The sequence below is a fragment of the Urocitellus parryii genome, chromosome 7, assembly GCF_045843805.1.
Source record: "Urocitellus parryii isolate mUroPar1 chromosome 7, mUroPar1.hap1, whole genome shotgun sequence".
NCBI classification, from domain to species: domain Eukaryota; kingdom Metazoa; phylum Chordata; class Mammalia; order Rodentia; family Sciuridae; genus Urocitellus; species Urocitellus parryii.
This window is the reverse complement of record NC_135537.1, coordinates 122960155-123032243: the sequence shown is the minus strand read 5'-3', so window position 1 is coordinate 123032243 and position 72089 is coordinate 122960155. Positions and strand designations below refer to the sequence as shown.

General features: G+C 40.2%; 1 protein-coding gene and 1 pseudogene across 2 annotated transcripts; one reads left to right on the top strand and one right to left on the bottom strand.

The window, feature by feature from the left end:
- The first annotated feature begins 30922 nt into the window (after positions 1–30922).
- LOC113197184 (germ cell-less protein-like 1) lies at positions 30923–31690 on the top strand (annotated as a pseudogene).
- Positions 31691–35757: 4067 nt separating this feature from the next.
- On the bottom strand, positions 35758–67297 carry Pmp22 (peripheral myelin protein 22). 2 transcript variants are annotated; one of them, XM_026409414.2, is made up of 5 exons: positions 67163–67297; positions 62818–62926; positions 61536–61635; positions 43598–43738; positions 35758–36061 (listed from the first exon to the last, which is right to left on the bottom strand). In XM_026409414.2, the coding sequence occupies exons 2-5, from the start codon at positions 62893–62895 to the stop codon at positions 35898–35900; spliced, it is 483 nt and encodes a 160-aa protein (XP_026265199.1). In that variant the 5' UTR covers positions 62896–62926; positions 67163–67297; the 3' UTR covers positions 35758–35897. The 2 variants fall into 2 exon arrangements, with proteins under 2 accessions (XP_026265199.1, XP_026265198.1); XM_026409413.2 differs by lacking the exon at positions 67163–67297 and adding an exon at positions 64595–64856.
- Between the last annotated feature and the right edge of the window lie 4792 nt (positions 67298–72089).

The following is a 72089-nucleotide window of genomic DNA, read 5'->3' as shown; positions in this document are numbered from 1 at the left end:
TTTAAGGATGAGACAGTTCTTTAACAAATGTTTAAAATTTTTCTCATGATGGTTTCTTTATTTAGGTTTCTTCTTCGGGTAAAGCATAGTAACTGATATTTCCTAGAAAAAGCACTCATGTCCTTTATTATTTTTTCATTATTGACATGAAATTGTTTATGGAAAACTCTTTCACCATTTTTATTCACTCAGAAGTCATCACCAGAATCATAAAAATTTGTATCATATCCTCCCCAAAAAAAGTATGTTAAAATAAAATGAAAACTAATTATGTTCTTACACAATCATTCCAAGAGGCACAATATTTTTTTGTTATACTTGGCTTCTCAGAAACTATGTACTACTTTCTTATGTTTGGGGACATCTGTCTCATCTTAGTCAGAAATACACTTTCCCAGGCTCTCTTGTAGCTAGGGTGGAGATATGTAACCTGAGATTTATCAATTTGATTTCTTTACAAGAAACTTTGACACTTCGTGTGGCAGAGGTACAGATACCAGTGGTAAGCTACTTCTGGTGCAGATGATGATAATCACATCTAACTTTCAGAAGCTGCACTGGCTTTAAGGGTCAAAGTCAATGCCCAGCTTTAAGAAATAAGCAAATTTCCTTTGCTCAGTTGTGGTAGTAATAGGATCTCTCTGGAAACTCTTATGGGGTTTAGAACTGGTTGTTGTTCCTGATTCCATCATCTTATTTTCTGCCCATCTTGAAGAATGGGTAGGGTACCTGATTGCTGTGGTCTGAATTGTCGACCTCCCAAAATTCCTGTGCTGAAGTTCTGACCCCCCTCTGTACCTCAGAATGTGACTGTGTTTGGAGATAGACCCTTTAAATAGACAATTGAGGAAAAAATTAGATCTGAAAGGTGGAGCGATACTCCAATCTGACTGGTATCATTTTAAGAGACAAAAAGGCAAGAAGAATATGAAAGGAGGAAAGACCCCTGTGTTTTGCCTTAATTCTCCTTTGGTTGGGTGCAGGACAATTAATACAACAGAGATGAACAGGAAAAACGCATACAGGTTTTATCAATTTCACATCGACTTGGGATCTCTACCAGAGAGTAAAGTCTGAAAAAAATGGTCAAAGCAAAATGTTATATACTTTATAGACAAAGAACAATAAATTTCTGAAGAATGACAGGACAAAGAGAATCTTGGGAGTAGGGCAATAAATTCTAGAAAAATCACTAAGAAATATTGAGCTATGCAAAACTAGTAAAAGATAGTGAGTGTATTTACTCAGGTCCATTGCAGGCCTTAATTACCTGTCTCTAGTGGTATTTTCTCACTGGTACAGGGAAGGTAGCCTGATTATAAGAATTTATGGCTAACTGCATGTAGGAAAAGCCAAGTTAGATGGTCTTTTCTGCAGCTAATTTTTTCAATGCCTCCAACTAGAAAAAAATCCATATGCCAATCTGGCACAATTGAGTGTGGTACATCCTTAACCCCGTTAGATGTGTGCATATGCAGAAAACGCCAGGTGAGGCCAAAGCAAGAAGGTGCCATCTGCATGCCAAGGACTGCCAACACCTTGATGTTGGACTTTTGGCCTCCAGAATTGTAAAGAAATAAATGTCTGTTCCTTAAGCCACCTACTCTGTGATATTGTGTCACGGTAGCTTTAGCAAGTTAATACACGGATAATGTCCCATATATTTATTTCCTGCTTCAATTTGCCAAAATGGGCTTTGTTTGTTTGAAAGTAAGAACACTGATTCTGCACATTATGTAATTTTAGGAATGCTCTGCACTGGTGATATGGCTAAGTGAGTTCCTACTGGACCATCTCTCCTGCAGGTGACAACTATACACTATGAGCAAATTTTAGAAAGTTGAGACTAAATTACAGATTTTTAAAAAAATTTTAAATCAATATTTAAAAAATATTAAATTACTCCAATCACTGAAAGGCACTGGAGAGAGACCAAAAATAAGCCAATTCTGGAAGGGACTTGACTTTTGACAAATGGAAACAAAGAACTAGAAGCGTTTGAGGGGACAAGAACAGAAAAGTGAGAAGGGAAACTTAGAAAGGATAGAGCCCAAGAAGGGAATCCTAAATCCTGAGTACACAGTTGGATCGAGTTTCTGGCTAATTCCCTAAGCACACATGTGTAGGACAGACTCCAAACAGCTTAGCTAAAGATAACTAAAGTGAAATTTGAGTTGCTGCCAAAGAAACATAATTTGCAGCTTGGTCCAATCAAATGAAATGCCTCACAAACCCATATCAGTCCTCTGAAAAAGTTTAGCATCTCTACAATGTAAGATCTCCCCCCGATGTCCAGGATCCATTTCAAAATTATTTAACAGATGAAAATAGAGAAAAAGAAAAAGTTTAGCATCTCTACAATGTAAGATCTCCCCCGGATGTCCAGGATCCATTTCAAAATTATTTAACAGATGAAAATAGAGAAAAAGAAAAAGACGATGGGACCCATTCTCAAGAGGCAAAAGCAATCAACAGAGAGTTTAAGTTAGGATTTTAAACAATGGCCTTCCTATGCTTTAGGAACTAAATGAAAATATAATCACAATGAATGAGGAGATAGTAATTTTCGGTAGAAAAGAAAAATAATCGCAGTATGAAAAGATCCAAACAGGAATTCCAGAACTAAAATATAGAATATAATATGTAATATATTTGAAATGATTATATCAATGTGTACATAAGAATATAGAGGTATATATAGGAGTCTAAAATAAGAAAAGAGAGGTAGTAGCTTCCGTAAAGAAAATGATATTCTCTTTCAGTCGGTTTTTGTTACCCAGAACCCAGGTGACGACACACTGGCTTATGATCCTCAAAAGGTGGTCATATACTTAATGAGATGCTATAGAAGTGGGGAAGGGCTGATAGATACATTGGCAAGATTTGTTGCTGCAGTTGCCTTATTTTATCAAGGTAGAACACTTTTTAAAGTGATCTTACTGTCACCACTACTTTATTTATAAAAAGAACTTTGTAAGTCACAAGGATATAGTTTCAGAATATGTGACAGTCCTGAAAAAAAGGGTTATTCAACAATTTGCCTTGACATATCAAAAGGGAGGAGGGGTGAGAGATCTATTTTAAGATTGTCAGTGTAATTCAAAATATGATTTGATGGTACTATATCACATGTAAATGTTTTCCAGATAAAGTCTTCCAGTTTATGATTTATATTTTATATTATGATTTATTTCAGTACTTGGTTTTCATTCATTTTTTTTCTGTAAAAATCCATTGAGTGTAGGATTTTTTTTTTAACCAAACAAATTCCTAGTGTCATTTTGTTTAATTTAGAAGAGGCTGATTGAATTGACAAATCTCATTTCACTTAATTGTAAACAGAATATGTTAACTGACAAGTCTCAGACAAAAAGAGCAAAACTTTTACTAAACTTTCCTACCTATGGGCTGGGAAGACAGCAGATGGCAGGAAAGACTCAGAAAATAAAGGCTGCTGAAATGGTCTAAAGATATTCCCAAATCAGTGGCTTTGTAACGTCACTCAGAGCCCTAGACACCCATCCATGTGAAGCCAAAGGAGTTTATTGCCTGGGTGAGAATTCTGATATAGACCAGCCACAGGGAGATATTTAGTACTCACTGATCTGGTGCACTGAGGAAAGGTGACACCCAAGTTCTAACTTGGTCAGTGGAACATCTGAAATCCAAGCTTGCATCCTGAAATTTGGCCTGGCCATCGGGGCTGGCTAATATAAATTAAGAGTCTAAGGCCTTCTGGCCCAGGAGTGCCTCAAGGTTTCCCCACATCAGCTTAACAGAACAGAGCACAGAATGCTACTTCAGCCACTGTTTGGCTTCATGATTTTTAAAATCACTTTTCCTTTTTAAAAATATACACATCTGGGGCTGGGATTGTGGCTCAGAGGTAGCGTGCTCACCTAGCTAGCATGCACGAGGCACTGGGTTCCATCCTCAGCACCATATAAATGTAAAATGCAGATATTGTGACCGCCTAAAACTTAAGAATAAGCATTAAAAAATATATACACATCTTTGCATGTCAACAATTTTTAAATTGGGATGTGTCCATGATGGATTACATATTTAATGAATAATATATTTATTTTTCTTGAGAAAACCTTTATTAAGTGAATGGCACACCAAACATTAGAGCCATGGAAGCATTAAGGAATCGAGGTAATTACACTAGTCAGCTTTGTATCACTATGACCAAAATACCTGGCAAGAATAACTAAGAGGAGGGACTGGGGTTGTACCCAGCACTCGTGAGACACTGGGTTAGATCCTCTGCACCACATAAAAATAAATGTATAAAATAAAGGTATTGTGTCCATCTACAACTAAAAATATTTTTAAAAAAGAGTAAGAGGAGAAAAAGTGTATTTGGAGCTCATGGTTTTAGAGGTCCGAATCTATGATCTACTGACTCTATTTTTCTGGGCCTCAGGTGAGGGAGAACATCATGATGGAAAGGTTTGGTGAAGAAAAGGTGCTCAGTTCGTGACAGCCAGGTAGCAGAGAGAGTCAGAGAGGAGGCACGGAAAAGATATAGTCCAGGTCATACACCTAGTGACATACTTCCTCTAGCCACACCTGCCTGCCCACAATTACCAAGCAATAGCCCATTCAAATGATTAATCTCTCCAATGGATTCATCCAATGATGATGTTACATCTCTCATAATCTAATCCGTTCACCTCTGGACTTTCTTACCTCGCCTAGCAAACATGTCAGCTTTTAGGGGAAAATTAAAGATCCAGACCATAATAGTAATGAACTCCCTCTACTTAAGCCAGATCATTCTACTTATTTATTCCTCAGAGTGAATCAGCTTCTCAGCTCACAGTCAAGGGACAGGAGCCTTTGCATAGAGCAGAGAGGAGAGTCCTACAATTCCTAGCTGGAGTCTTGTCAAAATAAGTCTTCGGTCGCCATGAATGGCCCTCAAGGTTCTCTGTTAATGCCTAGGTACTGAGAATGCAGGTTGAGGGCTCCAGGAGATGGGTAAGATGCTAGGAGGGTTGCTAGAAGGACAGAGAAAAACAGGAAGTAAGGCACCTACTTAGCATGACCCAAGGCCAGCCCTGATCCCTGTTTCCTTTAGTGGCCTCTCCTTGACAGTCTCACTGAGGACATCTTAAGAACTTGGACTTACAGCACCTCAAACATCTTCCATATAAAAGGCTGGCTGTCACTTATAAGTTTGCTTTTTGAAAGGGGGATGAAGCATTAAATCCAGCAAATTAACATCAAGTCCATCATTTTGTTGCTGTCTGGTTTTATTCTATAATGTGTCGATGACATACTTTTCTGCTGTTGACCATAGTTCATAGGATAATGTCCTGTTTGTGTTTTTTTTTTATCACCCGTGACTCTTATATTTACATAAATTGGCATAAAGATTACTTTAAATAATGACCTTTTATTTATCTCTCGATTATTCCTGTTCTGTTGTGACATAAGAAGAACAAATGTTTATTGTCCCTCATTTCTCCACTAATCTGCCTAAAGTAGACGCTCCATGACTATTTATTGAATAGATTAAAAATGAAGATTGTGAACTTCAGAGATGACGTGTGTGTGTGTGTGTGTGTGTGTGTGTGTGTGTGTGTGTGTGTGTGGTGTGGTGTGACTCATGCAGAGTCTCTCTGGGCAGTGAAAGCAGAATCCACATTTTCTGAGGATCTGGCCAGAATATTTTGCCTGCTAATCATCAACTTTCAAGAGCCTCAACCTGCTGATCTTCCTGGCAAAAGATCAAAATCAGGCCAAGGTGAATAATTCCAGAATCAAATGGAGGAGGAAGTTAGTAGTTCTTTCACAGCTTTGGGTACTCAGGGCCAAGTCCTAGGCTGGGGTCTAGCCTGTGACACAGATGATGAGAGTCAGATCACCAGGCTGATAAGAGGAGGGCAGAAGAAGTCTCCACTCTAGAGAGCCCAATCTCTTGATCTTCTGGGAGAGAATACTTTTAATTTTCATCAGCACAAGACGATGTCCCAAACCAGAAGGGGGTTTGCCTAATTCATCATGCTCCCAGGCCACACAATGGGACCCCTGACAAGCAGAACATTGGATGGTGAAAGAAATGGACATCATGAATGCTCATGAATTGCAAATGCTTCTTCATTAAAGGATGCTGTCTTGCTTGGGACCATCTGCTTGATATAACGGGGCCTAGGTCCTCGGGCTAGAAACATCTGCCGCTTTAATAATTTTACCTCTTAATTAAAGCACAACCCCAAGCAAGCCCAACATAGCCCTGACCCCGGACATATCAGAGTTTAGCCATATAGACGGGATAAGGCATCCGCCTTCCTTCGGCTTGAATGGGAACACACAGGTGTGCTGTTCACCCAATCTATGTGCTCCCTACCGAGATAAAACAAATTTGGGTACATGAATCCTCTTTCCTATTGACTTGATGTACCATTTCAAAGACACTTTGTCTCCCGGTTTAATTGATCTTCCACCGGTATGGCCTCTTGACCAGTTGTCTTTAAGCTGCGCTACCCTGAGGCATCTTGATCAAGTAGTTAATGATCTATAAATAAACACTTTCATGCACTAAGGGAGAAGCTATTTAAAGGAACCCCACTGCTAATCCTTTTGTTCTCAAAGAATTCTTTTGTAATGCAAACAGACATCCTTTAATTGATGCATTTTGTAAGTTCAGATTTTTATATCAGTTTTCACATACATTAGCCAGGAAACAATATGTGGAAATGCTCCAATGCATACACAGTCAAGCATTACATAAATAGTAGGTGACACCATTATTCCTCAATTGGGGATGCACCCACATTATATTGAACTTAGGTCAAATTGTAAGCATGCCACAGAGATTCTGAGTATACAGCTACCTCCCCTCCCACCACCCTCCCCAACCCCATCAGCTCTCCTTTCTCAAGAGCCTAAATGTTTATATTTCCTTTATTTTGTTTCTCATGTACTTTTTAACTTTCTCCTACTAGTTTCCAAAGTGATTGGAAGAAGTTTGAAGAAGTTTCCAAAGTGATTAAGAAACAAGCCTCATCGTTTGCTTATTGTTGATTCATGCAACCAACATCACATATCATCATTCCCTGCCACTTGGAATACGGACACATCAGGACAAGCTAGGACCTTGGCAGAGCTTTGCTCAAGGGGAGTCGAGACAAGTCGATACAGAGATACATAGAATACTCAATCCAATGTCAGTATTATTTATAAGCAGATTAAAGCAGAGGTTAAGGATGGAGAAGCTAATTAAATAGGCTGATTCACAGAACACTCTTCTTAGGAAATGGCACAAAGCAGAATAAAACATAGGAGTAAGGAATGGGAATATCCAAGATCCATGTAAAAGAACAGCAAGCAGAGCAGCCCTGAGGTAGAAGAAGCCTGCTTGGTGTCTTGGGGGCCAAAGGGACAGAACAGAATTCATGAATGCAGGTCGTAGCAACAGAGGTATATAGGAGCCAAATCACAGGCTTGCTTCCTTGAAATCTCTGATTCCCACCGTGGTGGCAGAGTCAGGAGATGGTGTCTCTATGTGGTCATTAAGGGATTAATGCCTTTCTTGAGGCAGTGAGAGTGAGAGTTCTCACTCCGGCGGGACTGGATGAGTTACCCGAAGTGTGGGTTATTAGAAAGTGAGGTGGCCCTGTGTTTTGTCTCTTCTGTACATGTCCACTTACCCTTCAGTTTTCTGCCACGAATTGAAACAGCACGAGATCTTTGCTGGTGCCAGGTTCTTGGATTGTCTGGTCCCTAGGACTCTGAGCCAAACTCTTCTGGTCTCAGTTATTTTGTTATAGCAACAGAAAGTGAATTATGACAGCCTCGGAAGCATGGTAAGGACTTAGTCACAGGAGGTTTTTGTGTAAGGGAAAGGTTGGATATCATGCTTCAATAGCCTAGGAAAGAGACAACTACTGTATTCTGTTCAACTCTCCTCTGGAGGAAAAGAATGAATGATTATGAAACCCAAGACAGCAGTAAGAGCCTCATCTTAGAGTGTCATAAGGACTCTAAAGGTCTTGAGAGATCACAGCCCAACATTTTCATAGGATAGTTGTAACCACAATAAATTCTGGAGTTTTAATGTGGTACCAGCTCAGGGAAAAGTGCAGCATCCAAGAGTCATTAAAAATTTGAATATTTATGTGAAGAATCATCAAGAGAGAATAAATGTACAATCCCATGTTTAAATCCCTCGCTTCCCCTATTTTCTCACAATCCATCACTGTTTTAAAGTTTCTTTTCTTACCCTTCTCTCAACTTCATCCCCAAAATGTCACAATGGTTTGAACCAGTTAGCTCAACTATTTTCTTTTTTTCCAACGTCCCCCACTGATTTCTACCTAGAAGTCACCAGTACTTCTGTGCCCACCTGCCCGTTGTGCCAGTCCAGGATGTCCAAGGGACCCACAGCTCACATCAGGTAGCCACCTTTGTGCAGCACTTCCTGGTGGGACAGCTCTGATCTCATTCCAAATGCTTTTTTTTCATAAAAATATAGAGAATTTCTGGAATTCTTTCATTCCATCACACAAGTAAGATAAGATTTGTATGGGAGAAAAATAATCTCTTTCTCGGGATTAAAGTGAAATGAATTTACTTCCTCCAAGTATGGGTAAGAAGAGAATCTGATATCTTAGAGTGAGAGAGTGTTTGTTTGTCTTGAGATGGGGTGTCACTGTGCTACCCAGGCTGGCCTCAAACTCCTATTTTTGTCCTGTTAAAAATTTCTTCACTGAAAGACACGTTATCTTCTTAATCATACTTAAAGACGGTAAAATTAATTTCACTTTGAATATAGAAAGAGCTAATCATTTTGAAAAATCTACTTAATAAAATATTTACAGTTATAGCAATCTCCCCACCTCAGCATCCCGAGTAGCTGGTCCTATAGGTGCATGACACCACGCTTGGCTAGAGTAAGAAATTTGGGGTACAAGATGAAAATGTTAGAACCTGCTCATACTTCACTGATTTCAGTAAATTGGTATAGTCCTTATGAAGGTCAATTTAACAATATTAGTTCAAGTGCTGGATCAACAGTGCAGTAATTCTAAGGTAGTATTTCTTTTATATGTTAGATGTACCAGCACCTAAGATGTGAAATTAAATATGGCAGCAAGATTTGCAGCAGTAAAGAACTCATGCAATAGGAGCCATTTTTATTGAAGTCTAATCAAGTTCTCTTGCACCTGGGCTACTAATTCCAAACAGAGTGCTCTCAACTGAGATGAAGGAATTGGATCAGCTTTAACTGTCTTCAGATGACAAATAGAGGCTTTGGAAAACTGATCTTTTTTTTTTTTCCTTTGAAGGCAGAATTTGAGAAAATATAGTTGATTTTCTGTTAACTGCTTTGTAAATCATCCATATCACATAGCTTATCTGTTTGTTACGGGTTTATTTGTAGCTTTGAATAAGAAATTCAAGCATGGCACAAAATTCAAAGGGTATGAAAGGGCTCACATGCAAAGTAAGCATCCCTCCAGTTATCCAAGTCCCCTATTGACATTTTTTTTTCCAGAAATGTTCTCTGCATTTACAAATGATAGATGTACAATGATAGACTGTGAAACTGATTTCCCTTTTCTTTACCAAAGAACATAATGATCCAAATATTATATTTAACATAATAGCATATTTTAGTTCCCTTCCCATGTCAATACAGAAAGAGCTTTATTTTCTTTTTTTTTTTTTTAGAGCTAAATAGTGGTGCCATTGTGTGGACAGAGTACAACTTATTTAACTAGTCTTCTATTAATAGACATATATATTGCTTTGACTTATTTGCTGCTGCTAGATTTAATTCCACATCATTTCTCATACATGCTACCTTATCTTGCACAGATCAAATAACTCTTCCTAATTTGGAAATACTGTACCAAGGGGATAGCATTTTTTTTAATTTTGGTAACTTTAATGAAATGGGCTTTTATAGGAATTACAGCAATTTACACTATTTCAGTGAAGTATGAACAAGGAACAATATTTTTGTCCTGTTAAAAATTTCTTCACTGAAAGACACGTTATCTTCTTAATCATACTTAAAGACAGTAAAATTAATTTCACTTTGAATATAGAAAGAGCTAATCATTTTGAAAAATCTACTTAATAAAATATTTACAGTTATAGGGAAGGTGGTAAATTTACTATCTTCTGATGGGGCTCAAGATACATGACCTTAAAATATAACTACAAGACAACAGAATATACCACCCCAACCTATTATTCTCTTTTGGCATATTGCTTATTTTGAGCTGATTTATTTGAGAAACCACAGACACAGGAATAATTCTGGGAAAAACTCCTCCTGACAAAGGAAATTTACATCCAAAAGGAAGAAAATGTGTCTATAATAGGAAGAACATGGTTGTGAGACAATTTTTATCCTTAGAGAGACTTTTATCTACAAAACAAGGTCATTTAAATTCATCATTCACTTCCTCTTCCTAATCTGTAGAAACCACACCCCAGGAGCCTCACATATGTATTCTTTTCTTTAGCTTGGGATTCTAGGTAAGCTTTAATTACCTGGCCCTTCTTTGAGTCTTATATTTTTGTGAAATTACATGCATATACATGTAATTAAATTTTTTCTCCCATTGATCTGTTTTATGATAATTTAATTCATGACCCAACCAGAGAACATAGAAAAGTGGAGAGAAAGCATTTTTCCTTGTTGTATACTACTTTCTATGGAACCCTCTCGTTCTGAGGTTTTTAAGAGATGACAGACATTAACAGATGGTATTATCATTTTGTAACTGAAACGAGCAGGACTGAAAATTTTTCAGAATATGCCACCCCAACCCATTATTCTCTTTTGGCATATTGTTGAAAACTGTAAGACCACAATTCCCAAAAAAAGCTCAACAAGCCTAAACACAAGACATCAAAACAAGACTCCAAGTCACATATATCATAATCACATTGAGCAAAACCAGTGTTACAGAAAAATCAGCTGGGCTGGACTCAGGTGGAGAGATGTGTTACCTAGAGCTACACAGACAGAGTTGGACAGATGGATTTGTAGACAAAAAGATAATATCGTTAACGTACCGAAACTGTTAACTTAGTCCTTTTGAAAAGGAAAATCCACCCTTCAAAATAAAAATAAAATGAAGACTCTTAAAGACGGAAAGAATTCATCTGTAGCCAACCTATGTGACAAGAAATGTCAAAGGAAAGACTTTGGTCAGGAAACAACAAGGCCATGTGAAAAGTAGAGCTATAGAAAGATTTGGAAAAAAAAAAAAAAAACAAACAAACACCAGAAATTGTGACTAAATGATTAAGGATATTTCTCTATAAAAGATAATGGCTTTTGTTGTGACAAAATGGTGTGGATGTCTCTGGCCACATTCCTCCCCACTAAAACTATGGACCATGGAGACAACCCATCCGACAACCAAAGGAGAATCCTGACAGGTGGAAAGAGAAAGGTGAGCTTGGTTGGCAGCCTAGAACTGGAGGAACAGAGTGGAGCATGGCCCAGGAGACCTCCTGCCCTGATCCCTTCACAGGAGAAAGGCCATTTGGGCCCAGCATTTCCCCCAAAAGAAAAGGAAGCCCCAATAACCACATCAGGCCATTCTAGCAGATACAAAAAGGGAACTGATTAGAAACCTCCACCCCCAGCCATCAGCAGCCAGGGGAAGCCATTCTTCCCTGCTGGCCTGGAGAACTCTCTTTCCCACCCCAGAAACGGTGCACAACCAGAGAGAAAAACAAATGTGCATAACAAATTGTCCAGCTCAAGAAGCATCGACCTCCCACCCCGGACCTGAGACTCACCCTGCCCCCCCACCAACCAAGAGACCCCGAATGCCCAGGCATGGTCACAAAAGGGGATTCCCCCCCCACACCAAGCACCTGGTCAGGAAGCGTTCTTTGTCTCATGGGTGCCAGGAGACCCAGTCGGGGAAGCTCCAACCACCCCCTCAAGGGGACTGAGAAGGGACCAGCAGTAGCCATAGCATCAGCTAAACAGAGCAGAGCAAAATAAGCATCACACAGTGTGTGGAAATTAAATTGTTACTGGACTCACAGTTCACAGAAATAGGTGGAGACTTAAGTGCTAAACCTTAAGTGTGACTTCCTGTTAAAAAAAAAATGAAAAATTAGAGTTTTCTAATTTTATGTCCAGGATAATATGGAAAAAAAAAAACCTTCCTGTTATACCAACAACTAGAAAAATCACATATTAAATGAGAAAAGACAATTGGTACTAAGAAGGAGATAACTCAGAGGCTGGAATTATCTAAGAAAGATTTTCAAGAACCCATAGAAATGTTTCAGTAAGCAATTAAAAAATGCTTTTGAATAAAAACAAGAAGAAAACCTCATTAATCAGAAATAGTGGAAAATGAAAAAAAAATATGGAATTATAGAGCTGAAAAATGTGCAATGACAGAAATAAAAACCCTGCTAATTGTTTCAGTAATGGAGTGGAGATGACAGAGGAGAGAATCATTCAACTTGAAGATGAAACAATAGAATTCACCCAATCTGAACAACAGAGAGAAAATAGACTTTGCATACATTGAAAACACGAACAAGAAGAACCTCAGATATCTGTGAACTAGTGCAAAAGTTCTAATATTTGTATCACTGGAATCCTGTAAGGAGAAGACAAAGATTAAAAAAAAAAAAAAAAACTAAAAAACTCTTTGAAGAAAACAAAATGAATAAAAAATTCCCAGATGATGAAGGAGATAGAGCAAATTATATTTATGCATGGGTGAATATGGCATAATGAATTCCACTATGATGTGCAATCAGATGGACCATAAATAAGTAAGTAAACAAATAAATTAATAAATAAGAAAATTTACCAAATTTGGCAAAAGGCATAGATTCAAAAAGCTAAGCAAACTACCAATAATATAAAAACAAAATAATCCATGCCAAAATATATTTTAATGAAACTCTTTTAAAAAAATCAAAGAAAAAATATCTTGAAAACATCCAGAAAGAAAGAATGCATCAACTATAGGAGAACACCAATTTGAGTTACAGTTGATTTCTCATCTGAAACCACAGGGGGCAGAAGGAAGTAGCAACATTACTCAAATGCTGAAAGAAGAGAGTTATCAGCCACAAATTCTGTATCTGGCAAAATTATCAGCAATGAAGGGGAAATGAAGACATTCTCAGACAAAGGGAAATTTCAAAAAATTGTCACTATAGGAACTTCACTTGTAAAATGGCTAAAGGGAATTTTGTAAACAGAAAGGAAATGATTAAAAAAAAAATCTTGGATGACCAAAAACAAAGAAAAAACAATAACAAAAAAATATGGGTCTATATAATATATTATCCTTCTCATCATGAGTTTTGTAAATCATTTTTTATAACTTGATCAAAAATTATAATATCATCTGATACTCGAAATTTTTAAATGGTGAAAGGTATAAGGGCCTAGCTGGAAATAAAGTTTCCATATTTCGGTGGTAAAATGTTGACATAAGTAGGTTATAATAAATCACATATGTACATTCTAATACCCGGAGAGACCCCTCAAAAAAAAAAAAAAAACTATACAAAGAGATACACTTTAAAAAGTATAAGAGACAAATAATACTATTTATATTACAATTCAGAAAAATCACAGAAGAACATTCTCAACTCTTTCCTTGAGACCAGCTGATATCAAAACTAGACATAAATTATAAGAAGACTATAGTCCAATGTTCCTCATGTACATAAACATAAAATACATAAAATGTTAACTAATCAAGTCCAACAGTACATAGCAAGGATAATACACTATAACCAAGTGGAGTTTATTCCAAGAGTGCAGGATAGGCTTAATGTTTGTAAATCCATCAATATAGTTCTTCAAATTAACAAATGGTTTTAAAACAATAACAACAAAACCTCTTAGCCAGGCACGGTGGTATACACCTACGATCCCAGTGACTCCCAAGGCTAAGGCAGCAGAGTCACAAGTTGGAGGCCAAACTCAGCAACTTAGTGAGACCCTATCTCAAAATAAAAAGTAAGGAAAGACTGGGGATGAAGCTCAGTGGTACAGTGTCCCTGGGTTGAAAGAAAGAGAGAGAGAGAGAGAAAGCCAGCCCTTTAGCAAAACAGGAATAGAGGAAATTTTCTCAACCTGATAAAGAATTCCTGGGAAAGACATATAGGGAACTAGTCAACACTACTGTACTTAATGGTGAGAGACTGAATGCTTTCCTACCATGACAAAATAAGCCGAGGATGTATATACTCACCACTTCTATTCAACATTCTACTAGAGGGTCTAGCCATTACAATAAGATCAAAAAAGAAACAAAGGTATAAAGATTTGAAAAGAAATAAAGCAGAGTTTATTCATAGATAACACCATGATCTAGACAGAAAACCTGATGGAATCTAAAACAGAGCTACCATAATTAGCAAAGTGGCAGAATACAAGGTCAATAGGCAAAATTAAGTTATAATTTTATATACTAATGGAAATGCATACAAAATAAAAATTCAAAAATCAATGTTATTTATAATATCATCAAAAATATGAAATACTTAGGGATAGAAATATGTGTAAAAACTCTAAAATAAAAATTCAACACATCATCCAGAAAAAAAATAAAAGACCTAGAGAGAGATCTTCCTTCATAGATCAGAAGGTTTGATTTTTATCAAGATATCAATTATCCCCAAATTGATCTCTAAGTCCAACTCAATATTAATCGAAATTCCCACAAAGTTTGTAGAATTTGCCAAGCTGATTTTAAATGTCATTTAATTCTCAATGTCACAAAAGACATGGAATAGCCAAAAGAATTTTGAAACAAAAGTACAAAGTTGGGTGGAGATTCCTAGTCTAAATTCAAGACTTATTATAAAGCTGTATTATTCAACTACATATTTTTGCATCAGGATAGACAAGTAGATCAAAATAACAGAATAACAAGACTAAAAACAGATCTAAACATAAATGAACAACTGATTTTTAACAAAGAAAGTTTTGTGGAGATGAGACTCTTTTCAACAAATGGTTCCGGGACAGTGAATATTCACATGCAAAACATACATGGGTAATGTACTTTGATTCATTCCTCATGCCTGAGACAATACCCAGACCAAAATAGATTATAAACTTAAATGGAAAAATCAAAACTCCAGAAGAAAACACAGGAGAGTTTTTTTGTGACTTTGTACTTGGCAAAGATTTCTTAGATGCAAACAACAAAAAGGTAATCCATACAATGTTTTTTTCAAATTTGGTAAACTTAATTTTACTAAAATTTAAAACATTTGTTCTCTCAAATACACTACTACAAAAGTAGGAAGAAAAACCAGAGTGGGAAAATAGTTATGGAGTCACTATCCAACAAAGGTCTTCAATTGGGATATATAAATAAATCTCAAAATTTCATAATAAGAAAAAAAGTTAATTAAAAAATGAGAAAAAATATTCTGAACAGGCAATTCACTAAAGATATTCTGGTTGCAGATAAACATATCAACAACAACAAATGATCTGACATTATTAATTAGTCGGGGATGAGAATTAAAATCACAGTGACATAATACCATACAATTATTAGAATGGCTAAAATTAAGACTGACCAAATACTGACAAGGATATATAGGAACTGAGCCTTTAGGCATTGCCGACAGCAATACTAAGTGGTACAACTGCTTCTAGAATCAGTGTGACAGTTTCCTAAAATGTCAAGCTTATATCTGCCATAGAATTCAACTATTTTATTCCTAAGTTTTTACCTAAGAGAAAAGGAAATGATGCTTCTGCAAAAACTTGTGTATTAATATTCAAAGCAGCTTTGTGATAGCTCCAAAATAGAAATGACCTTAAAATGCTTATTAACAGACAAGTAAATAAAAATGTGATACTCTGACAATAGAATACTACTTGGTAATTAACTGGAAAAATCAACTCATACACTCAAAAAATTTATTTTCAAAAAAATACAAAATGTAACAAACAAAATTAATTTCAAAAATATATTTTAACCCCATATATCAGAACTGTTTTCATTTAAACATATTTTTAAAAAACAAAATAATGTACTTAAGCGAATGCAAATTAATTATAACTAAATAAATTTAAATAGTCAACTCCGCAGACAGATGAGCCACTTTTCAGAATGGCTACGTGTGGCTAGTCGCTATGAGGGAAGAGTGCAGATCTAGACCATTTGAAACTGCTCTGAAGTTTCTCTGCCATCTGTATTTATGCACAAAACAGAGGTCAACTAATTCCTTCAAATATTTGTAACCCACCTACGACAGATGACTGGAGCTTCCTTATATAGCAACAAAAAGGGGGGCAGTCATCTCTTTTCTCCTCTCTGTGTCTTAACACTTCATTTTTAGAAAGATATTGCAAGTGGCATTTGGGGGAACAGCTGGGTGTGTTCAATTGGTCCTAGTTCTTTGGACCCAACCTCCCTTACCATTGGAAATCTCTAAAGCTCCCTGAGAACAGTCTTTAAGTTTTGTAATTTCAGGTTCCCTCCACTCAGTCTGAAACATATGTTTTAATGTTTTATGCAGGCACCTTACAACCTCAGAGTGACCCTCCTACCTCCCATTCCAAGAAAGTTGTAAGAAAAAAAAAGAAAGAGAAAGAAAGAAAGAAAGAAAGAAAGAAAGAAAGAAAGAAAGAAAGAAAGAAAGAAAGAAAGAAAGAAAAAGAAGAAAAACAAGACCTCAACAACATTTCTTCTTGCAAAACCTGTTTTCATTCTCTTCATTACAAACCTCTGGTATGTTCTCCCACACAAAGGGCAGATTATGTAAGAGATTATGGGGAAAAAAGTGCAAGAGGAGAGGAAAAATAAAATTTTACAACAGCAAACTTTTCTTTGGTACAGTGAAAAGTGAGAGTAACTTTCCAAAGAAGTCAAATATCTAGAGACCAATTTAAGACACGAGGACTAAAATCTGAAATTTGATATTTGTGGTTATGTTTATTTCTTTAGGTTGTATTTGACAAGTAGCTTTAAGATTGACATTGTAGTACACACATTTATTGGAGATCATTACCTCTCCTTTTCCCCCTAAATTAAAAAAAAATTATATATAGTTTCTTGTGCCTTGAAGTGGAGAAAAAATCATTATCATGGAATTTGTTGTTCAGTCATGGAGGCCATCTCTGTGAGCCTTGTTTTCTTAGACATTTCCTTCCACAACAAAAATGAGATTCTTTGTCCACTCTCTACCATCCCCCTCCCTACAAGTCTCTTCCCATTCTACTCCCCTGGGGCTCTGAGAAGAACTGCACAGTATGGGTCCTTCTCAGTTCTTACTGATACTAGATGGCAGAAATAGGAATCCTGAACTAGCAAAGGAAAAGGGAGGAAGGAGGAATGATGGAAAACTAAGATCTACATTATCTTTTTAATTCAAGCACATTTCTAAACAACTAAACCCACATGCTACCCTGAGATTCCCTGTTGTTTTCCAGTTAGTGAATCTGGGCTTGTGAGTGTATTCACAGGACCTCCATGATATGCTTTGCCTGAACTAAGTCCATGCTGAATCTCACTTGAATGTCCAGAATTCTTCTCCAACTGTTTCCCCTCTGATTCCCACCACAGGTGATTGGGGACACTGTAATTAACTAACCTTCTGCTTCATAAGAAGCACTGGGACAACTTGATATTCCCCTGCCATTTGAGGAGCAAAAGAACAAGCATCTGACTCACATCTGGACAGGAAAAAAAGGTAAGATGTTATGGTCACAGAGGTGACTATCTAGAGAAAGGTAAAACTGTCCCATGAGCTTTGCAGGAGCCAGACATCAGAAAGGGGCTCTGCCTGAAATGTGATATGCAAGAATAATTGTTGGTTTGTGTTCTAGCAGAAATTTCACTCATTAGGAAAACTGCTGATATGCAAAATGTAAGCGAGCTATTTCCATATATGCAGCATAGGCTTGGAACAATCTTCTGGGCTCTCAGGTGCATGTATGACTCTGCTCCAAGGTGGAGCATGTGGTAATAATAGGGGACAGACATATGTAAGTGGTGGGAAAACGAGGTTAAGGGAATAATCCTTTAAAATGAGTCCACTGTGCTGAACCCCACATGGTTTCTTTTCCAAAAAAAGCAATGTACCTGCAGCTTTGCCTGACCTAAGGTGAACAGGCTCTATGACATTCCTTTAGCAAACTACCTGCTATCTGCAGGAGAAATGCAGGCCAGAAATAATGTTGATAAGAGGAACATGAGTTACCCTGAAGGGGGAGATTTTTTGTGACCCCTTTCACAGACCAGATCCTGAAACTCAGGGAGTTAAGAGTTATTCTTCTTCACCATAAAATCTGTAAGACCTGTAAGGCCCCAGGTCTGTAACGCTAAGGTCTATCAATTGCCAATGAGATGATGAGCCATTCTACATGATAAAATGAGTTGCATAGGAAGATGATATCATGCTGTGATCAATCTCACACATTTTATTTGTGACTAGAGAGCTTTATAGGCAAAACTCAAGTATTGCTGGTTCTCTGACTGATGTTACATGACACCTTCATGACACCATTACATTCTCAGCAGTCTAAAGCACTATCTACAACAAGTTTATAAACTTCTCTTGCTTCTCCTTCCTTTTCCTTTCAGTGCTGAGGATTGAACCCAGGATTTTACACATGCTAGGGAACTGCTCCACAAAAACCTGCATCCCCAATGCTGTAAACTTCGTAAAGGAGGAACTGTGCTATCATTTTGGTCATCTTCCAGAGGGTCTTTATTGTACATAATTAACAAATGAACAAATAAATTAACATTAGTTTATAAACAATATGGCTGTTTATTCTGCCCAACCTTAACTGTTATGGTTTAGATAAGAGGTGTCCCCCAAAAGCTCATGTGTGAGACAGTGCAAGAATGTTCAGAGGTGAAATGATTAGATGCTGAGAATAAGAACCTAATCCTCTACTGATGTGGATTAACTGGGTGGTAACCGTAAGCAGGTAAGGTGTGGCTGGAGGAAGTAGATCACTGGAGGCATGCTTTTGGGGATCAATATTTTGTCCCTGGTAAGCAGAGCTCTCTGCTTTCTGACCTAGAGCTGCCTCCAAGGTCTTCACGGATTTTAATGGCAAGATAAATATGTTCCTAAAAACAGTCTATTAAAAAACGGGAAATAAAAAAGGAAACACCATTGTTGTAATTGTGGATACAACGATGGGATTAATTTTATGAACGCCAAGGACATTTTATCCCTCAGTCAGAGAAATCATTAAGAAGCCACTTTTGTTTTTTTGCTAGACAGGTCTCTGAATGTTCCAACCTTCATGGAACTATGTGAGGCCCAGAATGAGGTTTTCCTTTCAGTCCTTGTGGAGGATCAATCCTGTTCTCTCCGCTCCTCTGTGACTTCATCTGAAACAGCATGGTTAAAAAGACTTTGAGTGTAAGCAAACTTGCATTAAGTTTCCCGCCCCCCTTAATGCTTCCCAGTCTATGAATAACTATGTCTCTTAACTGCATATAAGTGCAGCAGGACCAACAGGCTCCAAAGATGAAAGGAAGAAATTCCAAACACTCTCAGGTGCTTCCTGGTCAGTGACCAGCCACTAAAGCCAAGGATGGCACTCTGGGTCCTTCTGCCCTGGGATCTAGAGATAGAAACAGTAATTTGGTTCATTTCAGCCCCCAAGAAAAATATCTTGTACTTAGTGCAAAAGAATAGTTGGGAAAGGAGAAATTAAGAGAATGAATTTTATTCAAAATCTTTAGTTTGTGAGTTTCAAGTCAGGTAAGAAGAACAAGGGAGCAAATGAGCCCTCCATGTTATTGGCCAAAGGGGGTTTCCTGGCTCAAAATATCTTGAATCCCATAAATTGTAAATAATGCCTTCTTGAATTATCTCTCAGTTGTGAAAAATCTAAACACCTATAATTTCAACTGTTCAGACCCATATCACCTTATCTACATAGGTAATGAAAGCTTTTCCAATACTTCAGGAGCTAAAATAAAAACATTTATCTGCTTTTGGATGAAGAGGATGAATTTAGACGGTGCTACATGTCTCACAAAAATACTCCAGATTTTGCTTCTGCTGTTTTTCATAATTTAGCAGAGCATAGAATTATCCTGGGAAATACCTAATGGAGCCCAGAAGAACAAAAAAGTAGATGGAATCACTCTTTATTCAACACCACAATGGCCAATTAGGAAATGTTTCTTGGCTGGAATTAGTCTGAAATGTGGACTTGCCATATATTTCTCAGAGATTTAGGTTGTAACTAATTAGGAGGATGTCTCAAGGTGATTGCCAGACCCCTTCAACGTTTGAACCTACACACCTGGATAAGATGAATCCACATATTGAAAATTTTATATTCGAAATCTATGATGTGTTAATAAAACTTAAGCATTTAAATTCTTACATTGCTTTTGTCTTTATTTGGAATTTCAAAAATTTAAAAAAAAAGAGGACCAGTAAAATTCCCCAAATAATATCGCTTGAAACTCTAAACTTGTAGATTTAAATTTTGGAATTCACAAACTACATCTTGAGTGATGTAATCTAAAAGGTATTATCAATCATGTGAAATCAATAGATCCCATCCATGGTGAATTATCTTGCAATTCACAGAAGTCACTTGCAAAGAAGTGCATATGATGTGAAAACTGCCAAATGTATAGAAAATGACTATTTCCACATAGTCATCAATAAAGTAAACTGACATTTTTCTTATACTAAAGCATGCTGAGTTTAGGAAAAATAAGAAGAATTATATTGAAATACTGCATGACCTCACTTATATGTGGAATCTAAAAAAATAATAATAATCTCATAGAAGTTATCAGAGCCTGGGGAGAGTGGGGACAGGGAGGAATGAAGAGACCTTGGTCTACAAGTGCAGCTTACATGGAGGAATAAGATCTGGTGCTTTATTGCACAGTAGGGTGAGTATAGTTAGCAACAGTGCATCATTTTCATTGCTAGAATAGAGGATTTCAAATGTTCTAATAAAGAAATTGTGAATATTTAAGCTGACAGATATGCTAATTTGATCATTATACAATATATGCATGTACTAAAATGTACCAAAACATCATTGTACTCTCATAAATATGTTGAATTGTTATGCTGATAAAGTTGAATTTTAAATATGAAATACTGTTTTATAACCCTTCATTATCATCTTATGATATATTGTGATCATGTTGCCATTTTAATAAATATTCTTCTGCAACATTTTTAATGGTTTCTTGGTATTCAATTTTATGGATGATCTTCATTTCTTTAAACATTTTGCAATTATTTCTGTGTTTCCCTCTTTTAAACAAGTCTGAAATAAATATTTTTGATTCAACTGAATCTTTCATATGGTGTTGGTTTTTCCTTTAAACTAAAATTTAAAGGTAGACTTGCTAGTCAGAGGATATTTTCATATGTCATAATTTGGGTACTTATGCACAAATTATATCAATTGATGATCTATACTAATGTTTCTTTTCCAATTTAGTACCCAGAAAAGTATCTTATTTTAATCTGTAATTTTTATATGTGTTTAGCAACAAATTATTAGAGATCAGAAGACAAGTTGGCAAAAAATAGTAACAAATTGAATGAAAACTGAAGGGAAAGGCAAAAAATACAAATAAATAAAAATGCTAATGGATTAGAAAAACATGTGAAAATGATAAATACAATATTTTTAGTAAAATAAGAGAAACAAACCACTACCCAAGATGAATAAAAAAAAATGAGAAAATATAAACATGCAAAAATAGAAATAGGAAACATAGTATGGGGAATTTAGAAAAACTATTAGAAATGCTTGCCTAACTACCTGAAAATAAAATTGAAATTATAAAGAAAAGATAAAATTTCCTAGAAAATAAATTATCACAATAATTTAGGAGTTTGAATACTTAAAGAGGACACAAATTAGGGGTTACATATTTAAGAGTACTATCCTTTGGTTGATAGGATAACTATCCAAGAGTGAGGAGTTTTAATTACAGGGTTGTATCAAATCCTCAATAAAAATAAGCAACACCTATATTATTCAATGTCCCCCAATTAATTTATAAATTGACTTTCTCTTTCAAAATGAAAAGTTAATCTTTGCTTTCAAAATAAAAAGGCTTTCCTATATAATTCTTATAACATAAAAACTTGTGTAGCTGAGAATTATCAGAAAAATCTGGATTAAAACAAAAACCAAACCACAAACAAACAAACAACACATAATTTGAGAGCATTGGAAGATACTTGAGAATCCAGCAGTTCCAAGAGAAGAAAACCCGTTGAAAAGACCCCAACACTTCTTCCTGAATGTTCCTTCAAGGAATTTACCAACTAACAAACAGCAGATCAAGAGGTTGGATGGGGCTGTGGTTGTGGCTCAGTGGTAGGGTGCTCACCTAGCATGCGTGAGGCACTGGGTTCGATCCTCAACACCACATACAAATAAAATGAAGATACAGTGTCCACCTAAAAGTAAAATAAATAAATAAGAGGTTTGAAAAACCTGTCCCAGAAGAATATGCATTGGGAAGAATAGGGCAGAAAAAATAAACAGAGTCTTACAAACCTAAAAGAGTTGGAGAGGCAAAATAAGAGTCAAAGCTACTAGGAAGTTAAGGGTACAAGATCCAAGAGAAAAGAGACATGCAAAGAAGCGATTCCTACCAGGCAGAGCAGCTATTTCTCTCAAGAGCATTCAGTGTTTTGTAAACAATGCACTCCCAGAGTCTGAGAGCAAAGCAGAAAGTAGCTGCAGAAAGTACAGTTTCTAATCAAAACTCCATTTCTGTAAATTCCTAAGATTGAAATATTTCTCAGAAGCGCTCAAGGACGGAAAATAAATGTCATCCAAACAATCCCCCTGAGAAAGCACAAGATTTTGCAAGTGAAGAAATGTGTTAACTGTTCATGTCCAAGGTCCTGCTTTGTTTGATAGCGCTCAGAAGGACGAAGTATCTCATTCCTTTTTAAAAAAACTTTTAAAAAGATGCGTTATCTTTTTTTACACTGAAAGAACAGACTTAATGAGACATTTGGGAACAGCTGGAGCAGATAGCTGTCTCCTCTTTACCATCTTTACTGCCATAAAATTAACCCACTTGAAGCATAAAATTTGTTGTTTCCTAGCACATTTACCTTTGCAAAAAGATGTGTAACCACCACTAAAGTTGATTTTAATAAAACATTTCCACCACCTCAAGAGGAAATGTCATGCCCTTTAGCTACTACAATCCTATGTCCCTACCCACCTCTCAGCCCTAACCAACCACTAATCTATTTTCTGTCTCTCTGTGGATTTCCTTGTTCTAGACTTTCCTATGAATGGAATCATATAATAAGTAGTTCTTTTTGACCACCTTTTTTTCACTAAGTATCCCATTCTCAAGGTTAATCCTTGCATGTAGCAATACATTGTTGCTTTTCATAGATAACAACATGGCTATGACAATTGTGTTCATTCATCAGTTAATGGACATTTGGGCTGTTTCCACTTTGGAGCCACAATGAATGGAGAGCTGCCATAAACATCTGTGTCCAAGTTTTTCTGTGGGCATTTGTGTTTGTTTCTTTTGGTTTACATCTGAGGATGAACTTCTGGATCCTATCTATGTTTAATCCTTTAAGGAATTGCCAGAATGTTTTGCAAAGGGGACGCCCCATTTATATATTCCCGTGAGTAATATATAAGAGCTACAGTTCTTCCACAATCTCACCAACATGTGTTCTCATCGGCATTTTGATTTTAACTAGCCTAGTGGGTGTGAAAGGATATCTCATTGTGGATTTGATATGCACTCCCTCTGATGAGTAGTAATGCTGAGCATCTTTTTATGTGCTTACTGGCCATTTGTATATCTTCCTTGGACAAGTGCTTAATCAAGTGGTCTGCCCATTTTTAAATTGGTTTGTCTTTTGATTATTGAGTTGTAAGCATTCATCACACAGTCTATACATAAGTCCCTTATTTTATCTGTAATTTGCAAATATCTTCTTCTATTTGGTAGATTGTCTTTTCACTTTATTCATGGTGTCCTCCCCCACCCCCACCCCGTCCCCTTTTATTAATGCACTATAGGTATACATAGTAGTTGGGTTCATTTTGACAAAATCATACATAAATGGACTTTAATTTACTCCATTTCAGTCCCTGACCACCCCCAAACCCAGAATTTCATGGTGTCCTTTAAAGCACAATTCTTTTTATTTTGATGAAATCCAATTTATTGATATTTTTCTCTTTTGTTGCTCATGCTTTTAGTGTTATATACAAGGATCCTTTGCCAAATCCAAAGTCAACAAGACTTATCCTTGTTTCCTTCTAAACTTTTTATGTCTTTATTCTTACATTTAGGTCTTTAGTCCATTTTGAATTAATTTTTGCATATGTGTTAGATAAGGGTCAGCTTCATATTTTTGCATCTGTTGGATTTTGTCAAATACGTTTTCTGAGCCTATTTGAAACAATCATGTGATGTTTTGTTTTTTATTCTGTGAACATGATGCATCACACCTTTACTTTCAATCTATATCTTTGAGTCGTAAATGTGTCTCATATAGACAAAATCTACTTGGATCATGTTTTTTTTTTTCTAAGTCCAGTCTGACAATCTTTGAATTTTGATTGCTTTATTATAATTATATTATAATTATTTAATATTATGGATACATTTGAATTTCAGTCTGTCATATTTTACTTTGCCCTACAATGCATTTTTCTCTCTCTCTTTTTTTTTCTCTTTGCTTCTGACTCTGGCTCTTGACCTGAACACCTCTGCATGATCAGTGCACCAAGAATGTATGATTTATGTCACAATGGAGAGTCTCTGAGGAAAACAGGAAACCACCATTATCTTAAAAGGGGAAGGCTGGAGCAGGATGCTGGGCTCAGCAAAACCAAACTGGTGTAAGCGGATTTGGATGTCCTCTTGACCATCTTTGCCCTCCAAATTTCATTTTAATGCTTTTCCTTAGTACAGCTCCCTCCTTCTAACGCCATGGCAGTTTACAATTTCTATGGCATCCCTAGAAGTAACAAAGATGGTCAAAGGAGGGGGTGATTAAACTCTCAGAGATATGGTGTCATCTTCCTGGAATAGTTATGAATATTCTGCTCACATTTCCTTCTTATTTTTGACTTTCAGCATTTTTTTTTATTTTGGTTTAAACTCAGGGGCTCTCAACCACTAAGCCATATCCCCAGCCCTTTTGCATATTTTATTTAGAGACAGGGTCTTACTGAGTTGCTAGGTGCCTTGTTTTTGCTGAGGCTGGCTTTGAACTTGTGATCCTCCTGCCTCAGCCTCCCAAGAGCTGGGATGACAGGGGTGCACCTCCTTGCCTGGCTACATTTAGGATTTTTACCATGATGTGTTTTTTTGTTTTTTTTCCTACTTGCATTAACTACATTAGCCTGACCCTTCCTATTTTAAGAAGACATATGAACTACTTTTGCTTACTGGAGGTGGGGAGGATTGATCTGAGAGCTACACTCCTGTTCCTTCCTTCACTGGCCTCTGAATCAAGTCCTGCCTCTTTGGTCCAATGTCATCTGGTGTGATCATTGGCTATGATCCCCAAGGTTAAAGAAACAGGGTTGGCTAGGTCACAATTTTACTTTCTCTCTCTCTCTCTCTCTCTCTCTCTCTCTCTCTCTCTCTCTCTCCCTCTGTTCCTTCTTTATTGCTTTCTTTTGCCATTCAAGGAGTATTTTCTGATTAGCATTTTAAACTTTTTAATGGTTAGTGTGGAAAAAAATACTACCTTAATTTCAGTGATATGTAGAAATTAGTGCTATATAGTTCTATTTTCTTTCCCCGTTTTTTTGTGGTGTTATTGTTATTATACATAGTGCATCTATTAATGTCATAACCCAGTAATATATTGTTTAATTACTTTTCCTTTGGAATTCATTGCTTTAGCCCAAAACAACTTTGCTCCCAAGGCTCCCTTTGTGTTATTATTGATCAATATAGCATAGACCTATTACCTTATATGCGATAGGCTCAATAATACATTACATACATGCTATTTTATACACTTGATTTTAAAACCAGTTAAGAAATAAGAAAAATACCAGCGTTCTTTGTGGGTGTGTGTGTATGTGTATGTGTTTGTGTGTGTGTGTGTGTGTATGTGTGTGTGGTGGGGTATGATGGATTCAAGTTTCCCACTGGGGTCACTGGCTTTCAGCCCAACAAACTTCTCTGATTTTTGTTTGTTTGTTTGTTTTTGTTTTTTTTGTTGTTGTTGTTTGTTTGTTTTTTGTAAAATGGGCTTGCCAGAACAAATTTCTCAGTTTTTGTTTATCTGGGAGTGCGTTTGACCTTAATTTTGAAAGAGCATTACTGGAGAGAGATTCTCATACACTTGTTTTTTCTTTGTGTGCTTCAAATACACTGTCCAGCTACCTCTTGTCCTTCATCATTTCTTCTAGGAAATCAGCTGTCAATCTCATCCGGTTTCTTTGAAATCGAGGAGTCATTTTTCTCTCAGGGTTCATGAACTTAATGGTGTTTCTCTCTCCCTGTTCTTCAGGAAGAAGACACTATCTCTCTCTCTTTATGTATATATAAATTTCCACAGTTTTAAGCACCTACTAGAGGTCTTGGAATGTATCACTCAAGGAGAAAGGGGACTACTGTATCTGTTGCTTGCTTGCTTTTTTTCCTTTTCATTCCCAGTGCATGAGTCATCCTTTTCTGCTTCTCTGCATGGCTCATAAGTTTTTTCTTTCTGTGGGAAACTGGATAGTCATATATAATGCATTCATTCTTGGATAAATCTTTAAGACTCTCATTTTTTGCTCATTTTTTTTCCTCCTTGTTCTTCATTTTATGTGCCATTTCAGTTCATCTATTTTCAAGTTCACTTATTCTTTCTTCTACTAGTTCATGTTTAACATTAAATACATTGGATGAGTTTTTTTAAAAAAAATTAATTATACTTGCAACAACATAATTTCCATTTATTTTTAAATAAATTCTCTTATTTAAATTCTTTGTTCAATGCAACATTTATCATAATTCCTTTACTTCTTTTTCTTTTAGTTTTTGAACATGATTATAATGCCTGCTTGAAAGTCTTTTTCTGATAAATACAACATTATCATAGATAGCACAGGTCACCCTTATTCACAGTTTTGTTTCCTGCAGTTTGCTACTTACAGTCAACTGAACACTGAAAATATTAAATGAAAAATTAAAAAAATAAATAATTAAGTTTCAAATTAGGTGTCATCGTGAACAGTGAAATAAAATTTTGTACTGTCCTGCTCTGTCCCTCCTGGGAAACGAATAATATCTTTGTTCAGTGCATCCATCCTGTATATGCTACCCACATTTTAGTAATTTGGTAACCATTTTGATTGTTAGTTCAATTGTCACAGCATCACAGTACCTAGGTTCAAGTAATCCCTATGTACTAATCCAACTGCATCACAATGCCTGTGTCATTCACCTTACTTCATCTCAACCTGTAAGCATATCATCTCACATCATTAAAAGAAGAGTATATTGTATCATAAGATATTTTGAGAGAGACTAAATTTACATATTTTTTGTAATATATTATTATAAGTTCTCTACTTTAAGTTATTGTTGTTAATGTCATAATATGCCAAACTTAAAGATTAAACTTTATTATATATATAAAGATATACTATAAAGAGAATTCTTTATAGTAGGGGTCTTATAATGCATCACCCAGGGATAAGAGGGATCTCTCTATCTGCTTCCTCCTACCTCCCAGTGCATGGGTCATTCTATTCTATTCTTTTCCTTGGCATGCCTCATAGTTTTTCCTTTTTAATAGGAAACTGAATATTTTACACTATATATATATATATATGAATGATAGCAACTGTGGGTTTGGGTTTTCCTACTCATGGATTTATTTTTGTTATTTTCCTGTTTGTTTACTGACTGGCTTGATTATTTTAATGAGTCTATTTCCTCCTTACAGACCTCTGATAGCATTTCTCAGGCAGAGCTTTGGTATGTTCATAGTCACCCAGGATGACAGTGATTTTTGTAGGGTTCCTTTTCTCTCTTTCCCTGACTACTCATCAGTTATTAAACTCTGCTTATTGCAGAGTTGCTCAACTGTTTTCAACAATGCTGTGGGTAATAAATAGCTCTACCAACAAATCCAACCAAATTCTGACTCCTTTCAAATTATAGTTTCTGCAGTGTTTGATTGTTGTTTAGACCCCAGGAGACCTCCTGCTTGTTCGATTTTAATTTAGACCCCAGGAGACAATTTTTATGGCTTGTATTATTCCCTGGTTCTCTCTTGCCAAGTAGCATGCCTAGAGTTCAGCCTGTATCTTGGATTTCCTCCCCATTGTCTTTCACCATAACCTCCACTATCCTTGCAGAGTGCCTTAGACCTTGAACTTCTTCCCTCTGTTTAAATGAAGTCAGTTCCTTTGAAAGAGATTAGGAGCTAGCTGTTATGTCACCTATTTTTTTCACTCAGGCAAAATCTGAGCCAAAGTTTAATGGGGGTGGGGAAAATAGCAAGCTTCTCTCAGGCACCCTGACTCTATTCGCTGCACACTTGGACAGGGGTGGGCGGCTGGTCTGGTTATCAGGTTATCTCTCCTTTTTTTTTTAATATTTATTTTTTCGTTTTCGACAGACACAACATCTTTGTTTGTATGTGGTGCTGAGGATCGAACCCGGGCCGCACGCATGCCAGGTGAGCACGCTACTGCTTGAGCCACATCCCCAGCCCCAGGTTATCTCTCCTGATTGAAATCCTCACCTCATAAACAGGGCAAGAGTAATCAGTGCTCCCATATCCTTAGTACAATGCACCCAAAGTACAGCCTCCATTCCAAAAATGGGGTTTAGACAGAAAAAAGGAAGTGGCCACCTCTCAAGTGCACTCATCTGGGGCTTAGCCTCAGCAATAGGTATGTAAGGGCAGAATGAAAAATGCTGAGTCCAGCTTCCCCTGGGAAGAAAGCCCTTTGGCTAGGAGCTGGGGATAGGGAGCCCTGGGTCACTGGCTGGAACGGCTGGATAGAGTTTCTATCACACTGAACTGGGAGGAAAGAAGGAGAGTGATCTTGATTCAAATAGCACCAAATTTCACAGGTGTTCTGGCACAGTTGTTTCTGTGTTTGCTGGTTTTATTTATTTTATTTTGTGTATTTATTTATCTAGGTACCAGGGACTGTACCCAAGGGCACTAAGCCACATCCTCAGCCTTTTATTTATTTTATTTTTGAGTTGCTAAGTTGCTTAGGGTCTTACTAAGTTTCTGAGGCTGAATTTTGAACTTGCAATCAATCCTTCCACCTCTGCCTCCTAAGTAGCTGGGATTATGGGTAAGTACTTGTTGTGCTTAGTGGTATTTGCTGTGTAAAATTTTTAAAAAATTTATTTTTATTTTTTAGTTTGTTCTAATTAGTTATGCATGACAGTAGAATGCATTTTGACACATTGGACATAAATGGAGCACAACTTCTCATTCCTCTGGCTGCAGAGTCATACCGGTGGTGTAGTCATACATGTATATAGGATAATAATGTCCGTCTCATTCCACCATCCTTCCCACCCTCACACCCCCTCCCTTCCCCTCACTCCCCTCTGCCCAATCCAAAGTTCTTTCATTCTTCCTACACCAACCCCTTATGAATCAGAGAAAACATTCAGCCTTTGGTTTAGGGGGATTGGCTTATTTCATTTAGCATGATATTCTCCAGCTCCTGTAATTACCTGTAAATGCCATAATTTCATTCTTTAAGGTGGAGTAATAGTCCAGTGTGAATATGTACTACATTTTCTTTATCCATTCATCTGTTGAAGGGCATCTAGGTTGGTTCCATAGTTTAGCTATTGTGAATTGTTGCTATTTGTCCTTAGGAATGTTATCAGAGGATTTAAATAGTCTTTCTTTTCTTTCTCTGTTTTTGTTTTGTTTTGTTTTGTTTTGTGTGTGTGTGTGTGTGTGTGTGTGTGTGTTTAGTTGTTTGTTTTTTCAAGTTTCCACCAGTTTCACTGGGCCATGGATGGGTGGGTGTTCATCTGTAATGCAGGATATTCTCTCTGGCCTCTTTTTGTTTGTCAATTAATTTAGAGCCAGTGGTGAAGGAGAGAGCAGCCCTGGATGACCAATCTGGTGCCAGGTTCTGCTCAGGGCAAATATTGCAAATATGTCCTATATGTAGCTCAGTAAATAGCTGAGAAAACTGGAGAACTTGCTATGATGTGAATACAATTTGAGTGTGTCTCTGGTGCCGCCCTGTTGGGGAGGCAAAGCTTCAAGTGGTACGGCCTGGTGGGAGGTGGTTGTTATTGGGGCTGCTACGCTCAGGAGAGATCAATGCTGGTCTGTCTCAAAGACTAAATTAGCTCTAAAGAGAGTAGGTTTTAATACAAGTTCACCTCACACATTTGGCCCCTTCTACATGTGACCATTTATTTCCCTTTCTGCTTCTCTACCACGATGGGAAGCAACCAAGGAGGCCCTTACCAGCCCTTCTGGGCCACCTGATCCTGGACTTTCAGCTTCCCAACCTGTAAGCTAAAATACATCTCTTTTCTTTAAAATATGTAGCCTCAGTTATTTTGTTTTCTCAAAACAGAAAACATACAGAACATACAGAACCATCGCCAGGAGCCTAAGCACCCAACAGCCTGCGCTTTGTTATGAAAGCAGGGTTGGGGGGGGGGAGCAGGTGGCCCTGCCCTCATCCAAGGCAGGATCCAGGATGGAAGCTTGTAGTGTGAGGGGTTGGGGCTGCTAGTGAGAAAGTGGTGGTGTAGGCACGTGGGTGTAGACAGGCCACGGCAGGAAGCCCTCTCCTCTGGGTTTCTTGAAGCCTTTTCCAAGAAGTAGCAGGGAGCCATGTCCCAGGGGCTCCCTGTGCAGCCCAGGGGTGTGCCCCCCGCGGCCAGCCTACGCCCAGCAGAAAGCGGAGCAGAAGGGCCTTTTGCCTCTGTCACTTTGGATAGATGAGGATAAGAGGAAGATGACAGACAACAGGGACTGGGGGATGCTACAAAATATATGTCAATGAGGCTACTTTTCTAGTTTGTTCAGTGGTCCTTGGAAAGAATCCACTGACTATGATGGAGCTTGGAGATTCCCGAGCAGAATATTGATACAAAAGCACTGAAGTTTGCCTTTGGATTACTATGTAGGGAGGATGCCTTCAGAAAGCCCAGTTGAGTTATTCCCATTTTGGAAGCAGTTTGTATGCTGCAGTTGGATGGTTTAACACCCTTTCGGTGAGACAATGAAGGAAGCAATTAATGTGAAAATTGTGGCTATTACACATCAGCAGGGACTTATGGATAAGATTCTATAAAGAAAAAGTGCCGTGAAAAAATCTTCTAAACAATTTGGTGACTCAACAGAATGTTAAAGTTTTTGAAGAGCTGGGTATCAACATCATGAAATAGCTCATTGGTTCATCAAACTTACTTGGGATGCCAGTAGACGTGGATGTACATATAGCTCTAAAATAAGCCTTCTTGGAACATATCTTTAAAACAGCTTTTGAAAGAAACAGATGTCTGGTTTTCCAGGCAGAGAAAATATTTGAAGGCACTAATTTCCTTGAATCTGAAAAAGGAAAGCCATTTGCATCAGTGTTCAGACTTCTAAGGTTACCGTGATTATCAGTGATCTGGCTTCTGCAAGGGTTATTGAATGAGATTCTCTAGAACCTTCAGAATAACCATCTTCTGTGCGTAAACATCAGTGGCTTCTGTGCTTCTGGCAGAAAAGACAGTGAAGTGAGATTATGTTCGGCTTCTTTTGATAGTAGTGGGAAACTAAAATGTAGTAGAGCAACTGATTTTCAAATACTTAACACTTGAAAAGGATCCAGAGCAACTGGTAATGAACTTGGACAGCAGGCTTCTGATGTTCCCTTTATATATCCGCAGTAAGTTCTCTTATATATCGCCAGAAAAAAGAACTGAAACTAATCATTACCCAGGAAAATTTAAATAAATAGATAGATAGATAGATAGATAGATAGATAGATAGATAAAAACCCTGAGGATCCTAATCAGAAACAGTGGCATTTAGAAAACTTTTTAGGTCAGATTTAACTTAATGGCCCTACTGATATTCACTCCTAAGGTGGCAATATCAAAAGCCCTATGTCTTGTACAGAAGATACAGAGTATAGTTCCTAGCCTTGTTATATTTCTGTGCATATGTGAAAAAGCATTTTAATGCCAAGAAAGTATCTGACAAACCATGGGTGTTATAAAGATATCACCTCATACTTTAATTGTTAGTAAAGAATTGCTGTGGGTAAATTTCATCTCTTTTTGCTACCAAATATAGATTTAATTTTTAGCTTAAAATTTGATGCTGCCTAATATTGGTGAACTTCATTTATCCATCTGTACATTTATTTTTATTTTGCTAAAACAATCTAAAGGAATAATTTATACTCTTTGACTTTAAAGCTAATTTTTTTTTTACAGAATTTTTAATTTAATTTTTAAATTTTGATTCCTCCATAGAGTCTAATCCCTTTCCAATCTCTACAGGTGTTTAATTGAGGAGATAAAGCTTAGAAATATTTTTTTTAAAAATAAGTATTTTCATGATTCTATTTTTAAAATATAATTTAGCTTTCCTAGAATTTTTAACAATAACAAAAAACACTTCATACCTTCAAATGAACTCAAGGGGGGAAAATCAGTTTGAATCTGAGTATATTCTTTTGCCTTACATTATTTTGTCTTTGGCATTCTGTATACCTTCATTGTTAGGTTATGAATCATATGTGTTCCAGATATTACAGTTTTAAAAGTTTTAATCATCTCTGATGTTTACAATTATCTATGTTCAAATTTTTGTTGGGAATCCTGTTTCATCCTTAAGCTCAGGACTTTAACCTCTGAATTGAATGTCTTTAAGTCATACATACCAATAGAAATTTCATAGAAAATGTAAATAAGGTTGGAGGATCTAATATAGAAGCTGATAAGAGCATTAATGTAAAAAATAGATCTTATTTTTGTCAAAAACTAGATGTACACTCGTGATTTATATAGGTTGGCTTCTTGCATTTATTGGTGTTTTGAAAATAGCTAATGTTCATTTTCTTTCAAAAGTAAGTACTTTCGTGATTAGTGTGTATTTTAGTATGTTTTTAAACATGGGAATCATTTTTATTTATCTGTGCAAATAATAAATGCCCATTTGGTAAAAGGAAAATGATGCGTAATGGCATTCAGCACTCTAACTGTGGGTAATGGCATTTATCACTCCATGTTCAGTTTCTTGGTGATATTTGCCATAACAGATTGTTTGCTGCCTATCAGAAACTAGACCACACTTAGACTAGGCAGGTTCAGTAGACAGGTTCCCAGGATGGTGAAACTGTCTCGGGATGGGAGATCATATCAGTCATGTCCAAGAGTACTGGTCACAGAGAAGTTATTTCTACTCAAGTGTTTTTATTTGAACACTCCTTTGTTCTTGGTGGACCCCAAGAGTTACATGCAGAAAGTCAGGTCTATATATATAAAGTGGAGTTGGTGCAATTTTTCTGGAGACTAAGCTGGCAATATCTACTAAATTAAAAAAAAAAAAAGAAAACTCCTTTTGTCTTGGCAACATCTTTATCAGGAATGTAACTCTTGACATACTTCAAGAATTCACCAATATTCATTTATAAAGGTGTTCATTGAAATATTTTGGATGATAATATAAAATAGGGCACAACCAAAGTGCCTATCACTGGGAGCTGGTAAATAAAGATTTGTGTAGCTAAGTAAAATACTCAATAGAATTTTAAAAGAATGAATCAGGGTTCATTAAAAAAGAATAAGGTATATGTCAATATAGAATGATTTCCAATTTTTATCAGAAAAGATGTAGAACGGTGTGAGCAGTATGAACATTTTTGTATAGTTTTTTTAAAGTATTTACATGGATGCATATGTATTGGACATTGTTTTTTTTTTTCCTTTAAGAAATGATATTTTATGACCATTTGCCTTTGGCAAGTCAATATGATGTAGGAAATAGGCTTCAGATTTTATTCTCTGTAGAGATGTTAAAATGCTATATTTCTCTTTGCAAATTACTTCTTAAAGTGCAACAGGGTTACCCGGATGGGGAAATGTGGAGGACTTTTTTGCTTTAGTTTGAGACAGGATCTCGCTAAGTTTCTCAGAGCCTCACTAAATTGCTGAGGCTGGCATTGATCTTTCGATCCTCCTGCCTCGGCCCCAGGATCGGCTGGGATTACAGGCCTGTGCTCCCTGGGCTACCTGTTAGGACAATAAAAGTTGACAAATAAAAGTTGTGAGATGCAGCCCCCAAACCTGGAGCCAGATGACACGGTTGCCTTTTTCCTATCTCAGCATGGTGTTAGGAGCTCAGTTGGCACTGACTAATATTTTATCCAGAAGTCTGGCCCCAGGTGGCCATAATTCAGACCTTTCATTGTATCCTACCTCAACATTAGGGATCTGAGCACAGATATATTGGGCCAGTTCTTTTTATGCCTCTGTGTTCCCCATGCAGGTCATCAGAAAACAGAGCACAGAAAGAGGGCAGAATGAAATGGAATTCAGACCATTTACAGCCTTCATCTCAGCTATAGTTCCCAGCTCTTCAATTAGCAGACATTTGCACAGACATCTGAAGGCATCACATGCTTCCCGTAGCCTGTAAGACAGCTGTGATCCTGGTGCTTAACACCGCACTACAACCCCAGACACCATCTCAACCTTGAAGCTCTTTAGCCCACCCTGACGTGTATCTTGTCCCCATACGTAGGCCCCACAGAAACCAAGAGAGATCAGTGAGTTACTCTGATGTTTATTTTAATGCTTCTTAGTCCACACAGTTGGTATAAAATCAGAAAAAGCAAAGCAAAAAAAAAATATAATAAAGGTCTGGAGTCTTAGCATCAGAAGGGCACCGTATATACATCTACAGTTGGTGGCCAATACGATTCATTGCCAGACAGTCCTTGGAGGCATAGAACACTCTAGACCCAGCCAAGCCCTGGGAATTCAAAGTCCCAAAGGTCTAGACATTTGTCCTGATGCTCCGACCGTAAGAAAAAAAAATGTGGGAGTGATGAAGACTTTTCAGATTTATTAATTATAGTCATGCCAGCAACCTAGCTAGGTACAAAAGCGGTTATAAACCATTTATATTACACAGAATTTTTTCAGGTCTCCATTTCTATTTTATGTCATAAAATTGTTAATTAAATTTCCAGTGAGTCGTTTAGATGATTAGTGATCATAAGGAATGGTAAATCCATAGCACCATTTCACAGGTCTGTTGTCACTGATTTCTCATTTATGCGGGCCACCAAGGTACTCCACCAGCAAGGGCAAGTATTCTAAAGCCACAGGCCGCGTTTTGGCCGAGGGTTCCGGTCTGGGGCTTTTGGTCTGTGCATGCTTAGAGCTTCACACAGAGGTTTAGGCAGTGAACGTTTCTGTTAAATGCACTGGGACACCCACACTATAAGGGCTTGGGGGCATTTGGGGTTCAAGCCCCACCCTTTGGTTTTCCGTGAGGTGGAGTGGGAGGGAGGTATCTTCTTTCAGATGAAAGGGAAGGGGCCAGATGCGAGTTACTTGATTTCTGGGCAAAACAAAAGATTGAAAACCAACAACAAAAATACTGCGCTCGATTATACGGTTAGGGTGTAAATTTCCTTAGCTACTTTAAGGTTCAACACGAGGCTGATGGTCAACATAGAAAGCAAACAATACTATGTACATATATGTAAAAAGTGTTATAAATAGGTTTTATAAACCATAGATATTATATACATCTTTGATCAACAGCAATCCCGCCCCCCCTCAACTGTTTTCTGTTTGGTTTGGCTTGAGTTTGGGTTCTTTTGGCTAGCTTTTTATTTATTTTATTTTATTTTTCCTGTTTTCTGGTTTCCTTCCTCCCTTCCCTGTGTACGCTCAGAGCCTCAGACGGACTGTCAGGGCACATCATTCGCGTTTCCGTAAGATCACGTAGATGACTCCGCTGAGAAGAGCCAGCGGGAAGGCCACCCAGGCCAGGATGTAGGCAAAGCCGTAGGAGTAGCCAGAGTTCAGATGCCACTCGTAGTGCCTCACCGTGTAGATGGCCGCCGCACTCATCACGCACAGACCTGGGAAAGAGGGACAGGCAGGTGAAGGAGAGTTCCTGCTGGGACAACCCCTCTCCACCACCACCCCCTAACCCTGTGCAGGGAGACCATTTCTAACCCTGGAAGGAATCTGCTTCCAGGTTCAGAATCAAGAGGAGACAGCTGGACGAGATGGGAAAGAGCAAAACAAACTTATTCTCTGGTTCCAATCCAGGCTACTGAGGTCATGAAGGTCCTCTGCATATTTTCTATCCCATTTCTTTTTTTTCTTTGACAGTTGTCAACTCCCAGACCACAAGTGAACATGAGGGTTGCAAGAGAAACCTAAATGTCCCTTTCCAAGGGTGAATGGCCTGGAGGTTCCCGGAAATCTGTGAACCTCCCTACAGTGGCATGATCTAAAGCCAATGGAAGGGAAATGGCATGGTACCATTACTGGTGTCATGGCACAGCAAAGGCATTAATTTTCTTCAGACTTTTGGAGTCTACAGTCTCCTTAGCAGGGCTGCCCCATGAAAGTGAGCTGGTGATGGCTATGGGCACTGCTAAGCATAGGAGAAGAAGAAAAGGAGGTGAGGAGGAAATGAGGAAGGAGAAGACAATACAGGTGGGATGCAATGTTACAAAGGGAGAAGATTATCAAGGACCAGCTCCATTTCATTTGGTGGCCCCAAGATTGGGCCTGTAGCCCAAACACAGATAAAAGGGCCAGTCAGGCTCTTTTTAAAAGGTAGCTCAGGCCAGCCCTCCTTGGCCTGCCAATGCAGTTCTTTGATATGGGAAGAAAGCCTCCACCTCTGGTCCTGGGCAGCAATCAGGATCAAACCCAGTGGTCCATGCCCACATGACAGGCAGCATCCCTCTGCAGGGAGGGGGTCTGGTGACATCAACGCCCCAGCCTGGAGCTGCACAAAGGCTCAACTGTTTCCTCCTGAAAACAGGGTCTTTGAGAAGCTCTGAGTGACTCTATTATAAATCCAGTATTCGTGTGGAATTCATGTGGTTCCAAAGCTCCCAAGGCCCCAGACCACCTACATCTAACCTCACTGCTATTTGGGCTACCATCTTACTGGACACTGCAACTTTGTTTAAACAAAGTGCAGTAGTGGGACTGTGTCACATTAACCATCCTGATAAGATTGCTGTTCTGCAGTTCAGAGGGGGGAAAAAACGCCCACACAAATTGACCCCCAGAAGGAAAGCCACATAATAGTCTTAAAAACTATCGTGGGATTGGGTCCAGGGCTGCCTGCAATGTACAGAAAGTTCAGGAAATTGCAAAGATGTATGTCAGATGGGAACTATAGCTGGTGGATTGCTAGTCAAGGAAAAGAGCAGTTTTGATTTGTGTTAAGGTCCAAGATCCTCAATTGTTTTGCTCTAATGCTCCCTGGCCCACCTCTACAAAGTGTTCATCCTTGTGTTCAAGAAATGATGAGGGCTGGGGAGGTAGCTCAGTAGTAGAACACTTGCCTCGTATGCACAAGGCCCTGGGTTTGATCCCCAGCACCAGGGGAAAAAAGAAAACATGGAAGTATTGTCTTGAGTTATATGTGACTTACCTAACAAAAGCAGTTCTATAAGGAGGAAGGTATTAACAGAGAGCAAAAGGGCAAGAAAATTGCTTATCTTGTGAGCAGGGCTTCCGCACGGGGAGTTTCACCAGCCACTGGCATGAAAAAGTGCCTTGGTAGCCACATGGATTAGCTATGGACCGAAATCACTGGCAGAGAAAAATATCAGGTTCTGTCCTTGAACAAGAGGGACAGAGAGAGGCAGGATGCCCAAGTGTAGCAACTAACTAGATGATGCAGTTTTTACCCTTCACCCTAATAGGAAGGAGTGAATCTAAGCTCAATTTCAATAAGCAATAAGCTTAGACACTTTCAAAGCCAAAATGAAAATACACAATTAGCACTGTTAGGAGGAGATTGATGTTTTAGAGGATATATTACTATTTCAAGGCTCCCTGCCCATTAAGCAATAGATGAGTGTTCTGAAACAAAAACGGAATAAAACATGGACTCTGGCTGGGTACCCTCTGTCTGCAACCCTGGGTAATTAATGTTAGACAGTAGTCATCCCCTGAGCCAAACATTCCTCCTGATAAGTGATGTGACTCCCTGCTTTTCCAGCAACCAGTAGGTGGAGATGTGTCATCAAGGTCCCCAGGGACAAAAGAGGTGTCACAGATGAGCCACCTATGCTTTGGCAGTGACTGGGACTCCTTAGGAGGGTCCCCAAGTCTGGGGACACAGGGCAGCTTTATGTGGCAGGACAAAGATCCTATTCAAATAGCATAAAAGTACTGGGCATTCAGCTCACAAGAGTCTCTACCTGTTTATGGCTGGCTGACTCTGCAACAGCCACTTGAACATTCTCTATTAAGTCCTTTGGAAGAGAAGGAAGGTCTCAAGTCCCTTCAGAGCCCAGAGCCTTTAGAAAGAAGCCACCATGGAGATGGATATGGAGAAAACAACTAAGATAATTCTCCATACTTCCTTAGCATTTCCATTCCCCTGTGTCCAGTAAATGTGTAACGAGTGCCTCCTGTATGCAGGCACTGTCCTAGATGCTGAGAACATCAAGATAAATGAGGCAAGGCCCTCGCATTTAGGGGTGTCTGTTCAGAAAACAGATATATCCATACATACTTTTTATATAGTTTTAGAAGGAGAGAAATGTGCCAGATGCCCTGAGAGTACAGATGGGCATGGAGTCCCCATGGGGCACTGGAGGAGCCTCAGGAGGAGATGGTAATTGAGTTGGCCCTAAAGGATGTATAAGAGGTGGCCAGGTGAAGAGAGGTGGGAAGGGAATTCTAGGCAGAATTCCACTCTTTAGCAAGAGTGAGGCTGAGAAGACAGAAACTATCAGCAGATGAGGATAACAGTATCCCACGTGAGGGAGGCTGGAGAGCTCACTGAGGGCCTCAGTGGCATGTTCAGGGAAACCCTGGAGGAACACTCAGCACAGGAGAAATATGATCAGATGCATGTTTTAGAAAGATGACTCCAGCAGCAATGCAAAAATGGGTGTGGGGCAGGGACAAGGCAGATGGCCCGAAGGTACATTGAGGAAGCTTTTGCATATTTGCCATGCTGTTCATGAGTAAAGAGCAAAGTACCTAGAGGGGTGCAGTACCTATGGGGGATGATGCAATGGCTTCACTCAGGAGTGGCCTGAATCTGGGTTGAGGGAGAGATAAAAGTTGAGCAGGACCACCCAGTGCATGAGCAAAGGCAGGTGGGAACAAAGGAAAGTTTTGGAAGCCCAAGGAATACAATTTCAAGGAGGGAATATTCGATATGGAATGTAATGGAGTGACCCTACATTAAAGATTTTACAGTATACATTAATACTTTACAGTATTCAATTAAAGACTTTACAGTATATTTTGATGACCCCTGCAGAGGCAGCTACAGAAAGTAAAGTGAAGTTGGCTAAGAAAGAGAGGGTCTGGTAAGACCACCTGGTATTGGTGTGATGATGCTCTATCAGTGAGCCACATCCCAGTCCAAATGCTCAATGTTCTATCAATCTGTCTACAACAAAAGAAACAGAATAGATGGAAAAGGTGAGACTCGCTCCAGAGTCGAGTTCTGCCATCTTCTTCGTTTTTCTTAATCATAGTGATTACACATTTAATCTGAGTCAGATTCTGCCACAGGAACACAGTTATCCAATCACCAAACAAATTGTTACTCAGGGGCTTCTATGTGCCCTGCGTGGTGTGCTAGTTTGTGGATCTAAAGTAGTCAAATGACTCAAAACACGCAGATTTTTTTCTCTCTAGGTCCTGTATCTTATATGAATTTCTTGATTTTTTTTTCACCATCTCATGTAATCCAACCCAACAGAGCAAAGGCAAGGATAATTACTATCTAGGAATAGGTGACTACAGGTTCTGAAAAGAAGAAAAACTACAAAATCCACATATAGGATCAGGATACTCCTTCTCTATAAAAAGGGATTTAGAAGAATCTATAGCTTATGAATGGGATTAACTGTCTGTGCAAAGATGTCCTAGAGGACCACATGCTATACCAATAGTTCTCAAACCTGGGGGCACAGCTGAGTCACTCAGGGAATGGCCACACCCCAGAGCTATTGAATGAAAGTCTCCAAGGATGTGCATTGGTATTGTTGGTTTGTTTCTTTGTCTTTTTTTTTTTAAAGTACCCCCAGCTGATTCCAATGTGCAGCTCTGATTGAAAAGCACTGAATCGGAAGGAGCTGCCTTTTGGTGTGCCTTCAGAAAGCAGTCACCTAAGAAATATGGAATCCAGGAAGACAGGTCTTAACTGTGAGGCTTGTGGCTCAGTGCGAACTAGAGAGGTGATGATATGGAAGACCAGGGAGACCGCTAACCCCTCAAGAGCTGTCATCTAGAAGAGGGCAGAGAGGACTCCTAAACAGAAACCAGCCCCAGAAGCCCACCCACCTGCCACCTGCCTCTCCTGCAAGAGCGAGTGTAGAATCCATAAAGATCACAGTGGGCCCTTCAAAGGGAAGCTATGCACATAAACCAGTCTCTTGGGAAACTCAGCTGAGAGCCTGGGAGTTTCCACTTAAAATGCCTCAGTGCTCTGAGGAGTCCTCTGCCCTGCATGGAATCTGCAGATTGTGGTAGGCGTGCTCTTAGATTTTGTCTCCCATGATCAAAGAACTACTTTCTTCTTTCCTCCCTCCCTCCCTCATTCCTTTTGTTCTCTTTCTCTCTCCTTCTCCTTCTTCTCTTCCCTCCCTCCTGATTATTTTAGCTTTTCTGACTTCTTCCTTGATTTCAAGCCATCATTCTCCAAGTGTGCACTAGTTCTTAACTCCAGCTATCCTACCCCTAATTTTCTCTCCTGTTACTATTTTCTTTTTTTCCTTCCAGTACTGGGGATTGGACTAAGGGGTCTGCCACTGAGCAACATCCCCAGCCTTTTTTTTTTTAAATTTTGAGACACAGTCTAGCTAAGTTGACCTTATGATCCCTCCTGCTTCACCCTCCCCCTACTGTATCTGGCTCCAAATACTAACTTCTTAATAGGCCACGAGTTGGGGAACAACCTGACAAGCATGACTTAGAATTGTCACAGCCTCAAGGAGTCAGGAAGTTTGTAAGTAGATTCCCTAATTCTTAGTTCTCAGCCTTGGTGGGAAGACCCTAGAGCCATTTCAAATGCACATTATAAGCATCCTTGGTTCCTAGGAGGCCAATCTTCAGGTCATTTTGACTGGAGTTGACAAGCAGGCACAGAACCTTCTTCAGATTTCAAAATTATAACTGCTATTTTAGTTTGACATTGCTTGCTTCAGATAACTTCCCACTTAAATGTGGACCACTCAACCGACAAACATAACTGAAAATTAGGTCTTGTGAGAGATAAGCAGCTAGATTGGAAGGGGATAAAGAAGAGACAAATCATGTGCTTTTAAATTCAGAGATATTTATGGCAGAGTTCTGAAATGCTTGCACTGAGTTCAGAGGGGGGAAGCAAAGCCGTGAAGCAAGGGTGGATTAGTAAAGTACTTTGGAAGACTGTAAAATCTCCAGACCTCAGAGTTGTTCAGCTGAACAGAAATACTTTAGCCCACAGCGCAGTGACATGTGAAGGGTTCTTATCTCTGGACTTTTTGTTCTGGCCTAGCATGATGTTGCTAAAAAGACATTGTTAGAGGGTTTAAAGTGGAAATATCTCAGTGCAAAGAATAAAGGTGGAAGTTCTGCCTATTCTGAGAAGCAGTTCCACAGTAACTTAGTCCTCAGTTCAGTATTTTTTATTTGAAGACTTCTGCTGGTGCCAGCTCTTATTCATCATAGATGCTTAGAAAGTTTGGAATAATAAATGGGACAGATGAATTGACTTTGCACCAGAATTCAGTTTTAATAAAAGATAATAAAAAGGCAGCTATTAGGCCTTTGATTTTACGTTCCTGATAATTTGGGGCGGGAGAGGTACCTAACTGGAGGGGTATGGGAGGGGTTGTAACACTCGGCAGTCCCTGCAATGAGTGGGGTGACCTTCATGTACCCTGTCTTAGGTTCAGCTTATTCATCAGCAAAACAATAAGCTTCCATAAATTAAATTAAAAATAATAAAATGAAAATTCTGGTTCCTAAGTGTATTTTAATTGATAATGAGCTACAGATGCAATGGGTATGATCATTTCATTTGATATCCAGCTATGTCATCAGTGAGCAAAAAAAAAAAAAGAAACCCTAGAAGGTATTAAACAGTCTTCTATATTATGTCTGGAAACAGACTCTTTGCTTTACATATACCTAGAAATGATGTCACATTGCATAATTAGCCATTTCACAAAGCTGGTGATACTCGAGGAGTTGGCTTGGTACAATAAAACCAGGGCCAACAACAAAACAGTGTTTGGCTTTAAAATCCTGAGATCCTGAGTATTGAAATGTATTGAAGTGTTTGGTGAAAGGGTGGGGGCTCTTTCTTGGGAACTCTCTGGCTTCTAGAAAAGGTCATCGCATTCAACCTCAGGCAGTCTTTCTGTACAACCCTTTATGAGGCCTCACGTCTGCTGGTTAAACCACCAAGCCCATGTGCGCAGTTTCCAACCCTCCAGTCACTACTGAGCACAGGGTGAGGAGAGAGTACCACGGGCTTTCTGAACATCAATAAAAACATGAGATGATTTGTCCTTTGCCTACGTAGAAAGTCATAAGTGAGAACATCTCACAGCACCCAGACCTACTCTGGTAAATATGGAAGGTCATGATTTATGAACTGGGACTATAGAATCTACCATGATATCGGCCTCTTTTATTTCTCTCCAATGCCCTGCAGACTCACTCCACTGGCAGTCAGCAAACGGAAAAATAAGTCAATTGGAAGCGAGACGCTGGCCAGAATCTAGAGAAAATGTTGGAAGATGCCTCCATCTACAACAGAAGCATCTGTATACTTGTGCCTGTGAATAACCTATTGATGACCATATAGGGAGGAGAAGAAGGGGCGACTGCTATTTGTAGGTCCCATATTTGAACGATGGCATATTACATAAGGTTGCCCAAATGAAGACATGATAAGATGACAAGAAAAAAAAATCAAAGTCTAGTGAAATCTAAGAACTGGAGAATAGAGGGTCAAAATGTGTCTGCATAATTTCATCCCTACTTACAGGTAGAAGACACGTACCTGAGAGCTACCTTGCCAGTGCTCAGCACATCAGGGCCATTTTCTGCACTGATGCAGAAATGATTTCTTAGAGTCTGATATCATCTACAGAAAGCAGCCCTCAAGACTGGGCTTGGCTCTACTATTACCCTCCGTATTGACCTTGGATGATGTGTCCAGATTATAGCTTCTGGCTTGGTTGGGGAACTTCCTTCCAGAGCCACTAAGTCCTTTCAGGAGCACCTCCATCCATAGAGAAATGGGGGGTTCCCAAGTTCAAGGATACATACACACACACACACACACACACACACACACACTGAACTTTATGATAATGCATTCAATGTTCAGACTCATGAATATCCATCATTCCAGGGCTACATCCTTGGACAGGCCCCGCTTCTACATGGACTTTACAACTTACCAGCAAGAATTTGGAAGACTCCAGTGATGTAAAACCGGCCTCCCTTGGTGAGGGTGAAGAGCTGGCAGAAGAACAGGAACAAGGACAGAACGCTGAAGATGACGGACAGGATCATGGTGGCCTGGACGGATTGTAGCCATTCTGGGGGAAGAAATACTTGGTTAGAAAAGGTGGACATGGCCATGAGGTATGTGACCCTGACTGCTCTTAGCAGAACTCAGACAATTTACTTTTGCACTTTAATTTTCTTTGGGAGAAAAAAAATATATATATGCACTATATATATATATATATATATATATATTTTTTTTTTTTCTCCTTGTTTAACTTTGGACATTGTAGGGAAGGGCCATAAGAAAACTACAGTCTTGTTACTCAGAGTTAAAATCAATTTAAAACATACTGAATTTCCTTCCAGTGTTTCTGCCAAGTGTGTTACTGAGATATACAGATTATCACTGACTTATAACTGCTCACCTTGTACTTTTTTGACATTATAATAGTGCAAAATTTATACACATTCAGTAAAACCCATACTTCTGATTTTGAATTTGGATCTTTTTCTTGGACTGGCAGTACACAGTATGGTCCCTCCTTCACAATGCTGACAGGGGCCGCGAGCCACAGCTCCGAGTCCGCCATCCAATCGTGAGCAGAAACAACCAACCCGTCTACAGTATTGCTAAACTGTGATGTTCTGAAGGTTAGGTATATTAAAAGCATTTTTGATGTATAATATTTTCAGCTCATGATGGGCTTATTGGGGCATAACCTCATTATAAGTCAAGAAATATCTGCATGTACATGTGTTAGAGGGCCTGAGCCCTACCCAATTTTGGAATTCTTGCTTTCAGGGATCTTAAAGGGCTTATAGGAACCCCTAAAATGTTTCCCCAAAAGATGAGTTTAAACCACTGTTCACAATATCAGCATCTCCCAAAGAGGTCCTGGGGATGGTTGTTAGAGCCCAAACTAATTTTGTAGAAAGTTGAAAAAAATAATGCTGAAGATGACGGCTAGACTTTATATAGGGACAGAAACCTACTTGCTCGGCAGAGCTGCATCTTTTTCTTGGGCAATGTTGATCATGGTTTTTAGCCTCAGCCCAGAGCAGTTTGTGCCCAGTCAGATCACCAGATAGGTTCATGGGTTACATATCCTCATCTTTGTTGAACCCCCAACCTTTAATCAAACCTCTAAGCTTCCAGCTAAAATTCAAACAAGAAAACAGGTCCCCCTCTGTGGTCTCTCCATTTCACAGTTTGCTGCAAATTAATGTCATTTCAGGAGGGAAGGGAGACAAGGAAATAACCTTAGTTCACAATAGGGGGCAGCTCATGGTATCCACCTAGATGGGCTGCATTAGGTCTTGCCCACCCTGGGTGGGAACTGGGTCAGGCCTTGCTCCCAATGGAAAAGATGATCTGAAGGAGGCAGGGTTTTATCTTCCCAGCTAATTGCAATGGTTTAAAAATGCATCCAGAAGTGCTTAAAACAATATTCAAAGCTAAGTAATCTAGATGGTTTATACAGGTTGTGCATCCCTGACCCCAAAATCCAAAATGCAAAAATGCTCTAAAGCACAAGACTCTTTGAGCCAACATGATACCACAAGAAGAAAATTCTACACCGTGAAACTTTGTTTCCTTCACAAAATTATTTGTTTCATGCACAAACTTATTAAAGATATTATATAAAAATTACCTCAGACTATGTGTATAAGATATATAATGAAATACATGAATTTGGTGTTTAGACTAGGGTTCCATTCACTAGATATCTCATTGTATATATGCAAGTACTCCAAAAATCTTTAAAAAAATCCTATCTGAAATAGTTTTGGTCCCATGTACTTCAGATAAGGGATACTAAACCTGTAATTATAATTAAATACAATTAAACCTGTTTTGACCTCCAGTAGAATTTTAAAGAATTTTAAAGATGCTGATTAGGCTTCACATAAGATTTTTTTTTTTCCCCCAGACTCAGACTAGAAGCATTTTAGAGTTAGAAGAAACCTGAGATCAACTAATCCAGCTCCTTTGCACTGAGAGAAATTTCCGGAGATGTTTTTGATGAGCCTAATCTGGGAGGCCCTTGGTTCCAATCTAGTACTCTCTCCCTCCAGTGTAACAAACATATGCGTGCTCTCTCTCTCTCTTTCTCTCTCTCTCTCTCTCTCTCTCTCTCTCTCTCTCTCTCTCTTTTCTCTCCCTCTCTCTCTTCCCTTCTCTCCCTCTCTCTCTTTAGGTCAATTAAGACAAGAAGATGATGTCTAATGGGTTGTGAGCCATCCTGATTTCATTTTAATGTAGCCTTAATTAAATGTTTATCTTTATCTAGCATCATGGTTCTTCTGGATGAGCACTATGCAGGAAAACTAATGTTGCCATAATATCATTTTAAAAATGTTATCTAGCACTCTGTTAGAAGCAGCTAAAAGCACAAAGTAATCTGAAACCCAAATCTGAAACGAAAACAGGGTGATTCACTCTGGCTGGGAAATGTCATGAGGGGCAAGCCTGGTGGAGAGGACAGTCTGGATCTCAGGATTTTTATTTTCCCTTCCCTTTCATCATCAGCGTAAGCTATTACTGGGTCTCACAGAGAAAGAAAACTTAAAATATTTATATGTTAAATGTACACTAATAAGAAAAGTACCATAGATTTAATAATGTACCTAAGTCCTTGTTGAAACCTCTTTTGCCAATGCTTTGAACTCTAGCCTTCACCCAATTACAAACAAGTGATCTTTCCCTAAGCTGTTGCCCAGATAAGAGTGGAATTAAGGAACCAAGGATGTTTTTATTCAATGAGCTTTTGTTGAATGTCTACTGTCTTGGGCCAGTCCGCTGGTTGGCTCTCGGGGTACAAAGACAAAGAAGGCAGTTTTCAACCATAAGCACAATAACTAAACATATAAATTAAGATAGTAACTCCAACTATATCATCAGTTATAATATATGTGAAATAGATTCAACTTACTCATAAGACAAGCAATATCACTTTGGATTTAAATCATTCTAGTCATTTTCTGGTCTGAGAGATACACCTAAACAAATGGTAGTTGGCAACAAAACTATTTTAAAAAGAATCCCAGGCAAATGTTAACAAAAAGAAAGCAGATTAAAGTAAAGATAACATCTGGAAAAAAGCAGAATTTAAGTTGAAAAAAATAACCAGAGAAATGTTTCACAGATTTAGTTTACTTGATCTAAGATTGAAGAAATAATAACATATACATACACATATAACAACCAGGCCTAGAAAAAAATAGAAACCAAAAAATTAAATATGAGAAGACATTGAGAAAACTGCAGAGAGGAAGATTTTAGCTCCTCCTTCAGGAAATAAATCAGAAGAATGAAAATAAGGAAGCTTCAGGATTATTCGTATAATAAAATCAGCAATTTCAATCCAATAGATACACAGAAAATTTGTGTCCAAATGACAAAGACTATAAATTTTTGAAACACATATGAGACAATCTTACAAACTGACTATGTATTAGGCAACAAAAAAAGTTCTCCAATCTCAAAAAAAAGCATAAATGATATAGACACAATATATAACTAAAGGAATTTAGAAAATAAAAACACTCAAACTTGTAAAGATACCAATTTTATCCAATCTAGATGCCATTCTAATCAATATCCCAACTGGAATTTGATGAAGTGATTCAAAACTTCATCTAAAAGTCAATGAGCAATAAGAACCAAGAAAATTTCTGAACCAAGTACAAAAATAACAACTAAAACACAAACAACAACAACAACAAATGAAAAAAATCACAAAGACATACCCAAGGAGATAGCATGTGACCTACCAGATATCAGACATATATCTATGTCGTGTCTATTATTTTGTATGGTATATATTGAATATATAAAAAATTAACAAAATTATATCTTCATTATGAGTAATTATTAAATTAATTCATATATTTTTATTTGTATTATCTGATCAAGTCCTAGCAATTCAAACAATGTAGTATTAGTAGTGAAAGAAAACAGAATGGGACAGAATGACGATTTGGGAAGTATACATATAAATTTATTATGCAACAAACACAGCCTACAAATCATTAAGGAAAAAATACTACAGACTGTAAGTGATATTGGTTAAGCATTTGTGAAAATAAAATTGCATCTCTGCCTTATATTTAGAAAGTAAAGTTTTTAATGAAAAATTAAAAAGCCATAAGATGTGCGATTGGCAAAGGGAAAATATGAATAGACAGGAAACATTAAAAGGTGCTCAACCTCACCAGGAACCAAAAGCAAACAAAAAAACAAACAAACAAAACAAAAAACAAATGAAATCTATGAAGAATGTGATACCAATTTTTTATTCATCGGATTGTCAAAATTAAAAAAAAATTGATTATATCAACAGAGTAAATGTGCTATTAAGTACCTGTATAGGGATAATAATAACATAATAATCCTTTTGTAATTAGAAATTTGGCAGGATATATATAAAATTCCCAATGCTTATAACATAATGAGTCAACAACTTAATCACTACATTAAATACTTGAATCAGAAATGTTCGAATAAGTACATTCATGGTAGTATATCATTCTTATCAGGGAAAATATATTACAGTATATCTCCATGATATGGAATATTTTGCCACACTTAAAAATAAATCATGGTCTGGAAAATGAAGAGCCTTTGAAAAAGGGCCTCGCACATGCTAGGCAAGTGCTCTACTGCTGAGCTACAACCCCAGCCCTGGTTTTAACTTTTCAAATACTACCCATAGTTGTTTTTGTTCTCGAATTCTTCCATATCAAAAGCCTCAGATGCTCAAGCCTCTTATATAAAACAAGGTAGTATTTGCAAATAACCTACGTACATCCTCCTGTGTACTTTAAATAATCATTAGATTGTTTATAATACCTAACATAAATACTATTAAGTAGTTCTTACACTCCATTGTTTAGGGAGTAATGGCAAATGGATGTCTACGTTCAGTATAAACACAATTTTGTTTTCAAATATTTTCAATCTGCATTTTTTTTTTGTTGCTAATTGCCCATTTAATTTTTATAAAGATAAGCAATAACATTGAATGATAGGGAATATACAATGTTACTAATACAATCAAAACTTCGTTGCCATAGTCTGAATTTAAAATACTTACTTTAAAATACCATACAAAAAATAAGGAAAAATAATGTGTCCACAATCTGCACATGTGAGGCTATGGCTACGTGGAAGACTGACTGTATTGTACCGGCAGCAAAGGAAAACAGAGCCAAGCCCATTCCATCCCTGAAGGCTAGCTCAAGACTCAAGAGCTCTGTTATCATTGTTCAAAGGGAAGCCTGCAAGGCCCTGAGGAGATTCCTAAGCTCAAATGACATTGCTCCCCAGCCAGAATCATTCTTCAGATCTGAAATGGACAGATGACCAGGGAGGTGGTAATGGAGAGCAGATATCACACACTCCGGAAAGGACAGGTGTTTGATCCCATCTGAGAATGGGACCTTAGAAGAGGATGTGTAAAGCCAGACTCTACCCAGAAGACGTGTGCATGTACTGTGGTTAGAAAAGCGCAGGGAACAGCTCTGTTGCCTGGTTCTGCTGACCACCAGCTTAACTTGCCACTTACCTATTTTTGGTCTTGATTCCTTTTCACCAACTTGAAGTACTAACATATATTTCAGAGGGTTGTTGTGATTTTCAAACAAAAGAGTTGCTATAAAATTTCTCTTAAAGAATAGAGCAGGGCTGGGGGTGTAGCTCAGTAACAGAGTGCTTGTCTAGCTTGCATGAGACCCTGGCTTCCATGCTATCCTTCCATCTTCATCCCCATCATTGCAAAAAAAAGAAAAAAAATATGTGCAAAATAGCTCCATTAAGGCCAATATTGAAGGGTAGTGTAAATAAGCAGTTATGAATCATTAGGAAGTTCAGTTTCTGGCACATCTCCATCTGGGGAAGATGTGCCAAGCAATGTCATAATAGGGACACAGTATTAGTGCACCTACCAGAACTCTAATAAGTGTTTTGATACAACTTTGATAGCAATTCATATATACTCTCCAGATATCAGTACAGATAAGCAAACTCTCTGTAAAGAGTCAGTTGGCAAACATTTCAGATTTTGGAGGTCACAGGATTTCTGTAGCAACTTTGCAACTCTGCCGGCCTTTGTAGGACAAAATCAGCCATAGCCAGTATGTAAATCAAAGGGCATGTCCCACTCATCCAAAAAAAAAAAAAAAAACTTATTTACAAAATCAAGTAGTGGGCTACATTTGGCCTGCAGGCTATAGTTTGCCAACCTGTGCTACAGCAAGACAACTCAGATATACAGAAAATGGTTATTAGAGTTGAGAGAAATTGGATGTAAGGGAGAAAGCTGTTAATTGTGAATCTCTTTTACATAGTCAAACCCAATATAACGCCAGTCTCAAGGAGCAAACCCATGGATTTCTACACAAGCTCTTGTGCTGGGATACTCTGTCCCCCACAAAATGCAAGTCTGCAATTATTTAACATAGTCCATGTTGAGCACCTGCTGTCATTCTCTAGGCCTCACTCAGTGTAATAGGAATTTGTGGAACTGACAGTGCAGTATTCTAAGCCAATCTCCAACTTCGGTGTTGAGCACTAGAATTAAAAAGCCCTGCAGATCCCTGCAGACCTACTTGTTCCAATGAGAGCATCAGGTACAGGGGCTGCTGGCAGCATTCTGATGCAGGCTGTGGCTGGACACTCACCAGCTGATAAGGGGAAGCCTGAGTTGCACAATGACCAAAGTTCCCTTCAAGGTCAGATTCTTGCCACAGGAGCAGCTGAGCAATGAAGGAAATACATGTGCCCCCTCAGCTGTATTCTTAACTCGGGCCTACAATCTAGTGGGCCAAGGGCTCAGAAAACGTGAATTGTTCATCTGCACCTTACGTCATCAGCATGGTCAGCAGCCCTTTCTTACCCCTGCCCCATCTCTACTCCCACTTCAGGAAACTCACAAAACTTTGACTCAAAAGAACAGGCTGTAGTGAAAGTGAAACGAAGGATGATTGCAAGACACAGCGTAAACTGGGAGGCCACGAGAAACAGGTCCAACAGAGGTGTGAATCACAAAAGCAAACACGAATAACTCCCCTTTGTATAGTGCTGCACTGTTTTAAAATGCACATGAACCCCCCCCCCCAAGACCAAGACCCCTACCCCCAAACCTCCCAACCTACTACCATCACCAAAATCACCATTTTCCCTATTTCTCAGGATGAACACCATTCCAGAAATAGATGAATTTCCAAGAGGCCCCCACCCTAAACAATGTGACCTTTGCCTTTACAGTTTACCCACCAGCTTGCCATGCCTGGAGCCCAGTGTGGGTCCCGCCCCAGCGTTCAACAGACCAGCTGGTAACTATGAAATGGGGCTCAGCTCTCAGGCTATCTTTGCCTGTGAGCCATGCAGAAATCAAATCAAATGGAAAAGCTACCCCTTGTTCCCAGAGCTCACAAAGACAATGAAGGTCGCATGAGAGGCTCTTTCAACAGGTAATTATGAGCAGTGCATTAGCTACAACAAACATAGATGGCTGGTGACTAATAAACACAAACCACTCAGTAGCTGGAAAGAAGCTTCATGTCAAGGTATTCCGGTTCAACTTGATACAGATTGAACATCACTAATCTGAAAATCCAAAATGCTCCAAAATCTGAAACTTTCTGACTATCAATATGATACCACAAGTGGAAAATTCTACACCTGGCCAAATTTGACAGATTGCAGTCACCATGCAGGTGCACTGAAAATATATAAAATTACTTTTAGGCTATGTATATAAGATGTATATGAAACATAAATGAATTTCATGTTTAGAATTGAATACCTACTATCCTAAAGATATCTCATTGTGTACATACAAATATTCCAAAATCTGAAGGAAAAAAAAAATCAAAATCTGAAACACTTCTGGTCCTAAGCATCGACCTGTACAATTAGTCAATTAATTGCACTCCTAATTAAGAGGCTCGGTGGCACACAAACTAGTTTCTTAGTCTAGTTTAGTGATTTGAGACCCACATTCCTGTTCTGCTAACTAGTTCTTAGACTTGAAAAGGGAGTAGTCTGTAGCCCTGTGGTAGCAGAGTTTATCAGAGAATAGAAAGCTAAACTACAGAATCAGGAAAATCTGGGTAGGTTGTGCTTCTCAAATAATTGCTCTTAGAAGACTTATCCCATTAGTTGATATAAAAAGGGGGTTATCAGGTACATGATCAAATATGTTAACCTTTCTTTGGACATTCACAGTGTACAATGTTTATTAAAGGTTATGAGAAGTCTTGCCATTAAAAAAAATAAAATAAAAAATAAAGCCTGCTGGTGTGCAAGCCTATAATCTCAGCAACTCGGGAGGCTGAGGTAGGAGGATCACAAGTTCTAGCCCAAGCTAGCAATTTAGCAAGACTCTGCCTCAAAATAAAAAGTAAAAAGGGCTGGGGATGTAGCTCATTGTTAGAGTGTCCCTGGGTTTAAGCCAGGGTACTATAGGGTGGGCAGGTGAGAGGATGGGGAGGATCCACTTAACTTTTGAAATTTCCTGTTTTCATGTTTATTTTACATGATTCACTGGGGAACCATTTCTCTTTAAAAACAGCCCAAGTACAAACACAGAATTTGGCCACAGTAGTGAACTACATAGGGAAAGGGCACCTGTAAGTGCCTAATTGTGAGCTGCACAAGTGGAGAATGGAGAGGAGATACTTGGGTTGCTGTGAACATCTTTGGGGTTTGAAAGAAATTCTCTGTATGAAAAAAAAAAATCAGAGACACCCCCCCCCCCGCCCACCACCTGCCCAAAGCATACAGAAAGGCAGAGCATCCTGGAAATCTAGAGTGAAAAACGAGACAATCCCTACTGCAGTCACAGGAAGCCACCAGCTCTTCTTCCCTAAGCACAAAGCCCTTCTGCTCTCCAGGTCTCCTGAAATTCTACCCGATTGCCAAGGCCCTGGTAGTAGAGCAACCAGTGATGTGGGAGGAACGCCTTGAGAAGGTGGCCTGCGATTGATTCTACCCAATTTCCAATTTCCCTGTTGGATCTTCCTATGCCACAATTGTATCCCAAATACGCACAGGGGCCCTGAAATTGGTGCAAGAAAGGGCCCCTGACTCCAACTCCTACCTCAACTCCCACTCTACTAAGGAAACAAAGTATCTGCCTCAGGATATGCAGCTTGTTAGAGGTAGACCTACTTCATAACACAGGGCTCCTGATGTCCACTCCTCGAGATTTCCACAACAGCACACCGGGAGTGCCAGGCAGCTCAATGATATGCTTGAAATATACTGAATTAAATGATCCAACAGGCATTTGTTAGATTTATAATCCACAAAACGTGGAGTGGAAGGAGGGAGAATGGTGTGGCACAGGGAGAGAGGGGCCCCTCAGCTCTCCCTTCACAGGCTGTTGAACCAAACCAGTGACCAGACCTCTGAAGAGCAAGAAGAGGTCCGTACTTGCTATCTAGAGACCACATTTTATGCAGCTGGGGATTCCAGCAGCATCTGACTAGCACCAGAGAAGACACTGAAAGAGGAAAGGAGGTATCAACAGAAGAGAAGTTAAAACTGTAGTCTTTAAATATTTAAGGGCTATTACACGGAGGACGAACCGCAGTCATCCTGGGCTGATCCAGCGGCCACTACAGAGGTTCAATCTCCTTGAGGATGAATAGTGAGACTTGATAAACCCCAGATTACAACGTCAGGCCTCATGAAGACAACCAGTAGTGACTGGGCCAGTCGAGGAGGAGGCAGGCTTGGTCTAATGAGGGAGTTTCCTAACTGACAACATCTCAAAGCATCCCCCTCCCACATCAGTGGTTGCTCCTCCTCAGTCTCCGCTTCTTCTCCGATGCCCCATTCCCCAGTCCCCCAGACTCATCTCCAGACCCTGAGTCCTTCCTTCTACTCCCTTCTGATCTGCTCCCCAAATAATGTCATCTAGCACAATGACATCGAATATCCTTCCATACAGACTAACATCTCCCAAATATGAATCCCAGGCCAGAACCTCCCCTCCCTACCAAGCTACAGATGTCTCAATCCAAGAGATTCTTTGCTGACATCTCCGATTGCCCAAACCCGAATACTGATTTCTATCTCCTCCTGAAACATTCTGCTCCTATCTCTTCTAGTTCAGTCAAAGACCCCCATTTCACACCTAGTTGCTCAGGCCCCAAACCTAAACGTCATGACTAGTCACCTTTCCTTAACCCCCTACATCTAACCTAGCAGCAAAACCTGACATCAGCCCTGTCTCCTCCTCTCCACCTAGCAGGCCAAGCCACTACCTTCTTCCTGGGGTTCTTAACAAAGATTAAATATCTTTCCTTTAGAAGAATGCCTGGCTCCTATGTGAGTATCATCATCTTCACCATCATCACCATCACCGTCATCAGTATCTCATTATCATTATTCCAAGCCATGATCATTACCATGGGCTCATTAGTACCCTGTTTCCATTTCTGCTTCTCCCCTCAAATTATTTTTTTAATAAAACAACTGAAGTGAGCTTTTAAAACATAAATCTTGCTACTCTTTTGCTTCAAGTCTTTCAATGGTGTCCCAATGATCCTCCTCAATAACATCGCCTGGAAGGTTCTAGATGTTCAGCCCAGTCCCCTCTCCTGCCTCACCTCACCACCTTCCTCCAGCTACTGCACTCAGCCACACCAAACTCTTTCCTGCTTCATGACTCTTCTCTTTACATTCTGGAATTTTCTTCCCATGGTTCTTTATGTGACTGGTCCTTCCCTGACAATCCGCATCTAAATCTCTATGAAAAGAAGAGGTCTTCTGTGATCAGCTCCTTCCTCCCCAGAGATGACTCTCTATTTCACTCTACAGAGCACTTTCCACTCTCCATGCATGTTTACTGATTATGTATCGCCTCTGTCCTCCAACTAACAGTGAGCGCCACAGAGCAGGGTCCTGGTCTTTCTTGTTCACCTCTGTATACCCAATTTATGGAACACAGTCTAGTACAAAGGATTAGCTTGATATATTTGAAGAATAAATGAGTGAATCTCATTGTTATCTCCTCAGAAATGAAAAGGGCTCTCTTGAAAGGTAGAAGGGTCCATATCCACCTTGTAGGGTGGACAAGTGGTAGGCATATTGCAGACAGCTGTCCTGCTCGAGTGGGTAAAAACCTAAAAATGCTGGGTCATTTGTTGTATGACAGAAGGCCTCATTCTAAAACCAAGATCTACCACCTTAGGCCACATCACTGCCAGTCCTTCCCTGTTCCTGAAACATAAAAAAAAAAGTTCTAGTAAAATCCCAGGGATGTGACTGAAGTTTTTTTTTGTTTTGATTTGGTTTTTGAGAGGGGAATCTCACTATGTTGCTGAAGCTGGTCTCAAATTCTTCCTGACTCAAGCGATCCTCTCACCTCAAACTCATCACTGAAGTTTTGCAAAGCAAAGAATAACTATGAACTTGGGGGTCATCATTCAAACACAGGCTCCAACAAGCATTCCACATTACTCCTAGATATTAGCATCCAGGAGAAAAATGAAGGGTTAAGATAACAGTATTTTAACACCACATCCCATATCTTATATATGCCCTTTCCCCTATAGGGCATGCATCCCAGGACAGGGCCCTGTAACATCAAGAGCCATTCCTTGGGTAAAAATTATGGGTTGGCCCAGGGAGCCACAAAGATTTTAAATTGCAAAACATGAAGCCATAAATGCAGAGGGCCTCCTGTGTTTTCTAAAATCTGACCCAAAGCTGAGCCACAGATGAGGAAATGGTCTGGCATCCTTGCCAAAAGGACAATGTCACCAAATGGAAAAGCAAGATACAGTCTGGGATCACTCTGAAGATGGAGACCAAGGAGAACAACAATGCTTCATACTGGGGGCTGCTGAGGCTAGTAGGATTTTTTTTTTCAATCCAAAGCATTGATCCAGTGCTACCCACAATCTATTCAATGTCATGGATTTGTTGTTGGTTAGGATGGAAAGAATAAATAAGGAATGGCTGTCTTCTTAGCTTGAGGTCCCTGTCTCAGTACATACTTGGTAATGGAGCAGACCTGCCTATCGTCATTGGAAACTGAGGACTGCCTTTATAAACTGGAAGGGTAAAGGATGCTTTGAGGACAGATTCAAGAAGGGCCCAGTTATTCCCTTCATGCTTTGGACCTTGTCTTTAAAACTGAAAATGATTCCATATAAAGTTTGCAAGACAAGAGAGGCCTTCGTAAATGAGCATAGGGCACAGCAGCCTGGTTTGATGAAAGACCATTTCTGCCTGGGCCCTGTCTCGGTGTGGTTCTCTGAAGCTGATAAAGACCATACCAAGGGACAGGGCAAGGCCAGCCTATGCACTTCTATCTCTCAGGTACCCAATTAGCCCATGACCTGATTCCAGTAATCTGCCCCACTCTGCTACATACCAGGTCCATGCAGGTAAAATAAAGCATGGAAGAAAGCTTATGTGGACTTGGAATTAGTATTTAAATAAATCGGAGAATCAAAAACCAAAAAAGCATCAGATTATTTAATAGCAAGCTGATGTTTTGTCTATACGCTCTGTGTCAGTAGATTTTAAACTTGCCCACAGAGACTTGGGGATGAGGATTGACACATCCTGTACTCAAACCAGAGCTTCCCAGATCTTATCAGTTTAAAAGCCTTGCAGCCTAGAAACTGGTATCTTCAACCTTTGCCCCTGTTGGCTTGTGTGGATGCTACAGCCCCCACCCATTAGGCCCTGTCTGCCTTCATCCAAGGCTCCATATCTTAAGGCACGCAGAATTTTTTTTTATTATTATCTAGTAGTAATTTTCTAACATAAAATCCTATTTGTAGCTATTTACCCATTGTCATCAATGAGGGAAATGTGAAAGGAGCAAAGTCACAGAACACAGCGGAAGAGACCCCATCATCTGGGATCGTGGTATGATGATACATCGGTGCGATTCTATTTTGTAGGATTTCTGAAATATCCTGCCTTATGAATGTTGCTGGACTATTGCTACAGGTGGGGATAAAACAGGTCACTGAGAATTTAAAACAGGTCTAAATGTAATCAGAACAATTGGAAATGCATCCACAGGCATCAAACTCCTTACTAGTGTCTGGAAGGACCTTCAAGACAATCTGCGATTCTACCCCTTTACTCTGTTCCCAGGACTCTGGCCTGCCCGCTCCTCTTCACCTAAGCCCAGCTCCTCCTCTCCCAGGTGATCTTGCACTTGATGGTCGGTCCCCCTGCATGGAACCTCCCCCAGATGTTCATAGAGCTGAGTCCCAGGCATTTATTTCAAGGAGTCATTCTTCAAAGATCCCTTCCCTCCCCGCTGCAATCCCTCTTTAAAACATCACCTTATCTTGTTCTCTTTATAACTCCTGGAACTACTCCCAATTGTCCATGTTTATTGACTGATTTGCCCACTGCCCTGTAAGCTCTTGTTCACACTTGTGTCCTTGGTGTCTACGATAGCATCTGTCACATCATAGATGTGTAATGAATAGTTCTGAGGGAAAGAACAGAAAGAAAGGAGGGAGAGAAAGAGAAGATGATGATGAGATGTGAGAGGAGATTTAGGAGAAGCCGGAAGAGATGCACCAGGTGGAATCCTATGGGCCATGTTAAAGATTGCATCTGGAGAGAAAGACCAATGAAAGACCTCTGAAAGGTTTTTTATTTCAGGAATAATATGATTAGATTTGTATTTTTAAACACATCACCCTGGCTTCAATATGAAAAATGAATCACAAAGAAACAAGAAAGGCTCAAGCCAGCTACTCCAAAGGCTGCCTCAGTGGCTCTCACAAATGAGACAAGAGACATCATTAAGCATAACAAGACTTTGCTCATGACTAGGAAGATGGGAGACAAATAGACGCTAAGATCCCATAGTTTTCAATATAGGTCAGTACAAGATTGGCTTTGGTGTTGACAGAGCCCAGGATGCATTAGCAATAGAATATCTGGAGAATGGTAAAATAATTTGGTCCTGCCCTGAAACTCAGAGGACCTGTGTGTGCTATTTTAAAAGAATATAAATGGGTATGTTGGGTGTGGTCAAGCCTCAAGGAGATTCATTTTAAGACAAGATTACAGGGAGGCACTTGCTTTTAAGTTTCTACAGATTGAGAAGCTATGCTCCCCATAAGGCTAAATTCTCAGGCTCCCTTCTAAATAAGTGTAGGTATGGTCATGTGACTAAATTTCAGTAAAAGATAGAAACGAATGTGTGTGGTCTATCTAGAGCATTCCATTAAAAGGGAAAAGAATATATTCTGTCTTTCCTCCTTTGTCCACATTAATTCTAAGATCATGGATAAGATGGCTGGTACTCTAGCTGCCTTTTGGTCCATGAGGATAAGAACCAAGCACTCCCCACCATCACCCAAATGGCAAAGAAAGTAGCTAAAGAATACCTGGGTGTCTAACAAGTTCATGAAATCATCCTCTCTCTCAGGCTGCCTACTTTCAGACTTCATTTAAAAGAGAGAGAAATAAGTTCCATTGAAGCCACGGCCATTTGAAGATGTATCATCCTAAACAGTCAATTCTAATCCTAACCAGAACACTAGTCAACCGGTCTACCATATCCCATGCATTGCTTGTACTGCAAGGGAATATCCTCCCCCTTGCTGGTATTTACTTAAATCCTGCCCATCCTTTGGAAGGTGGATCAAATTCCACCTCCCACTGGAGATTTCCCTACCACTTCCTCCCCTGAACTTCTTATGCATCTGACCTTTGTGTCTTCACAGTGAGTGATTCAACTCTCCAAACTTATCCCCTGACACCTCATTGAGGCTCCATATTATCAAAGGCATGGTCCCCATTGTCCCTGCATGTATTCCTGAGACTTGAGAGGCTTTCAAATGAATATGCCTTCTGGGGTGTTTTTGAGATTTTTGTTTGTTTGTTTGGTTGGTTGGTTGGTTGGTTTTTGTTTACCTCTGTCTACAGGCCTTACAGGTACGAGAGACAGAAAGTAAATAAATAAATTTTAAAAAGAAGAAGAAGAAGAAGACTACCACAACCACAGGAAGAGTGGAAGGCAGTTAGTAAGAAACTCAGAACCAGTTAGTAAGAAATTTAGAACTACTCCCATTTAAGGAGAGAGCTTGGGGGAAAGATCTGATACATCTCCATCAAATTCTATAGCACAAATGTTAGATTGCCTCAAAACACCAGGGGGCTCCATTCAAAGCAAAGAGAGTCCCTTCATTAAAAAAAAAAAAAAAAAAAAAAAAAGCCACAGGTACATTGGTGCAGTGGCTGGGCACTATAGTTCCAGCTACTAAGACAGGAAGATCACTTGATCCCAGAAGTTCAAGGCCAGCCTGGGCAATATAGCAACATCCCTGACTTAAAAAAAAAAAAAAAAAAAAAAAAAAAAGAAGAAAAAGAAAAGAAAGAAAGAAAAGGAAGAAGAAGAAGTCATGTAAACCAAAGTATTTTCCCATTGCACATTTGCAACACAATCTTTGCAAATAAATATCAATAATTACTTTGAATCACTTAATAAAGTATGTTTCAAATATTCTAAAAACAAACACAAACAAGGTAAGTGATTTGTAATAGTAGCAGTTCACTGTCTGATGCTTTTAAAATTCTGTATTTTTCCACCTTATTCTTTTCAAAGCAATTGCTAAACCCATTCAAAAAAGCAAAGAGGCCTCCCAGGATTCACTATGCACTGCTAAAGTTGTAATACAGGCCGGCATATCAGGAAGATGTCAGCAGAGATAATTACTATTGGAGAAGTTTAAACGGAAACTTCTAATTTAGAATTCGCCCAAGTGGAAACAAGCCCAGCTTGCTTAGGGGCATGTCCAGATTTCCTCAAAATGTCCTTATTGTGAGAACCAAGAAGGCAAATGTGGAGGATAATGGACATTCTGGGGTGTACGTGGAAAGGCACTGAGTGGATATGGAACTAACACTCAGGACTTCAAAGTCATTGTAAGTGAATCCAAGATGTTGAGCTTGGCACACAAGGAACAAGTTAAGAGATAAGAAATTTCCTGTTTTAACTAATGACAGTGCCTCTTTGAGATCTTCTAGCACCAAGTGACAGCTATTTACAACTTCGGCAGGCACTGAAAGCAGGTCAGCCACAGGCTACACTGCAGTATCGCGCTCCTTCCTGCAGACAGTTTGCAGCACAATTTAGCAGTTCCTGGGCCTCCTCTTTCTGCTGAAACTCAGCCGGGCTTTAACACGCCTGCCAAAAGTTCCCCCTTCCGGGCCTAAGAGTCCAGGATTCCATGCCAACCCCACGTGGCTGGATGCCACTTGGGGACAGCGCCTGTGGACACAGAGACCAGAGTCTCAGAAAGCCTGTGGCTCAGTTGCCACTTGTGGCCACTAGGTGTCAATAACGAGTAAGAAGACTCCTGTCCTGAGTTGTCAGGGAACTTGGGCCAGACCCTGAACTGGAAGAAACCGGATGCTGTGGCTTTAGGGACAAGCAGCACTATCATCACATTCTTAGGCATTTGTGAATTCAGGCATTCATTTTCTTATTTGCCAACCTACCATGCAAACTCACCATACAACCTCTAGGATGGCTTTAATTCCATGTTTCTCACACACTCAGAGAAAAGACATACTGCCCACTTCAATGGGACTAGGGTCTTTTACCCTGTCCCCTCCCCCAGGAAAGTGGAAACATAAAGTACAGTTTTCTACTCTTTGTCTACCCTCCCCATGTAAGGTTTTAAACGAGTATGTCAGCAGCATCTATTTATACCGAGGATCAAGGCACTTGGTTTATAACATGTTTCGGGACTCCTGGGTACAGAGTCCACGGGAGGGGAAAATCTAGCAAAGAAATCAGATGGTGCAAAGCTAGTACCAAGTGCCATTTCACTGGCTGCTTTATTGAGCTGGATCTAAACTGATTTCTCTTATCAGATGCAGCAACTTCAACATAAATATTGGATTTCTGAGTAGTTGCTACAGCATTTAAAATTGTACTTTATTGGCCTTTCAAACCCAGGAAAGTTCTGTTCTATGTATAACTACTTGCCTCTCCAGGATGAGGACGCTTCCTTTGGAACTCAAGACTATGTCAAACCAGGCCCACTAGTGTTTCAATACCAACTACTATAACCTTACCAAGCAACCAAACAACACATTTTATTCGCCTCTGCCTCTGTGTATCTCGAAACACAAGATTCCTATTAAGCATTCACCCTGCTCTGAGTTCTTGGGGAATCTAGTGGGTGCTTCCCCAATAACTGTCCCCTTAACTTGATCCTAAGGAAGCCTGGCTTCAAATAACTCATAGGCAAAGATGCTGTGCTCAAGAGGAGAAATGCAATCTTCTGGATAAAGGACCTTCAGGCTCAGCTTTGGGTTTTGCAGACAGCTTCAAGTCCCCATCTTGCAACAAGGAAACACTCAAAGGTTTTGATACTAGGTGGCACCATAGAGGCCCAAGACCTCGGAAGTCACTTTGTAATGAGGGAACCCAAAGCGGGTCCAGTCATCCTCAGGACAGCCTGCTGTCACTCCAGCAGAAGAGGCAAGGCATTTCTGAATACAGACTGTCACCAAACCAAAGACACCATTTAAATCACGTTCCCAGTGGAATCTGCTAAAGGTCTGGCCATGACACCACCTTTATTGCTTACCTGTATCCCAGTTTCTTGACTCACAAATAGCATTACACTAAATGATCAGGAGGAAACTCAAGGGCATTTCTCTCGGCAGAGAGAATCCCAATGGTACCCAGGATCTCAGCTTCCCAAGTGAGGCGACTGCCCTTTTCCTTCCACTTTGGATTCATGGCTGGGTCACATTCTACCCACCCCAGCAATCACGTTTTAGCTGATGTTTTTCAAGAACAGGTGTTTCCAGGTCTAAACTGAGAAACAGACGCCAAAGGACAAGCTTGTGGAGCAAAAAGCCAATCTCACCATTAGCTGACGAGGAGAAACAGTGCTGGATATTTCCTGAAGAAGATGTGCTACAGTTCTGCCAGAGATCTGTCGCATGTCCATTGCCCACGATCCATTGCTAGAAAGAATCAAACATCCTGAATCAAAGGAGGTAATGAGGAGTAAAGGGAATGACAGGAAGCAGTCCCAGGGACGGCAAAGAGCAGCCCTATCCACCTGGCTGCCTGGCCTGTTGCTGCCCTCCCCAGTATTATACTGGTCAAGTTCACAGTTATGATCAGAAAATAAGAGGGGTGACAGTCTAGTACAGACATCATGCACTTTGCAAATAGAAAAGTAACACACACACACACACACAAAAAAATTATGTGCAGAGGTGAGTAGTACAGAAGAAGGAGCTATGATGTCATCCCAACACAACTTCATTCAACCATTTTTACCCTCTTCATGTCCTGGGTATCATTCCCCAAATCATTCCACCCCCTCTCTAAGCCTGTTTCTTACAATTCCTATCAATTTGACAAGACTATCATCACACATAATTAAGGTCTTATAAAGATGCCTGTAAGTGATAAAGCAATTCACAAATCTCTAACATAATTATTTCTCAAATAGACTTAGAAAATCATGGGTACAGCTTGCCTTACGTTAAGACGTTAAAGTCACAGGCACGTAACTACCTGAGTTGCTGCTCATCTTCACAGGCAAGTGAAAAAGTTCAAAATCTAATATGTCTGATGGTTTTGTAACAAGTTATTCTGCTGACCTGTTCACATCAGTGGAAGCTTGACTAACACCCATAAAGCAGATGTGGAACTTGCAAACATTTTCCGGAAAAGCCAATTTTAACTTTCTAAATTCAAGTGGTGTTTTATAAAGTAAGCCACCCATCTGACCTACGGTTTGGATAAAAAAATTTCTTAAATTTTCCACTTACTTCCTCTAGAAGGTTGCATCAAAAAAAAATTGCTAAACAGTCTTATCAAATGAAGCCTGCGGGACAGTGGATGGGCCTTGAAATTATTTTGTTATAAATAGAAGCCTAAGCGGCTAACCTAGTCCAGCGATTGCTTGCTTTCTACCCCAGAATCTGCTCGGGTTTTCTCAAAACAACTGAAAGGAGGCAGATTGCCAGAAACGAAAAGAAAAAGAGGGAAAAAAAACCGCTCTGGGACATCTGAGACTTCTAGTTGTCTGCAAATAACAACCCCTCTCTGAACCAGGAGGGGTACTGGCTGGGAATCAAGGTGAGGAACTGCCCGCCACCCCGGGGAGTCTCCCCTGCCCGCTGGTAACTCACGCTGACGATCGTGGAGACGAACAGCAACACTAGCACAGCGACGTGGAGGACAATGATTCCCAGCAACAGGAGGAGCATTCTGGCAAGTTCTGCTCAACGGAGTTCCTGCCTGCACAGAGAGAGAGCCCAAACTGGATGAGAGGCCGAACGCACTGGTCGGCCAGAGAGGCGCGGGCAGCGGAGCGAGGGAGGAGCGCGCCGAGGGAGGATCCCTGTGCTAGCGGAATGCCGGGGCCTGGCACTGAGCGCCGCTGCCCGCCTGCCCGCGCGCACCGCTGCCAAGAGGGGGCGGCAGCCGACCGTAAGATCCCCGCCCAGCCGGCAGCTGGGCCCGCCTGCAACCGAACATCTTTTGCATTTGGAACAAAACAAGCGGTGTGCACGTCTCAGGAGGAGTTTCTAGAATGACTGGTCCACGGGAGGCCTCCAAGCGTCCCGGAAGCCTCCCAGGGACATCCTGACCCAGGAAACGGGAGAGACCGCGCTTTCCTAAACACGGATTTGGATGGGGATACCCCCTCTAGGGTAGAAGTAGGGATAAGGGAAAAGTTAGCTCCAGATTTATGATAGGCCTGGAGTCACCAGAAGCCAATTAGGAGGGAGAGCGCAGCAGGAAGGATGGTTTCCCAGACCCCAAAGTTCACGGCAGTCCGTTGGTCTCCAACTTTCCACCCAGTTTTGCCAGCGTCGGGGAGTCGTCCTAGCCTCAGCTCTGCCTGGCGTTAGATCTACTGGAGACTCTGGAGAGACAGCGCAGAGCCAGGGGAGTGTGGAAAGGAAAGAATGGCCCGGGAGGGTTGCCCGACCCGGAGCTTTCCGACCTTAGTGCGCTTTCCCCGGGCAGCCCCTGAGGGAGGGGGGCATTCTGCTCCCGGGCTAGCCCCTGTGATCCCGGGGGGGGGGGGGGATCTAGTCTGCGCCCCAGGCACTTAGAACCCCAGCGCGGACCGGGTCCAGTCTGGGCGGGGCGGGGGAATCATGAGCCCAGGAGCTTGATCTCAGGGGTGTAGATGTCTGGCGGGAAGGAAAGACAGAGGGTAAAGACTTGATTGGAATCCCAGAAGAATTCCAATTGGTTAGAGCTGGCAGTAAGAACATCTTCCATCCGATTTTGTGAGCTCCTAGACTCTCATTTACAGACTTTAAGGTTGGGGTGACCTGTTAGAAGGATTGTGTCTCTGAGGACCAGTTAATGACAGAGTCTTGTGCCAGAGAGGCATTTCAGTGTTTTAAAAGTACCCAAATCCCTGGAGCCTCCGTTTCACTCCACAAGCCACACAGCCAAAGAAACCCCGAAAAGCACAGAAGAAATAACCAAGGCTTTCTGATGTCTTTCAGAAGGGTTAACATTAAATGCGATGCTTCCTAGTGCCCAGGAGCAAGAAGAAGATGCTCGCTCGGGCATGTGGCGTGAACCTGGAGGACCACAGGGGTCCAGTAACCCTGGAATGTCTACTCTAGGGAATGTTTTACCAATGCGTCCTGGAATCCACCCCTCTCCAGCGAGTCTTCTTGCACCGCCCTTAAGTAGCCTCTATCCAGACACCACCACCACACCCCGCGCCTGGTAGGGTGGTCTACAGACCAGAAAGGCACTCCTCACTGTCTGCTTCCCAGGTAGGAAGGAAATGAGACAGACAGAGGTCTGCAAGCTCCTGACAGACAGTTCAGGGACCTGGCCAGAGTCGGTTGCCTGCTGTCAGCCTTCTGGCAAACTCCCGACAGAAGATGCCCATGTTTCTCCCCATCTCCTCACTTTCTCCACCACATTACTTACAGCCCAAAGGAATAGTTGTCTTGGATCAGAGCGGTCTCCGGTACAGACTTGAGTCGTATGCTCTGTTGCTGGCGTCCCCAAAGACAGCTGTGCTGCGGGGCTGCGGGCGCGAAGCAAGGGGGCAGTGGGAGGCTCCTGGCTTTCCCCTTTAACCGGAACAACGCCCTGTTTGCGTCGCGGCACCAGGGTGTGTCTCTGGGTCAGCGTGTGCGGGAGGGCGGGATTCAGGGAGGAGAGCTGGCAGGAGGGAGTAAGGGAGGGCAGGCGGGGGACAGTTATTTGGCCTTTAATGCGCCTCGGGGAAAAAGCCGATCTCTGCAAAACCAAGGCGACTTTTACTGGAGACTAGAGGCCGCTGAACTTTTCTCACCTCCCACCTCTCCTTGACTCGGCCGTGCTCATGGAAACTTATAACTTGGCCCCTCGGCCCCCTCAGTCCACGTAGGAAAAGCCAGCCAGATGTCGCCCCAAGGGTGTCCAACGCGGGGCTTCGGGGCGCCCTGGCGCCAACTGAGCGCACGCGTGGGCTGAGGCCAAATTCTTCTCCACCCTGTAGCAGTGAACCTGCGCTTAGACGCTGCCGGAAGACTTCCCTCTCTGGACATTCCCCCACCACACTGGTCCCCTCTGTGTCTGCATCTAGGAAGTGTGCTGACTTCTAAGATTCCAGGAGACCAATCTAGAGGACCCTGCTTGGAGGAAAATTAGCGGGAGGAAGAAGAACCAGCTTGACAATGGGACAGTACGTTGGGATCCCGCTGCTCCTAGCCTAGGCAAAACCAGACGACCAACTAATAAGTTCCAGGCGAAGTTTGCCTGAGGCAGTCTGGCTTGGCTCCCATCCTTGGCTGGGCGTCCTGGCCACGGGGTGGGAGGGAAGCGGCCATTTGAGGTGGGGGAAAAGCAGCCAGGGAAATCAGCAGATGCATAGCCGCCTGAGTGTGGCCCGCCCAGCTCTATGGAGAGAGTGGCTAGCACTTCTTGGCTTTGTGCAGGTGCACCCATCTAAGATGCTTTCCAGTCGGCCAGCCCTGGTGCACCGAACAGGGAGCCAGAATGTGGCTGATAAATGTCTTTGCGTGCTAATAATGCAGCAGTTTACACCACATTCTCCCCACCTGTGTCATGAGGCCTCATCACCCTAAATGGCTCAAAGAATTCCAGATTATTTTGTCATTTGAAAGTAGCTGTTATTTTAACTAATCTTATATCCTTACTCTTTAAGTAAAAATAAATGCAGAAGTTTTTTTCAGTGGTTTTTTTTAAAAAAAACTTTTCAGATTAAAAAAAGACTTGTAAAAACTTTTATTCAATTCCCATTAAATGCCAGATGCTGGCATATAGGATCCTTGGGAAGCAGTGTGGTACATTGGATAGGCACTCTGGCTCTGGACTTGGACAAACCTGATCACCCACCCACTTACTTCTGTTGTCAATCTGCGCAATTTCTGAAGTTCACTTCAGTTTTATTGTTTATAAAGAGGGCTTTCAGTTCAGTGTCAGTTTTCTTGTTTGCAAAGACAGTCAATACTGCCTGTTTCAAAAAGTTTTTTGATGATAATTAAAGGAGACCACATGTATCAAACAGTCAGCATAGTTATCTAGAATAAAATAAGGACCTAGACCCCAAATTGTCACCACTATTATTATAATATCTCATTTAACCCTCACACTGACCCTTTTCAAGGCACACCAAACCACCACGACTCTAAAATAGCTTATAAAGCCATTGCATGAGAGTGCATATGCAAGTGGAATGACTAGAGAAATGGAGGCATTTTTTTCTACTTTGTGGGTCATTTTATAAACCAGATTTGCCCTAGAAATTATTGCCTAGTTTTGTGCTATTCTGCCTTTTATTTATATGACGAGTATTTATTTACTACTACCTACCCAGTACTATTCTAAATGCTTTACAAATATTAGCAATATTTATCTCAGGATTTTCTTTCCTATCCTTTCTGTTTTTTTAGTAAACTTTTTAATAAATTATACATCTAGAAAAGTCCATGCATTATAAATGCACAACAGCTTGCTTCTTCTTTTCTTTTGAACCCAATATTTTCATCAATAACTACTCGGGTCACAGCCACACCTTAAGCTTCCAGACTGGTGAACCCATCCATCTCTTACAGCCTCTTACTTCCTGCCTGGTTTCCAGTAGCAGAGAAGAAATGCTGCTCAATACAGTGCCAACCAGGCCACACCCAGGACCTAGCCAGCTACAGGTAGAGGGGTTTTCCTAACCTACTTGCCAAGATGACTGGCCAGCTGTTTCTCATCAGGGAAAAAGCATCTAGCCCTCTTTCTCTCTTCAGTCTGGATATGGTAGGTTTCCTAGATCCTCTTAGATGATTCTCCTGCCTCCCCAGCCAGAGTATATACATATATATCCAGCTCTGAACCAAAATTTGTAAAAAAAATCCTCTGATTCTCCAGTCAATTCCAGCACAAATGTGCTGTCTTCATTGAAGTTCCTTCCTTTTAAATTTGCAGGGGTTAGAGAATCAGGTAACTCTCTGTAAACAAACACACCACCCAGAGGAACAATTTGCCAATGAAACTCACCAGACCAAACAGCGTAACCCCTTCCTCCAAGCAGATTTCTTTGCAGTCAAATGCAAAGGATAGCGAGGCAAGGCCCTCCCCACTGGGCAGCCAGTGACCCACAGACAGATTAAGCCCCACTGCCTTCAACCAGGTTCCTGGAGATGTTCCCTGCAACTGAACTCAGACCAAGCGTCTTTCCAGTTTATTCAGGGGCTGGTCCAATGCTGGGATATGTCATGGTGGCCTGAGAAGCTCTCAGTCTCTACAATTTAAAGAGACAGTGTCCAGCTTTATGTACCTTCTAGAACAGCATGATCCCCGGAGGCTCTGCAGGGAATGGAGAAGCCTGCAGTCAACTGAGACAAGAGCTTAGGGTATGCCTGAAACCCGGGAGCCACGGCTGTTCTTCCTGGGAGTGCCAGCCAGCAGCATCCTAGCAGAGAAGTTCAGACAATTCTTAGCACCTCCCCTCAACTCCCAGAGAATTCTGCAGGGATGAAATCTACTCTGTGAGGGTCTGTGTGTGTGTCGTGTTATATGTGCACAGTTAAGTTTCATTTTAAATCAACAACATCTTTTTAAGCACAGATGACTTCTCAGAGTATCACCCCAGGGAGGCAAATGTCTCAAAATCACCAAATCAGGTTATTTGCTCAGTTGGCAAAGATCTATGCTACCTGCCCCACCCCAATATACCACACTGGCAGTATATTAGAATAAAGCTCAGAGAAATGGCTCTTCCAGCTCTGTCTTTAATGAGCCCTCCATCAAGTAATTATTAAATGTTGACTTTCATAAGCTAATTCAATTCAAGTAAACAAACCTCTACAGAAAACATTCTGACCTGTCAGGCAGGGTAGTCTGAGAGAGCAATTGGATAGCCACAAAAAGTTGGCAAACAAAGGCACGATCTTCTTTTTAGCTTCTCACTCTTTCAGGCTCTCAAAAAGCGTTCCCATCTAGGCTTCTCTGACCACGGGTGAGAGCAGCTTAGTAAAAGAATAAGCAAAGCTCCTAGGTGGGTGCTCTAAGACAAAGGGTTGTGGTTCCATTGAACAAATGTCATGGAATTCTGGCAATTTCCCATCTCTTATGTCAGGGATCCCCAATTTGGAGCTACCCATAGAATTTGGAGAGGTCCCTGTCTGCTAGGCTCCTTAATCTTCTAGAAGTGAGTCTCAAAGGCCCTGTTCAATTATTCTGCTCACAGCCAGCCTCTTTCCAGTCCAAGTGAAACAATTTCACTTTTATTTTATTTTATTTTTTTTACCATTTCTTAAGTCATCTTTATTTTTTGCAATGTGGTTCCAGCCCTGATTGCTCTTTGGAACCACCCAAGAACTCCACCAATGACCTAGCCTAGACCTATGCCCAGAGATACTGCTGTTGGTGGTCAGGGAAGGGGTTCAGTGTGGGTAATTTGTAAGGTTCTTCTTCCCCAGAATGTTTCATTATCCAGCCAGGTTGTTGGGAGTTAGCATGTCCCTGTTTTCCTTCCAGTTCCCTTCTGCGGTGGGACCCAAATTGAGGTAAGGATCAGTGTGGGCTGCAGTGTTTCGCAAGTTGAGGTTTAGCCTTGCCCAGAAAAACAGGGTGTGTGTGTGTGTGTGTGTGTGTGTGTGTGTGTGTGCGTGCATGCGCGCGCGCAAGAGAGAGAGAGAAAGAGAGGGAAAGAAGGGAACACTCCTCAATCCTCCTGTACAGAGCACGTGGGAGCCAAGGAGCATGGTTTTTCCAACCTCTCTAGAAATGCATCCCCATGATTAGACCTGACATTGTATGATGGAGGCTGCTGCCCTTTAGGCCAGAACCAAACATGGACACATCTGAGAAGACCATTCCTCTTCCAAGAGCTAAGAATTTGGAAGAAGAGTGTTGGGTGAGGTGAAGGCTGATGGTATGGATTTTGCTTCTAACTGAATAGAACTGTTCCAATCAGCCAGTCTCCCCCCCCCCACTCCCCCACCCCACCCCCCCACCTCCATGAGCTTCTCTTTCCAGAACCTGATTTCCAGACCATTTTTCTCTCCTCTATCCCTAGCAGACAAACCCTGAAAGTCCTTCTGGGTTGGGTTCACTCGCCCACACCTCCATGGAGCCAAATAATTCTGGTCTTCTCTCCCCTGTTTCAAGTAGCCCTCTTCTCAGCTGGATGGTACACCTATCCTGGACATCTACCTTGAGTAATGTGTCTGTAGGGCCATGGAGAATATTCCTCTGGGCCACTTTCCTTATATAATGATCACATAGAACAGTCATCCAATCAATCACATTTATCATTAATATTTTCTCCCTTTCACACATAGGGAAAATTAGAATTATAAAACTTCCCTGTGGAAACATAGGTTAAGTCAGATTGGTTAATTCTAATACTTGTACTTTTCTGCTGCAGTAACAACACATTATCCATAAGTTATTGATTAAAGTACTAAGAATAGACCATATTTATTTGGTGCCCATTAAGAGTCAGTCACCAACCTGAACAATTCAATGAATCAAATAATTGAATCCTTACTTTATGGAATTGACATCACTATGCTTTTATAAGAAGGGGAAACTGAGGCCCAGCAAGACCTTGAGGAACGTTCTCAAGACACTGCTACAGTGCCCATGCTGTCTTGCATCCTACATTGCTCCTACCTGTGTCCAGCACATCTATCTTCTTTCGCTATGTTTTTCCATAGATGCTAAAATTTAATTTTCTTATTTCATGAAAGATACTGACATAGGGTACCTATTTAGGTCGTCACATATCCTTTGCCATTAAAAGGCAAGAATGTGTCCAAGAATATCCACTGACTACACCATTCCTTAAATGACATCTTTCAAATTCACAACTTCATCTTGGAATCAATTGCAACTTTAGCCTCTTCGTCTGTGGGAGAGAGAAAGCACAGAATCACATGGGTGCCACTTTCCAGCATCCTGCCTCTTCCGGTCAACAAAACCATGCCCTCCTGTGAGAAAGACCACTCACGTATGAGTGTAGCACCAGCAACTGGGGCAAAATCTGTTTGTGGGAAATAGTTGATGTCATTAAAACTGTCACTGTCATCCATGCAGAGAGGACCCCAAGCCAACTCCAGAGAAGGAGGAAGTCCTTTCTGCACTTTGTAGCCAGTGAAATACTGTTGCATATAGTGTCTCATGGGATGAGGAATCACTGTAACCATTTTCTATATGAAGAAGTGGGGCTTGAGAAATTTACCAGGTTATCTCTAGGGACCAGCAAGTGAAGGCCAAGGAGGAACTTGAAATCAGATTCTCAGTTCCCTACGCTGTGATTTTTCCATTCTGTGGACTCCTCCAAGAGCAAACTAGAAACGAATCTGAATTGGGCAGTCATCCAGGCGATGAAGTGGTCGTCGAAGCATCTATCACAACAGGTTCTCCATGTATCTGGACAGTGTTTACGCTCCAGTTGAAGCCTTTCCTGTTTCACTGAAGCCAGCAGCCTGCGTGGGAGTTCTTGGCTGGACCTGGATGCAGCTGGTCTGAAAGGGTCCTCAAAAGTCAGGTTTCTCCCTCATTTGGATGCATCTAGGCTTCTCTGACCACGGGTGAGAGCAGCTTAGTAAAAGAATAAGCAAAGCAGGGGAGGCAGAAAGCAAAGAAGGCAGGAAAAGAGGAAGGAAGGGGGAGAGAGGGAGAACGAAGAGGAGAAGGGAGAAAGAAAGGAACAGAAGGAGCTAGTTTGATTTCCATGACAGACCCCTCTATAAATAGATAAGTTTGAAATTATACATTATGTCATGTCTAAGTCCTGATAAACAAAGACAGGCAGAAAGCAACATACAGACACACAAAATGGCAGGGCCGTTCCCTAGCTGGCTTATTTAAAATTCACAACTTCATCTCTGGATAAAGTGCATCTTTAGTCTCTTCACCTGTGGGAGAGGGAAAGCACAGAATGATTATGTCCCAGCACTGAAACCCTTCAACAAGTACAAAGTACAAAGATCTCTTTGTTCCTCAATGCATTGTTGCTTAGGGAAGCTGGATTCCAGAGATGCAAGTGGAGGGGGGAGAACACAGTCTTTTCTCTCACATCTCTTGAGCTAGCGGAGGAAGGATGGAGCATTTTACATTTAAGCAGGAGAGGGTGAGGAATGGATTTGTATTTGGGAAAGCAGGCTCTGAAACCTTTTCTAAAACTCTTTACTCCCAAGTGACAGTCTTCTGCTCTAGCAGAGGTGGAAAAGCTGAGTCACCTATTGCCACATAAGGTTGGCAAGGAGAGGAATAGGAATGAATGGATTTCCTGGGCCCCTGCAAACCAGGATACTACTACTAGGAAGGCAGCTGGAGCTTTGATGTCCTCGTTGAGAAAGGTAGACGGGAAAGTCTAACATAACGCAAGGGAACGCTTGATTCAGACATACCAAAAAATGGAGCATTCCACTCCAGTAAGAAGAACAGCATGAACACAAATGGTCCTAGATGAGAATCTGGGAGGTCAGCCCCATTATTATCCCCATGATGTGTGTTCTGTGTGATCCTCTGGCTTGAGGATCAGCAGCTGCACTTAGAATGAACTTGAGGGCAGATGTTTTCTTCATCTTCAAGTCCCCGAACTAGTTCTCAAGTGTGAAACCTCAGCTCAAGCATGGAAGGTCACTGGCAAAGGTCAAATCCTTTTGAGAGGTTCAAAGAAAAACTGGGCAAAGCTTCAAGCATGCTTCCTCTTCATTGTTAAAGACTAGGAAATATCTAATCCAGAGGACTTCAGTGCTGAGCTTGGGCCTCCTGGGGTAATTGTTTTAAAATTTTGGGCTCAGAAACTAAAGTTTTAGAAATGCACCTTAAAATAGTTACGGATATGCAAAAAAATTGGCTGTAAAGATATATATTGAAACATTTTATAATGAATAAAAATGTGAATGTCTTAAATCTCAAACCCTAGAGGAATGAATAGGTAGATTTTAGTGTCGTCATGAGATGAAAT

Coding starts and splice junctions, on each gene's coding strand:
- Pmp22 (XM_026409414.2), bottom strand. CDS start 62,895: ATGCTCCTCCTGTTGCTGGGAATCATTGTCCTCCACGTCGCTGTGCTA. Junction 61,636..62,817: donor TCGTCTCCACGATCGTCAGC/GTGAGTTACCAG, acceptor GATTCTTTCTAG/CAATGGATCGTGGGCAATGG. Junction 36,062..43,597: donor AGTCTTCCAAATTCTTGCTG/GTAAGTTGTAAA, acceptor CCTCTTTCCCAG/GTCTGTGCGTGATGAGTGCG.